The sequence below is a fragment of the Accipiter gentilis genome, chromosome 13, assembly GCF_929443795.1.
Source record: "Accipiter gentilis chromosome 13, bAccGen1.1, whole genome shotgun sequence".
Taxonomy (NCBI): domain Eukaryota; kingdom Metazoa; phylum Chordata; class Aves; order Accipitriformes; family Accipitridae; genus Astur; species Astur gentilis.
The window spans coordinates 30,119,324-30,182,914 of record NC_064892.1 but is presented as its reverse complement, the minus strand read 5'-3'; the positions used below and the strand labels follow the sequence as shown (position 1 = coordinate 30,182,914).

The following is a 63,591-nucleotide window of genomic DNA, read 5'->3' as shown; positions in this document are numbered from 1 at the left end:
AAACCCTGCAGAACAGATTGTCCTCACAACAGAGCAATCTTGCTCTTAATGAAACATTTTCTGTGAAGTGCAACAAAATAAAAGTGATACTACAGCTTTCATTTATATTAATGTTTTCTGGTTTTGGTCTACAGTGAGCTCAGGTATTTTGCTCGCCATAAGCATGCTTTAGATCAAGTATTTTAAAAATTGAGCTGAACTTCAGTTGTCCAGTTTAAGGTTTTCTATTCACAACTAATTGTACTGCAAGCTAGAGTACTCAGCCAGAAAAATCTTGCTAAAGTAAAATGCATCTTTAAAATTACAATTTTTAATTTGTCATCATCATATAAAACCATTATATGCAGTGCTAATTATAGATACGCTTCTAGGTATATTTGCCATCCCTTGTCATTGCCCTAAAATATAGGGAGATGTTCCCAATGATCAATTACACGTATATGCTCCGTAGTGTATTCAGCTGTGTGTCTTACCTACTTAGCCAAAATATCCAGGGAAAAAACTATGTCTGTGAACCCTTGAGCATTATACTCAGCTGTAGGACTAAGTATTTTAGCTGACGGCAAAGGAAAAAGCAGTTCTCCAGCAGTCAAGGCCTTCTGATAGCATTTGCTGGCTCCTGGGAGAAATCCGGTGGGCTGCAGGAAAGCTAGCCTGTCCTGGCTGTCTTTCTCAAAAGTCTCCTGCAGTTTGAAGCTTTTCTTTAAGCTTTAGGCTTCTAGTCTTCTTGGATTGAATTAAAATCTTAGCTTTTAATGAAAAGTGTCCCTGGCTGTGGAAAAAACTTAAACATGCAAAGCCTTAAAATCCATAAACCAACAGTGAAATATGAAGAATGAACAGGTGTTTTCAGGGAAGGAAAGGTAGGGGACATTATATTGGTTTACTTTTTTTTTTATTTAAATACTGTTTCTTTCATAGAAGAGAGTTTTATCTCGTCTGACATTCCCAGGGAAAGGATGAGGTGGCTGACTGGGATTCTGAGTATCTTTTATAGTGAGAAAGGATCTCTGATATCTCTTTTTTGGTATGGTTCATGCTGCTGCTGAGTTGGAAATAAAGGTTCAATAATGTTCCTCTACAGAAGTTATTTTATTATTATAATTTCATGAAAAACAGAGGTGAGGCAGGGAATAGGGTGATTCTTAATATTTCACATGTCCGCTGAAGGATTCTCTCAAAGCAAAAGAAAGATCATTTTCTATCTTTCTATCTCCCACAAAATAAATTAAAAAAAAAGTTGTTAATAGCTGGAGGCAACAGAGCTTTGCAGACAAAAAAGCTTTATTTTGACAGATGAATTTTCTCACTCCTTTTCCTGTTTTCTCCCTGGTCCCACTGGCGGGGAGGGAGGGAGCCACCAGCTGCATGGGCACTTGCCTGCTAGCAAGGACCAATGCACCACAGCATCGGACCCAGTTAGGGATGCAAGACAACTATAAACATAAGCCATTGGATAGAACAGGCAGCTGGTATTTGGTGGGTCTAGAAAACATAACTACTGAATTAAAATTCTTATGGAGGATTTGGGAAGGGTCGAGGTTTCATGGGGTGTGGAATGATTGCTGGAGGTGACTTATTGATATGACTCCCCCCCTGTTAAGGGAAGGTAAACCTCCAGAGTGGAATGCAGTGGACACGTAAGGAATTGGTTCCATAATAATTCCCTAAGCATCGTAGCCTGCAACCTTAGATGTTAGCAACACCAGGGGAGCTTGGTATGCTGACTCTGAGAAGTAACACGGAAGGTGGAGCGGAGTAGAGATGCCGTGGCCAGGCTCTGTGATCACAGGGATAGGGAACTGGAATGATAAGAATGAGAACAGTTGGTCCCTGTGTTGAATCCACTGAAGCAAGGGGGTAAAATAATGGGGGCTCTGTTGACCTACTGCCCTACTTCTGATTTATATCACACGTGCCCCATTCTGGGGTACTGACAGGCAACATCATGTCCTTTGGGTGAACTTTGTTCATTATAATATCATTATAATACCAAAACACATCTCCATCCCAAAAGTTATTCACCTCCAAGGTGCAACCACCCCCCCACTGAGCATGCACTCTGAATTTTTTTCTAGTATATACCTTTAAAAGCAAAGCGGGAGAAATTTATACCAATCAAAGTAAAGGTATTTATGACTAGAGTCACTCAAGCTCCACCTAAAAAATAAGAAAATATAAAAGGGCTTAGAGAGGAGGAATGCTAGGGAAGATACCATCATAGACAAGTCGGGAGGACATCGCGGACTTCTGGGATCAGTCAATGGGCTGAACCTCTCTTCCCCCCATAGGGATGCCTATTGGGTAAGATTCAAACCCTCGGTCATACCGAGTGCTTCCCTGGGAAACTTAGAAATCTCTATGGGTTTTTTCCATAGTTTAGTGTGCTTGTAGTCGACTGTATTGTTATTTAAACGTGCTTTGCAGACAGTGTATTTATCACCGGCAATCCAAAAGAACCTGTGCTCCTGTTGCTTTAATAAACTGTACTACTCATTAATCTAGCCGTGATAGTTCCTTAACACAACCAAACTCCCTAAGTCTGGTAATTCTAGTTCGTTGAACGTGGCTTAGCTGAGAGTGCAGTACGCTATTAGTGCATCCATCATCGTGATAGTTCAACGTATTGAACACGAGCGGACTTACAGTGTTGAATTGGACATCACTCAGAATTTAAACCTAGCCACCCCCAGCCCCTCTGACGTATGAGGATAAGCTGGAATGCAGGGGGGGGTATTTTCTGCCAAACTTCTTTACCCTTTAATGCAACAGTGGGGTTTGCATGTTTCAGGAGGCTGAATACATTGGCATTCTGATAGGAAGCACAGATGCTTTAGCATCTACAACACTAAATAAAATAGGGTCGGAGACTGATCCATTGTCCTAAATCCAGCTACCACAGACTTGCTTATATATATGCTGCCTAAGACTAGCCACCACTAGGCTAGGAGGAGCCTAAGTGGCTAGAAGGAGCTTAGTCGAGGCAATATGCATGTCCTTACTACATAGCACTTGAGCTCCAAACGTCCCGAGAGCCCTAAGTGGTACTGCCGTGACCCTAAAACTTTATTATTTTGGGAGATATTGCAGCTCAATGTGTCTGAAGCATTATGAGGGATGGGTTACAACCCATCAAAAGTTGTGTTTTAGTAGCATGAAACTGAAGGAGTGATGAATGACATACTGTGGAGTACGACACAGAGGTACATTGGATGCGTTGGAGACGCAGATTGCTGAGATGGTGCTGGAGGGATGTTTAGGGTGGAGGAAGCTAAATATGGTGCAGTCATATTCATACGGACTTTCTGGGGATCGTGTCTGGCATGAACCATCCTCAGAACCAGGCCTGGATGTTGTCCTGGGGAGAGTTAGTTTGGATTGTCCACAACAGAGGTAAGAAGTAAAAGGGGCATTGAAGTGATTTAAGCAATTGAGCTTCTAGTGCTTGGGTTCATTTTACAGCCCTCTTTTTTGAGCAATATAGGTGTAAACTATTTAGATTCTACAGTTACTGTCTGCAGCCAAAAATTTCTGAATTTCAACAGGAAATGGATATTGGATCTGAATTTTACATAACAGTGTGGGTTTGGAAATACAGCAGCAGTGGCCACATTAATTATAATCAATTTTCGTAATTAAATTTGGGTTATTAAGGCATCAATCTGCATGGGTTAAGAACCCAGATGTTGAAGCTGGATTTTTACCAAATAGGATGCCTGTAGGCACAGCTGTTATCCAACAAATCTTTGCAGTCCTCAGACATGACTGCTATCATTTTGCGCTGCTTCTAGTCCCTCTGCACCTCCTGTATGTTCCTGTATGCACCCACAGTCCTGCATAAGGGGCTAAGCTTGATGCTTACTTTCATTTGCCAGCACCCTGTACATAAAAATATATATGTATTTGTGAAGAGGAGGGGGCACCTGGCTTAAGAGATCTTCCCCAGGGCCTGCATTTAGGTGTGCCTGGCAGCTCACATGAAGGAAGACAGCAAACCTCGAGCCTTCTGGCCCACTCAAACACTTTCTTGGACGACAACAGGGGATGACTCAGATTGTCAAGTGCCATGCATTTGATTTCTGCTAAGAACACAATCACTATCCACGACAAAATGTCTGTGTTCCCCACAGAGACCAGAGGTAAAGAATAAATCCACACATCTAGTCCAAGGCTGTAATGCCCTTTGCTCCTTTAGCAATTCCTGAAGACATCTGGCAGAGGAGACACTCTTGCCCAGACCGACCTGGAACACCCTTAAACAAGAAACCTGCCTAGGTTGGCTGTTGGCATTATGAAGAGCCTTGGAGCTATGACCCAGCAATATCTTACAGACGAGATGTACTCCCTTGCCCACAACATATGGCTTTGAACAACACGAGGGAAAGGCGGCTGTTACAGTCTATGTTTATCTTCTGCTCTGGCCTCCTGGGCAGTTTCCAAACCAAGACGGGCTGTGTGAGCAAGCAATCTGATTAATGGCGCAGGCAGCTGAAAGAAATTGGGATTAGAGAGATTGGGGCTTGGCAGGAGGTAGGTAGAGGGCCTTTGGGTGACTTCTGCTATCTGTCTCCGAGAAGGGACGATACTGGACTCTCCTACAGTGTTTCTGTGTGTTCATAGACCAGGCTAGACCCACCGTGGCCCAGAAGGGAGACAATTCTGGGAGTGGTGCAAGGGACTACGCACCAGTTCATCCCTTTGCAACACACTGCTATTGCACTCCAGAGTCTGCAGAGTGATTCGTGCGCAAATGAAGATCATCCCTGCTGCAGAGGGATGGTGGGACAGAGAGACCGTTGGTGCTGCCTTCATCAGAGATAGGAGATCTCACCTAGGAGATAGGTCCTGCTGGATGTGGCAGCTCTGGGGGGTGTGCTGCTGGTGACGGGGTCCCATACAGCACCCCAAGGAGCATCACGAACTCCAGGCAGCCTGGTGGCATTTTATTTTGCTACTTTCCCAGCATGTGTGGGGTGTGCTGTAAGACCTAGACAGTCCAGAGAGTCAGGAAACCTGGCCACAAAAGCATCCCTTCCGCAGTGTGGATTTAGTGCAGCTTGAGCAGCTGAGGACAAAAAGTGACAGGGTCTGTATGTGTGGATTTCCCTAGCTCTGCTGCATAAAGCTTGAGTAGCGTTACTAGTTCTTTTTTTCTTGCGTTAGGAGCTGCCAAACATCTTTATTTTACTAGTCGTATTACAAGTTTTTCCCTAGCCCTGCAGATCCCATAGATAGAGTACTACTGGTCAGATGTGTTCACTGAAGGGATCTGCGTTTTCACTTAAGAGGATCACGTATTTGTCGTCTATTCATCAGGTAGAATTAGGAAAGTCAAAGTAAAATATTTTTCTGATTGAGCAGAATTGAAAGGCAGAATCGGGAGTTGTGCAGGACCATCGCCTTAGGATTTATGTGAGAGTTAGTTTTTAGTTTCACTTTCATCTTTCTTTGTACACTCCTGCAAAATAGAAACCAGGAAACCCCCTAGTGTTAACCCCCTCTGTCATAGGAAAATTTGAAGTGCTGGGGTAAAACATTGTCAGAAATATGGCTTTGAGCCAGACCTCACCGTGCTTATGCCGAAGCAGTCTATTCCAGGGCTGCACAAACTGATCTTGACTGTTTTATTAGTATCGATCAGCTTTGCTTTCCCCCCATGACTCCAGCCTGCCTGGGTGCTGTGGTTGAGATGATCAAACTGAACCTCAGCTGGAGGATGACTCAGAAATCTGTGCCTGTATTTGCATGTATTAGAGCTGAGAGTCCAAGGCAGGGGTGGGTCTTGCAAGGAATTGAAACCAACTTGCGAGAACTCAAAGGTCTGAGTTTTTCCCTAGCCTTAGTGGCAATATTTGTTTCTGACAAGACAAGGTACTCCCGAAGCAATGTCTGGGGTTAGGGGATGGAGGGAAGGCAGCGGGTACAGGACGGCTGCTGGCTCCAGTACCCCGTTTTCCTCTCGGGGTTACCTTTGGGATGGCAACAATAAAAGAGAAGAGGCTGAAAACCCCCAGAAGCTGTCAAAATCTGAAGAGGAGCAAAGCAGCCAGGCATTGGTCTACCAACAGCAGGAGCAGTAGTAAGTATCAAGGAGCCTGACTGAGATGGTATTAACGTGTATGGGGTGCCTGTTCTCTACCATATTGGAGGTGTGCGCCTTCAAAGGTGGAAATACTTTATAGAGAGCCTGTGAATGGGGCCGGGCACACAAGCAGCATGTCCTCACCCCCTCAGAAGCACCTACGAACGACGCTTCCTACACGGGACCTGTGTTGTTCTGGCAGGCTTCTTGATAGCGTGGCTTACAGCTCGTGGGATAGCAGTGGCTGGTTCTATACGTTTGATGTTGGCGTACGTGGTGTCTGTTTCTTGTTTTCGAAGTGGAATTTCAAATCTGGTTCTACCTCCCTGTTTTCTGTCTCCTAATATTTCATCCTGGAAAGTCTAAAAATACTTCCTTTGGCTTAAGAGGTGGATGCAGGCTGTGTTCCAGCACTGATCTGAATGCAATCCAGGACACAAAACGGCTTCCAACAACTTCATGCTGACAGAAGTAAAGCCAAAGCTTCAGCCCTCAGTTTCATTTTAGGCTTTATTGGGATCCATCCTCAGTCCCTCTCTGGTTTTCCAGTGACAATTCTTAGATAGCTTGTATAAGCTCTAGCTTGCAGATATAATACAGAACAGAAACTGACAGCAGTGTGTGTGTATTTTATGCACATGTGCTTAATACATATCTACTTAGCTAACCAAAGCTAATTGTTTACAGTCTTTTTCCCCAAATGTGCTTTTTCTGAGCTGTTAGCGCATATAATGTTGTTATTATTATGTGTTGAGTTTGCTTAGCTTGCTTTTTGTTCCTGTCTCTCAAAGTGCGGCTGACAGAAACTGAAGGCAGTTTCAGTTTCCTTTCCCTTCTTTCTGGATGAAGAAAGTGGAGCCACGCTGTGAAAGCGGTGGCAGGCTGCTGATCGCAAGCAGCAATCAGCAGCTTTCCATTGTAACCCATGAATGCTTGCCTACTAGGGACTATTAGGAGCTGGGTAGCTTTGAAATCCGTCAGCGCTTTAATGACTGACTTTCAAGAGAGCAAACAACCATTCCTGGATTACAGTCTATGTTTATTTTCTGCCACTTCCAGGCAGAAAAGACCCTCTGTCTTGCCTGCCCTCACACTGGCATGTATCCACAGTAGAGTGAGAGCAGCCCTAGTTAGCTTACATGGTTGTGCTGTGTGCATTTTTTTCATAGAACCGTGGAACGGTCTGGGTTTGAAGGGACCTTTAAAGATCATCTAGTTCCACCACCTCCACTAGCCCAGGTTGCTCAAAGCCCCATCCAACCTGGCCTTGAACACTGCCAGGGATGGGGCAGCCACGACTTCTCTGGGGAACCTGTGCCGGTGCCTCACCACCCTCACAGCGAATAATTTCTTCCTGATGTCCAATCTAAACCTGCCCTTTTCCAGTTTAAAACCATTGCCCCTTGTCCTATCACTACATGCCCTTGTAAAAAGTCCCTCTCTGGTTTTCTTGTAGTCTCCCTTTAGGTACTGGAAGGCTGCTAGAAGGTTTCCCCGGAGCCTTCTCTTCTCCAGGCTGAACAACCCCAAGTCTCTCAGCCTGTCTTCACAGGAGAGGTGTTCCAGCCCTCTGATCGTCCTTGTGGCCCGCCTCTGGACCCGCTCCAACAGGTCCATGTCCTTCTTATATTGGTGGCCCCAGAGCTGAACGCAGTACTGCAGGTGGGGTCTCACAAGAATAGAGTAGAGGGGGAGAATCACCTCCCTCAACCTGCTTGTCATGATTCTTTTGATGCAGCCCAAGATACGGTTGGCTTTCTGGGCCGTGAGCACACATTGCTGGCTCACACTCAGTTTTTCATCCACTAATACCCCCAAGTCCTTCTCCACAGGGCCGCTCTCAGTCCACTCTTTGCCCAGCCTGTATTTGTGCTTGGGATTGCCCCAACCCACGTGCAGGACCTTGCACTTGGCCTTGTTGAACTTCATGAGGTTCGCATGGACCCACCTCTCAAGCCTGTCAGGGTCCCTCTGGATGACATCCCTTCCCTCCAGCCTGTCGACCGCACCACACAGCTGATGTCATCGGCAAACTTGCTGAGGGTGCCCTCAATCCCACCGTCCATGTCGCTGACAAGGATGTTAAACAGCACCAGTCCCAATACCGACCCCTGAGGAACACCACTTGTCGCTGGTCTCCACTTGGACATCGAGCCATTGACCACAACTCTTTGAGTGCGGCCATCCAGCCAATTACTTACCCGCCAGGTGGTCTATCCATCAAATCCATGTCTCTCCAGTTTAGAGACAAGGATGTCGTGTGGGACAGTGTCAAATGTTTTGCACAAGTCCAGGTAGATGATGTCAGTTGCTGTTCCCTTATCCAGCAACGCTGTATCCTCATTGCAGAAGGCCACCAAATTTGTCAGGCATGATTTGCCCTTGGTGAAGCCATGTTGGCCATCACCAATCACCTCCTTATTTTCCATGTACCTTAACATAGTTTCCAGAAGGATCCACTCCGTGATCTTGCCGGGCACAGAGGTGAGACTGGCCTGTAGTTCCCTGGGCCTTTCTTTTTTCCCTTTTTAAAAAGTGATGGGTTTGTTGTTTGGGGGTTTTTTGGGGGTGGAGGAATGGATAGTGAGAGTTTTCTCATTGGTATAACTGACTTTTCCCAGATTTGGTCTGGCATACAAACCCCCTGGTGTAGGTTAGGTAAATACTTTGTCAGTTGGTTAGCCTGAGCTCCCCGCAGAATTTAAGGCTAGAGCAAATATATTCACACAGATTCTGACCAGAAGATGGGATCGCTGCTAAAACTAAGTAAGCTTTTGGGGAAGAATAATTTAAAGCCCTGTTCCCTTTTTCGTCTTCATATGATGCTTACAGAGAGAAAGGTGTTGTGCATCTACTGCAAGGAACTCTTAATATTTGCAATGTGATACAAAAGATTTTCTTTGTGTCTTCATAAAGCTGTAACAAAGAATTAAGTCCTAAACCTGAGTGTACAAATTAAAGTCTGCATTAGTATGTAGCTAATGAGGAGGAGGGATGAGGGAAGGGCAGGTTCAAACAGAAACCATGTAATATGAGTGGGAAACAACTACTCAAAAAAAGAAGTGAACGGAACTGGGGTTTGCTCCCTTCTCTCTCAGAGGGGGATGGTAGCAGTCAGTTTGAATGGGATGAAGCTGCTTAAACTGTGATTTCCTTAACTAACCTGGAAGAAAGTGGTAGATAGTATCTGAAATACTGAAGCAGACAAGGGAAGATCTTTATTCTTAAAACAAAAATCATTTCATTCAGTGTTATTGTCTTTGTTCTGTTATCTCAAGTTATATTTCAAGAAAGTACTCAGATTAGCATTTTAGCAGTGATAAAGCTGACTCAGCCTTTTAGCCTTCAGTCATTTTGAAGGTGATCTTTAAAACTCAAATACTAGCACACCCTCAGAATAGTCCAGGTTTCCAGGCTCTGGGATAACCAAGGGTTGAACAGAGCAGTTGGAGAGCTGAAGTCATAGGGTGTCAGTAGACGAAAAAATGCAGACTAGCATTAACCTAGAAGGCTTTCTGGAATATACATAGCAGAGGGAACATGAGGGGCCCAAGGAGGATACCTCTGTGCCAAGGAGTGGCTCTATTCCAACTTGTGTGCTGCTTGCTATTTTTTGGAAACAGCCAAGATATGGTTTTGCTGCCAGCAAAGCAGGAGTTGGAGAATCTTTTTAAGGCTCTGTGTGAGTTGTTTCCGTGCAAACTCTCAGTCTCAGGCTGTGTTTCAGACCAATTGGGAGTAGGAAAACACCTTTGCAGCATCTTAGGGTGGGATCAAGTGACCTTTCCTGTAGACTGGACACATGAAATATGTGTGGGACATGGCATGTTGTAGTCTCATCCACTAGTCGATATTCAAACTTGACTATTAAAAAGAGTACAAGGTGGGCAGCTGGTATTAGAGAGTAATTTTCCTCTTGCTTTGGAAAAGCTCTTATATGATATGTTGAGGCTGAGAAGTGATAATAAAATGGTTCTAATTAAGTTAAGAAAAATACTTCTTCAAATGCAAAATTGAAATCAAACTTTGCACATCCCCCTCCAGTTATATATAGGATATGGTTTCAGGCCATGGAGAAACAATCACCGGGATGACAAGTGCTTGAAACCGCTTATAATAATAAGCTTGCATTTAAGTTACTTCACTTTGTCTGCTAAGTGCCATGAAATTAAGTTGTAGAAAGTGAATTCCCAAATTGCCCCTGTTCATGTATATTCAGAAACAAAAGTCTGTGCAGATAAAAAGGTAGAGGAAAGTGGGGAAATTAGAGACCGAACTATAGCTAGTGCCCAAAAAAGAAAATGCTGTCCCCATTCAGCAGTCTGTCCTTGGCGCCTTTAAAGCTGGCAGGAATAATATTGGTTCTGGTAAAATCCATTAAAAAGATCAAATTCAAATAATAAAATCTGAAGAGACGTTCTTGCACAGTTGGTAACAGTCCCTCATCATTTTGTGTGAAAGGAGAGCAGAGTTACTAGAATGCTTGACTCGCAAAATTGTGTTCTTTGACTGCCGGAGCCAAATCCATCAGGGCTTGCTTTCCTTCCTTTTCCAATCTTCATCCTGAATTAAAAATAGATAAGTATATCTCTATAGTGTTATAAGACCTCTCAATCTTTTGATGATAGAGTATACTTAGCAGTTCTGAAAATTGTATTTTCTTTCACGATCTGAAATTTCTTTTTAAAAACACCAAATTAGTCTACGAAACTGGAGGCAGATGCTTAACAAAATGCTTGTTTTGCCCACTGCCCTGCCACCAGTGGGAGTGCTAGAGGGGTAAATTTGAATTATGGACTATCTGTTTAAAGTTGAGCTCTGCATTTGCTGCACGGAAGAAATCTCCCAACTCTCTATCCTTCAGGCTGATGTACTAATTTTTACAGCCCAGTGGGGTGATTCAGAGATGCCCGGCTTCGCTGCGGTCAGCAGCCAGCCTTGTCTCCAGCCAAGTGTTTGGTGGCAGGGTCTATGTAAGAGGGTAACTGTGCAGGAAGATTTCTGTTAGTCTGGATTATGGGGGTTGCTGTGTTCCTCGTAATTCTTGGAAGGGGGGGAGAAAATCCTTCTAACTCCTGTATTAGAAGGCTTTCTCGGAAGACCTTGATTTGCACAAGCCCCGACGTGTTCCCTTGATGCACAGCTTGATGAGGAGCTGTGGTGAGATGATGAGCAAGGGACGTACGGGAGGATGCTGTGTTTGGGCAGGGGCAAAAAAGGACAACAAATACTGTGGTGCAGAGGCAGAGGAGGAGGAAATATATTGTTGAAAAGAAAGTGGTGGAAGCAGTCTAAGTCTTAATCTTCATGTGATACAGCGTCTCACCCGCTCAGCTCTCCAGGCAGCGTAGTCTACCCACGGGTGTATGCCGACGAAGGGCACGTCAGTGTTTTCAGGGAAGAGAGAAAGCTGTGCTGCGAGCCCAGTTTGGGCTGAGAGCTACCTCTTGGCTCCCTGATTTGATCCATCACTGTGACAATTTTCTTGGAGCTTTAGAAGGTGGTTGAGACCATCCAGAATGGGGAGCTGGCTGAAGTACCTGCCGTTCTTTCTGCTGTGCTGTCGCATGCTGAGCCCAAACCGAGCTGCTGAATCCAAGCCCCATCTTCACTCTTGGAAATTCAGCTCCGAGTTTCCGTTTTACTCTTTGGACCAAATTTTAAGTTCAGGAATTTCTCTGCAAGCTTGCGGGTACCAGAGAACTGAGATTTGGATGCCAACAGCAGAACCGCAGGTCTGTTGATATCCTGCTTGTTTCTGACTCATACCTTCTCCTGGGCCTCTCTCTGCTGCTGTTTTCCTCCTCGCTCTTTCCCCATGCAAGCTGGTTTCTGCAGGATTTAACTCTTTGATTTATCCCCAGACCTCACTATGGCAAAAAGGCTGGCCATTTTAATGAAGGTTTTAGCTAACCAGAGGGAGAAGATACAGAAGTGAGTTACCCTGGCTTAATAAGCTTCCAGGTATCAGCCGAACTGTGGTAATTAAGCGTGCTCCTAGCCTGTGGCAAACACAGGACAAAATCCACAAACACAGACTTTTGATGATAAACATTTTCTGCTAATGCAGTTCATTTTCTGCCTCTCATGTTAAAAGCACGCGTGCAGCTAGGACGAATCAGACAGAGTATAACGCTAAACCCTAGTAATTCACTTTTGTCTCTGAGCTGCAAACTGGTGAGATGCTGCCGCTGATAATGATGGAAAGCCAGAGCCCCAAGCCTGCGCGCAAGGTTTTACACCCTCCCAGAGCTCTGCTTATGGCAACCGCCAGGGCACAGAGCATATTGCTCGACTGAGGTCTAGAACTGCGGCTGTCCGTTATCGTTAGCATCTGGCCGTGCGTGCATTGCGAAATAGGGATACCTACGGGACAGTTGTCTGGTCTCTGGGATTTGGCATCTTGTAGCCCTCTGATTTGGCAGCTTCCGTGGTCCTTCGCAGCATATGGCTGCTCCATCAGGCATGGGAGCCTTGGTGGAAACAGTACCTTGTGGTGGTGTGGACTTGCCTGCTCTTAAAACAATACTTGGTAACGGAATGCAAAGTTCAGCTTAGCGTATCTTTGAAGGAGATTCGACAATTGTCTTTGGCAGTTTGGTCCCTTTTCTCTTTTAAATTCAGTCTTAACCTATTATTTAATGCAGTATTTCACCTACGTCTTCCCTTGAGTCCTTCCTCCAGACTGAAGCTGCCCAGGTCTTTTTCCCAAGCTCTAGTCATTTGTGCTGCTCTCCAACTCCACTCTCCTTGGTTTCTGTCTCTTACACAGAGCACACTGCCCAGCAGAGCGAAATATTTAGCTTTCAGCTTTGTGGCATTCGTGTACCGATGCACTTGCAGTATAAAACACAGTGGAACTGGAAATAGTTTATAACAGCCATTACTTTTGTAACTCTTTAAACTATTTCACACTTCATTTGGAAAGCTCCCCAGTGGTAGATGGCTGGAGCAGGCTTGAGGAAAAACTGAAGGGCACAGCTCTGCAAAAAGCATTATTGGTGAAGAGCAGTTCGCATGTGTTTTTTTCGGTTTTAGAAAGAAACTATTTTATACAAACCTGAAAGAAAGTAGAACAAAAGTTTCTATGGACTACAGTCTGAAAGCATTGAAAAGGTGTCCTTGAGTGCTGCTAGTTAGATGAGTAGTTACAGGATTGAGAATTTAAGGTTGCAGACATGGTGTTCTCTGTGTTGCTGATTACTCAAACTGTAAGCTATCTTTGCAGATTTTCTATGACTGTATGGCATGTTTCTCCTGACTGAAATGTTTCTATATCTGTCTTTTTATAGATATTATTATACAGGTATTTCTCTTCCTGCTACTGTGGTATTTGATGTCTGTTTGAAAAATCAAAGGAGGTTGCTTTTTGGCTTTATTTCAATACAGATACATTCTCTTATTGGGTTATAACTTTCTTAATCTCGTTAATATCTGTTCAGTCTGTGTAATTAGTCAATACATTCCCATTTTCTGTGGAGAAATTACATCAAAAAAAGTCTCATCAAGATTAGTATGACCTATAAAGGTAGAAGACAATTTGTTTCTCTTTTTTGAAGAGCTGTAACCTAGGTAAGACGTTCTCGCTGCCTCCTCCAGGGACTTCTGTATTTTTATTTATAAAACAACCCTACCTCAAAGATAGGCTTAAGTCGTATAACAATAAGAATCATTATTAGGGAACCTGTAAAGTTAAATTCTTTATCATCTTTTCTGGTTGTGGATTTTGAAGCACTTTGTATATTGGTATAAAGTACAAAAAGTCTGCACACCACTGATAGCTTCAAATCTTCACATTTCCTTAATTGCTACCCAGGTAAGTAGGATAATTTGCTCCAGACTTATGGCTACTGTGGCAACTCAGAAACTGACTGGAATATTAAATTGACAGGCTGTAGCGGGTTTTATAGGCTTTACTGGATCAGAGGTTTTGTCTGAACAAAGAAATGACATGCAATATCCTGCAAACTGGCTAAAAACACAAGATAAAAAAGTGGTGGTGGGTTTTTGCATTAACTTTCCTTCAGAAAAAATCTCAAGAAAATAAGGGACGCTAGGTGCAGATTTCAGTTTTAGCATTAGAACTGGTAGGGCAGATGGAGTCTCTCAGGCAACAGCTCATCTGGCTCCTCTCCTGCTGTAGGCTTGAAAAGCGAGGACCAGTTCATGCCCTGACTTTCACCTACCCCACAAGAAGTTTACCGTGATCTCGCTGTTCCTTCTCCCCGATCCCAATACCCAAAGCTACACTCTTACATATCTACCTTTCCAGAGACCCAGGTGAACACTATAAAATTAGATAAACTCACTAATGCACTTCTTTTTTTTTTTTTTTTTTTTTTAACTTGGACTAAAACAAAGCATGTAGTATAAGCACTAAGTAAAAGACAACGAAAAGTTGTTCTCCCTTTCCCTCCCCCACTGGAAACTTGATATCCTCTTTTTATTTTAACTTTGCCTTTATTTCAATAACATGGAAAGCAAATTGGCCTTTAAGTAAGCACTCTTAACCACAGTGACTCTTAAACTGCTCTTTGGAAAACAGAGCAGAGCTTTCCCTGGTGCTAAGTGTGGTGTCACCTCTACCTCTTTCGTAAACTGATTGATTTTTGCTGTATTTCATGTGCTGTCCTTCCGAGCTCCTGGATAACGACCACAGTCAGATGTCAGAAGAGTGGCCCTCAGCTGCCCTCCTGGACTTGGAGCTTTCCAGCCAAAAAGCAGAAGCAGATAAAGGAAATGATTCATGGCGTGAAGGCTGGATTTGATATCGTGGTTTCTTATCCATGTGCAGACACGCAGAGGTCCATGCTTTCTTTTAAAATTGATTCCTAATTTAAAAAAAACAGCCAACCAACCAACCACTGTTTGAAGTCATCAAAGTACATCCGATGATATAAAAACTCTTCTGCCCTCTAGTGCTGTGAAGCAGTGGGATGTCTGAGATGCACTGATGGGTTTTTTGCGGGGGGGGGGGGGGGGGGAATATGTAGCTTTGCAACTCACAATTCCAGCCATTTTTTTCACTGACAAAGGGAGGGAAGTGTAAAAGGTACTTAATAATTTTTGTGTATGGACTTGAGAGAAATATGATCTTAATATCTGAAACAGCCAAGAAAAAATACTAAAAAAATTTCTTCGCACTGATAAACTGTACAGCAGCTTGTCAAAGGCAGCTTGGGAAAAATTGGAAATGCTACTACTCAGTCAAACAAAGAAAAATCTGAAAAACCATCACTGATGGGGAACATTGTGCCATAAGCAAGGCGGGTTGTCAAAACTTCTTTTAAGTTGTCCTGCGAATGCAAGAGGGGCATTGCTGCTCTCTTAGCTCCTGCCTTTGAGGGTCTGGGATTCGGTGGGGAGGTGAAGGACAGTCTCATGGGCACCAGGGTAAGCTGGCAGGAAGGGAAAGGATCATATTAAATGGCTAAAGCTCACAGCTCTATCTTTACTAGTTTAATCTCATAAATTAATCCACATCCTCCTAGAATAAGTCTTCAAAGAGAAAGAGGTAATTGGATATAAATACTTTCCTTCTCAAACCTTGAATTACAGTGGTACGGTAGCGGGCAGCTTTTTGCACTTTGATCTCTTTGCATGATTTTCATTCCCCTTTTTAGCCTTCGTCTCGGGCCTCATTCTCTCATTACTTTTTCGCAGCCAGCTGAGCTCTCTCTGCTTCCTAGCTTGTCCTCTAGACACCCCCTGTGGCCCTTTCTTCTTTTAAGAGGCTCAGCCTTCGCCCCTCGTTATTCTTTGTTTTCTGCTCTGCTCCTTGGGCCTTCCCCGCCATGAAGTCGGATGAAATATTTGCACCCACACGTGCCGATAAAACCCGTGGAGAGATGTGAGCCTGCTCTGATACCTGGAGCCAGCTGCCGCTTCCCCCATTTCTGGTAAACCTGCACCCCCGTGGCTCGGCTTCTGCTGAGCGGGAGCCGTGTAAACTCGTACCCACACAATACACCGTGTAGATAAACCCCTGTGTTTTCAAGTGGAACTGACATGTTTTCATCACTCTTTTGATCACCTCGAGTCTCTAATACCCTCTGAACACTGTCCTGCTTCTTTGCTGTCATGTTAGATTGATAGCTCCTTGAGACGGCAACTGCATTTTGAATTAAGTCTAGAAAAACAGGGCCTTTGTCCTGATTCACGGAGTCGCACCTTAGGCATGACAGCAAGATAAATATGCCCAAGGAATTCCCGGTGCCTGACACACGCAAGGCTGACGAGGAAACTGAGGCTCGGGCTGAGAGCAAGGCACCTGGGTGCATCACAAACAGTATGATTTTGCACAGTCCTTGGACAACTTTTGGGCAAACTGCCTAAATCCACGAGGTTCTCGCTGCCCTCGAGGTGTGGGGTGGGACTGCCAGCACCAGTGCTCTTCCCAGGAGACGACGGTCTTCCTCTGTGCTTGAGCAAGTACTTGTGGAAGTAGTTGTCTCCCACGTGGAACATTTTGTTCCAAGGAAGCGACTGGATTTGAAATGGCTGAGATTGGAGGGCAGCGGTCTAGAGTGAGACTTGAATAAGAAAGTGAAGGCTGTGCTAGAAGTTTCTGAAAATATTGTCCTTGGTATTTGCAGCCAACTCCAAATATAGCAAGTATTTCTAGAGAATTTACCAAAAATTCCTGAAGAGCTGAATCAAAATAAATACCAGTTTTGATATAAAGTGATTTGCTACAACAGCAGAAAACCGACGTTGCTGATGAAGGAACCCCCTTCTAGCCCTGGTTTTCTGTAGACAGAAAAAATAAGAGAGTGTTTTCTTTCATTTTAGTGTTGGCCCATATGTCTTGATAACTCCAGAGGAAACCAGAAGAAACCGGTTGCAGCAAAGTAAGTTGACTTGTCTAATATGGTAATACACTATTTCTACTTGAATAAGTTTAGGGTTTTGCGCACTTTATTGCCCTTGCAACTTTTATCCTCATTTTTACAGTGCTTTTATATGTGCAGCTGGGACAGTAAAGTCAGTGCTATGAGCATTCTCCATCATCATGTAGGCTTTTCTTAAGATTAACTTCTCATCTGACTAAACTTCATGCAGAATAAGTCTTGTTCAGGATGAAGTTTTTGGGAATTTCAGTGCTGGAGCTGTTCAAGCTGGCTCCTACAAGACTCAGCTGGAGTTAGTTCTATCCCACTTTTACAGCATTGAATTCAAATGGGAGAACCCGACTTTGAACACTCTCTGGGTTAGGGGGAGGAAGAAGAAAAATGTAAGAAATATTTTTGAAAATACTCTCATGTGGAGACTAAAGCAACTAGAACCACTGCTGGTTCTTGAATCTCCGTTTAAGGATTTAGGTGGCTCTTCTAATAAAGCTGGGAAAGACCATGTGAGATGGAAAATATCTGGATATAAGTTCACTTTTGCTTGGCTTTGACTCTTGCTGGTGAAAGTAGCTAAGCAGGAACACCCTGAACCTCTACCAGAAAGGTTAGGCATGTGTTAAAAAGCTTTCATTGGCAAAGTTACAGCAAGAGTCGGTCGTGAAAGAAACCCTGTATGCAGAGGTGACCAAGCACAGCAGTCCTACGTGCCTATCTGTTTATTTGTGCGAGATAAGAAAGCTGAAGGAGCATCAGTCAGCACTCCTCACGGTTTGAACCCTCAAGTAAACAGTGCAATTAAATCCTTTCTTCTCACACCTTGTGATTTTGGCTGAAATGCTCCACCTGGTGTGGGGTTTGTTTTCCTTTGGTTGCAAGAAAGAAAACGGACTCCTCGTGAACCAAACCATAATATTCTGGAACGAGGAATAAAAGCAGATCATCTTAGAGCTGACTCCAATGCTGACAGCAAAGGTGCTGCTGCTCTAATAAAAATCTGTTTTCACTTTGTGCCACCAGCATCCAAGGTCTGAAGCACGCCAAGTATTTCTGCCTTGGATGCTGGCAGAAACAGGGCCTCACTGAATCCGGTCTCTACCTAAATGCTTGTTTTAAAGGTGAAATTACAAGCCGGTGTCTCTCTTGGGCCTCTTTAGAGGCTTGCCCAGAAACTGGCTTTATCTTGTTAGAGGAGAGCTGATGTTAGCTCCTGATAGCCATCACCTGCCATTAGAAAATACGGTTCGTGTTGGTTTTAGTAAGAGTGAACTTAGTTCCTAGAGCAACTGAAGTACTGCTGTAAAACATAGCTCCTCTTTCCCTAGGCTTTGTGGGCCTTGCTGTTGAAAGGAATTGTTGGGGTTTTCCCTCCATCAGTGGATTTGGGAGAGCAGTTTAATCAACCAGCTGTCCTAGAGCACAGGGCTGGTGCCCCTGGCTGTATCGACGAGACTTCCACCAACTACGCTGGGAACTTGCCAGCCATCCCACATGTGGACACCTGCGTTGAAGTGTCTTAATTTGAAGCTGAATCATCCATTCTTCCTGGTTTTATTTGGGGAGCATGTGGTTGGGAGGGAAAATTACTTATTCTTTATTTCCCTGCTGAGGTGTGTTACACCACGAGCATTTCCCTCCATGCAGCAATAACGTCTTAATCGTAACAACTTCTGCTTTACCTGCAGGAATAAATCCTGTGGCATTTACCTACAGGTTCCCAGGGGTTAAAAAGCAGTCTATTTGCAGTCCCTTAGCTGTTTTTTGTTTTGCTTTTGGGGTTGAGTCCTTGGGTTTGCTCACCATAGTCTGGAGTTAGGCAAAACGTTTGCCTTGTTAGCTGATCATTGCAGTGACTGTGCAACCTCCTGGGGGCTGTCTGTACCCCCTGAGAACAAGTTTGTCTGTTCCTGGATGGGTCTTCAGGGTTACATACAATTAGAGATGCTGCCTGCTTTTTAGTATTGCCTCTAACTTCCATATATTTGTTTCTTTTTGTACCTGCTCAGTTGCTAAGAAAGAGCTAGATGACCTGGAGCGGTGGAAGGAAGAGCACAGGCCAGGGCCAATTAAGCTGGTTCCACAGAGACTGGGTAAGACACATAAATCAGCTATTATGAATTGCGAAATTTTATTTTCCAGGACATAGGACGTTTTTCACTGTTTCTCACATGCTACTTATTAAAGAGATTCAGTGTCAATAAGGGCTAACATGAGCCTACTGTACGTCCTCTGTGCTTTTCAATGGTCACGGCGATGAAAATGTTTCTGAAACAAAACAGCACAGATTGTCACTCAAGAAATCTGCTGAGATCAGTGTAGAAAATCTGTACTAACTTCTGTATACAACAGGTGGTTTATCCCTCCTGCTGGTGACATTATCTGTGGTTGATGTCTCTGAGGGGGTGCACACTTGGCATTAGCGTGCAGACGGACGGCATGTGTCGGAGACCCTCCACTTACCCGTAAGAAAACTCTGTGTTAGGGCCAGTACATGTGCTTTCTTGACTGCTGGCTCTTGAAGAGGCAAAAGTGATCCCTGCAGCTTCAGGCATTTGCAGGCTAAATGTGCATGAGGCTCTGTATTACCAATTTTATGAACGTAACATCAGAGACAGGTAAATGAAAAACAGGATAAAAACCTACAGGAACTGAACTGAACTGAACTGCTGTGTTTGATAAGATAGCCAACTTTTTTTCTAGACAGGTGAGAGAAACCGTAGGAGATCACTTCAATTGTAACTACTATAAAACATTTAATTTAGTGCTATTTGGGAGTCAGTTTAAAAAAAAATATTAGAAGACCAAAAGCAAAAACACAGCCCATCCCCATCTTGTACAGAGAATAGGACTGCAGGTTGGGCTGAAGCAAGAGGAAGGTTATTAGAAGGGCTTTTCAACTAGCAGTCTTGTAGTACATTTCTTTAATGTGTTTGGCACAAAAGGTAGGAGAGCCGATGAAACTTGCTGACAAGACAAAACTTGAAAGCATCATCCCTATAGAACATGAGGAGGATACTGTGCAGCAAAAATTGGATGACCTTGAGGAACTGCACTAATAGAAATGGGACAAAATTCATTCTGACAAAGTGAATTATTATAATGATGCCTTTATTAGTTTTGTAAATCTAGAGCTGCCCTTCCCTTGGCTGTCACAGGAGAATTCGGGGTGCACAGTGCAGGCTATTGTCTCCCTTGACCTGGGAACTACGTTCTTTTTTTGCCATGCTACACGAGATAAGTTTGGGGTGGTGTACTGTGTATCAAAATAGATACCAGGTGGGAGATGGAGGAATTTGAACCGACTCCAACCCAGATTTGGGTTTGTGGTCAAGGTGATACTGGTCCCACGTGTCTGTTTTGCCCTGCAGCCTGAGTCCCAGCAGTTTGCAGTGGTGAACCTACCTTTGCAAGTTGGTGTAATTCCCTGCATGCCCACCACCATGTGCAGCCATGTAGCCAGACGTGCTCTTTCTGAGTTCGTACATACTAGCTGCTTCTTGCCTGTGAGCAGTTCCTAGAAGACATGCTTCTGTCCCAAGAGGACCACAAAGCTTTTTGCTGAAGAAAGGGAAATCTGAAAACCAGAAACTTGGTGCCTATGCAGGATGTGTGCGGGCTGGCTGCGTGACTGGGGACGTGGTGGCAAACCCACAGTGCCCGAGTGTAGGGAGTCTTAACTTCTTCTGGTCCCACTGCATTTAAAAACTTTCTTGGGAAAGAAGCAAATTAAGAGGTGGGGGGAAGTAAGAAAAAGCTGAAAGAATTCAAGGATGTTATGTGAGCTCTTCAGTCACTCTCTAGCTGCCACTTAGAAAGACCCCTGGAGACTGAGACACATGCACTATGTTCAGTGCCTTTGAAATGAGGTAAGGTGCAAAGATTATTAGATCTTATCATTCCCACAGGAACAAATTTGGAACAGAAGAGAGCTCAAGGAAGGAGAAAAAAATATAAGTGGCATCTCTAATTTCACAACTGTAGGTACTCATTAAGGTAAAAAAGTTTCCTATGTTATTTTCTCACAGTGATTTTAAGAGACTACACATCTAGTCCAAATCACCAGAGAATTCTTGAAGTTGAAGTTTCTTAACACTCATGCTTTCCATAGGGAAATAAGTATTCTGGATTTCAGCTGTAATATTTGACTGGCAAACTTTCAGGTACCACAGAGGGATGAGAGCAATGAAGGATGCAAAGTTCCACCCTCCTCCAAAAGCAAGGAGTGGAGCAACAAATCATGCCTGATAAATGCAATGGCCTCTTTTTTGATCATATTATATAAAGCCAGTCATGACATACTCTGACTTCAGTGAAGCATTTGGCACATTACAGCCAAGCCAACTTGAGTGAATTAAAGCTGGCTGAAAGGCTGTAGGCAGTGGCTAGCAATGATCAGAAAAATACTTGTTTAGAGCCGATGTCCAGCTGTACATGCAAAAAGTACAGTGAACGCAAGAGTGTTAAATGTTGCCCATAAAAGGCTAGAAAGGAAGAAAGATTAAGCATCTGAAAGGTTTCAAAACTCGTTTAATAGCAATTTTATTTCCTAGACCTGGGGAGGAGACACTCTACAATGCCAGCTGTATGCTTATTGCTACTGTGAGGTTGCTGCTTGTATACTGTACGGCCAGTCTTTCGTGAGAACTTAATCTGATGGAGTTATTTGTGCGCATAGAAATGTTGCCACACTTTGGAAATTGATCTCCCATCACAAAAGCACCTGAAGATTAGTTACCTTCCATTGGTAAGCGGAGAAAGCTACTTTCCGTGAAGAGCGATCCCTCCTGAAAAATCTAGCACAGTTGTCTCGCATTTCAGGCACCTCAGGTAGCACAGATTGATCCAGCTGCTTCTGTAGAATTAACAGTCACATAGTGGGGAACTTCTCAGAAAAACACTAGGTGAAAATACAGCCCTCATCCTCAGAATGGGGTGGGGGCTGCTGCTGTTTTTTGAACAACTGAGGGAAAGAATTATTGGCTCTCCCAAAGCAAGAAAATACTTCGGAGAATAGTAGAGCAGAATAATAGAATCAAACCCTCTCCCTCCATCCCTTAAGACCTGTTACCACTTTCTTTGTGTGGTTGGGTTTTTTTTGTTTGTGGGGTATTTGTTTGTTTGTTTTAATTGAAGTCTGAACATTATGGCCAGAGCTTTAGATGTTCTCAAAAGAGAGCCTGTGCCTTTGGAAAGGGCACTTTCTGCTACCTGGATAGGAATATGAGGTCTGTGGGAAAAGGCTTTGATTTCCATTTCAGAAAGCAGATTCTTCCTTGAGGCCCAAGACATTACTTAGAAGATATTCAAATGATAGCATGCCATTAGAGCTGGCAGACTCCAAGCTCCTAAAATTGATAAAAGAGAAACTTTTTGGCAATAAAATTTCTGACTCTGTGTGTGTGTGTGTGTGACAAACTGAGCGAAAGTGGGGAAAGCTGGAGCTGAAAGTGAAGGCTCACCTGCAAAGCGTGACTGATTTTCTGAAAATGGAATAGTTCCTCAGTAAACTGATCATATACTGTAGGACATATTTGCGGGTAGAGTGGATGATACAGTGGATGCTCTGTAAATAACAAGCTAGTGCTTTTGACGGATGGATAAAATGATCAAAAAGGTCTCCTATCTGTTCTCTTTAATGTCAGACAGCTACCGTAATTATGAAAAATTTCCTGTATATGCATACATCCAATCTGTTATATTACTCTGTTCTGAAATGACTGGCATTTGAACTTAAAATGCTCATGCAAAATACAATTTATATGGATTTTTATTTTTTATTTTTTAAGGTGGAAAGGAATCAGAGGCTGAAGCAAGGCAAAACCAGCAAATGATGCTCATGCAATCTAAATACCAGCAAAAGGTCAGGAAGAATAAATTTTTTGTTTGTTTATTTTAAGAACTCAAAAAAAAGCTTTTCATGAAGTGTTTCATATGACTATAAAATGAACTCACAGTTGCTTGACAAAAGAAAGTCATGAAACCTGAAGGAAGCAGCAGAAAACTAGAAACAAATGTTCTGCACCGAAGGAAATGGGAAATCTGGCTATAAATATGTAGCAACCCATATCACAGATCATATCTAAAATGATAACCAGTACAGGTGTAAAGCCACTTTGATGCCTCACTGTATCTTCCAGCATGCTGCCTACACTTCGACTAATTGATCAATGTACCACCCCATCCAGTGCTTACGTAGAAATGTTGTTCCTATTATAAAAGGTATAAATGCAGTATCAACCTGCTCTGTGATTCCTTGCATGGATGCCCATTTATCAGTCCTAGGTTTCTCAGTCTTTGTAAAGCCAATATTGGAGTAGCTGGTGCGTAGCCTGCTTTATTCAGTGCTTCATTTTAAGAAAAAATTCTGGAAACTTTCCTTAAACACACTTTAGGTTTGAAAGATGTGCAGTACAGAAGTCAAGTTACCTTTTCTGTTCTTTACACACATACATATGTAAAATAATTTTCTGTGTTTGTGTCATACAGCACAAGAGAGAAGAATATGTAAAAGCAAAAAAGGCAGCTGAAGAAGCTGAAATCCTGAAAAAGAAAGCAATTCAGAGAGAAAAGGTAAACATGGTTACTGCAGAGCTGGAGCCGTATAAAACAGTTCATGTCTTGATGCTTGATTTTGCTGAATTACATGGAACGGCCAATTAAATTAAATGGTAGCCCTGGATTGCATCAAGGAGTGAGGAAATCCAGTTCTCCTTCTCTTTGTAGCTGACTGAAGGATGCCTGACCTGGTGTTCTTTGGGGCTTGAGCATTCCTTTGGCTTTCAGAAGCTCCAGCCTTTCAGCTGCATCCATCCTGAAGAGTTAGCAGAAAGGGAGAACACTAGGGTCGGGATTAATGTTGTGTGTACAGGTTATATAGTTCACTTTGGCATGAGCTTTCTCTGTAAGATTGGATTGTGGCAGATGGCACAAAGACCTTATAGAAATCCATAATTGCCTATTGTACACATGGGAAGAATACAAGAAAATCCCACCTGTCATGGTGGAAAAGGCATCCAAATCATGAAAAGGTCAGTGTAGTCTCTGCATTGTGCTGAGTGCACCCTGAAATTCAGATGCCCCTCCAGCCCCTCTTGGGGGGGCACACCTAGATGCATTGCTAATATGTAAGATCACTTTTTCTTCTAGGATTGGCCATATATTGGCACCAATGATACCTCACTTGCAAATCTTCATTTTTATTTTGCATTTGTTTGTTTTTTCTAGTAATTCTCATGAAGCGTCTTCTCATCCTGCATGCTGCATAAACCTTTGAAAAAGTTCATTGATGTCTCCTTGGTGGAAACCAAGTAGCACTCGGTTGAGAATGTAAAGTGGAATTTAAATGAAAAAAGGAAAAGAGGGGGAGCACGATGCTGATGTGCACAGTAGTAATGAGAGAAAGGGAGATTTTAGGTTTGCAAGTTTTATTTCCACAACAGTAAAAATGATCTTCTGTGCAGAAGCTGAATGTTGAGAGTTAATTAAAAAATCATCACTACTGGATGGCATACAAGGGCATGCATAAACAAAATTAGTCTTAATTGCCTCTAGGTAAGGGTTAGTCTGTTCCCAGTCTTTCAAAGAGCATTGCTCTTTGGGGATAAGCCCCTACACAATAGCTCACAGGGGCAATAAATATTATCATGTGAAAATGTCATTAACAGTTACCAGCTCATGTATAGCTCCAGAAGCAGTGATGATAGCAATGGCAGAAAGGGGATTAATTATACTTTATTCACCTATTAAATATATGTTGTTTGTCCGTGGGCATTGGACAAGAAAAATGTTGCAAGACTGCCATAATTTATAGTTATACCTAGAAAATGTATTGATGTATCAGTTTTGTTTTCATGCTCTTTAATTTCCTTACCTTCGCTCCCACAGATTATAAAATCTTTATAGATGTTGTAGATAGTAAAACTGTAACTATCAGTTTCTTCTAAAGGAGAATGCAACATCATGGAGAACATCTTTGCGAAACAGACTGTTTAATTTGAATAAATAAACATGTACCCACAAAGCAAACAAACAAAACAGAGGAGCATGAAAGGGAACTCTTAATTTGAATATGTTTATTTGGGTTGTCTTCCACAATAGTGATTGAGCTGATGAACATTTCTACTTGGAAGATGTTTATATATTAAAAATTCAACTCTGTATTTAAGAAAAGCATGCCGAAAAGCCACTAAAAGGTGTCAATTTGGCCATCTCACCCTGCCTGCAGATGAAAGGCTCCCAAGAGCTGACGATGACAGGAAAGGGATCCTAAAGAACTGGTACTGTACCACCAACACTGGGCCCTGGTTACCGCAGGAAAGGAACTTTTTTTTTTTTTTTAAATGATGGATTTGTAGATAGCTGCACCTGCAGGACATCAGCTGAGAGCATGTCTTCCTGCAAATTCACAAGCCGCCTCTTCTTACTTAAGGCCAGTCCTTCTTTTGCTCAAGGTTTTTATTCATTCAATAAAAACCAAATTGTCTGGGAGTCGAAAAGAGGTAATGGCTAGCCAGCTTTATCAGCAGGGGCCCTGAAACTTTCGCAGCTGGAAAGCTACTTTGCCAAAAACCGGGACCAGTGAAGCCCTACGGACTGATGCGTGGTGACTAGAACAGGTGCTGGTACTCAGCTCAGTTCTTGCTTGGTTGTAAGGATGATGTACTGGAAGCCAGTGCTGCTTATGAACATAGGATCTGTTGATGTTATTGCTTTAATGCTGGTTTTGGAGAGAAAAGCGGTATCTGCTCTCCCGTCATCTTTGCGACCAAGAGAAATTTGGGTGTTTGCCAAAGCAGTACCCAAATGCGGAAGGTCGGCTTTACCATCTGTACGAGTCCACCTGCCTGTCTCTGTGATTCTTTAATTAACCATGAGGTTAGGTGCCGGAATACCAACGTTCTTGGCATCTTCCTTGTGTCTCTCCGGTTCCCAGAGAGAAGAAAGGTGGATCCTTTCCCCCCATGGTGTTCCACAGGACCAGTTTGTGTGGACTGGTACGCGAGTCTCCATGTGCAGCAGTGAATGGGATTCGGGATCCCGTGCGCTCCGTGTCAGGCAGCTTGTCCTGGGACGGCTTTGATTTGTTCATGGAATAACCCTGGGCTGCATGAGTTTGGATATTCTTCCAAGCTAGTGGTCTCTGAGTGCTCACTGAAATAATTTCGGAGAGACTTTGTAACGACAGCAGGGCAGTCCCTATTTCTGTATTTGTCCCTAGTGCCAAGATGTGTCTGTGGTCTGCAGAAAGTGTGGGAGTACATGGGAATAACATTACTATTATTTGCTCATTAGTAGGGGGCATGTGCAGTTGCGTGTCTTGTGTGCAGCCCTCCACATCACAGATTTTGACCGGACCGAACCATAACTTCCTTCGTATCCTTTTGGGTGAAAGGACCGTCAAAATTCCCAAGAAAATGAACAAGTGGCTGATATTTGACTTCTTGGGTTTTTAAGCTTTCTGCGTTTGTGCTGTACACAAAACAGCATAACTTCAGTGCACTGGATATTTCTGTTTCCTGTCATTCACTCTCTGTTCTTGTTACCCTGCCTTTAGCCTTTCCTTGGATATTCTAAATCTTGACTAAATATTAAAAAATTCAAAAGATTTGAAGTGAAAAGGCTCAGTCTAATTCCACTGCATGCAACCTGCTTTTGCTCTTACATTACATAGTAACAGTCCTGCCATCTTTAGAAACCATCCTATTTAGAATAAGCTGTAATTTCATTTTATTCTTTATCAAATCATGTGCTCTTTAATTTGACTGTGTTAATCAGCATGAATAGCCTTTTTCGGGATTTTGTTAAAACCAGGCACTTTACAGACCTTCTGCTAATGCTTTTCAACATGTTTACCTTCAATATCACAGCTGTTCCACTCCTGGCTTTGCTTCTGAAAACCGTGCCAAATGTGGAGTGCTTTGGCAATGTCTATTGATAGATCGTCATTAGTTAGAGAATGTCCCAGTCCCGTTGCCTGTCATTTGTACGCGTCCTAAGCAGGGGTCCCAGGGTAAACCTCCAGAGTAGAAGATAGTCACACCAGTTAGAAGTAAATAATTTCAATATGCTGGAGTTTTCTTCAGGCACCATTCTGGTGGTAGAATAGCTGTAGGATATTTCCTTCTTTTTTATCTAGTGGGAGATAGGGGTGATATTGAAAGACTGTATTTATCAAAGTTAGTATCACTGTGTTGTTCTAGCTAGGAGTTAGACCACAGCAGCTCCGGTGAGCTTTGGATTTGAACTTTCAGGAGCCTTGCAATATGTTGGTGGATCCCAAGTCAAATGCTTTTTCAGAGGTGAAGGCTTCAGCTTGCCGTGTTGAGCAGTGGTGGAGAAAAGCCTGGGAGCTATTACTGGTGTCCCGAGGGTACCAACATCACCTTTGACAGTAATAGATGCCGTCAGATTTCCTTTCTTTCTTTTTCCTTTCTTTCCCTGTAAATTTTTAAGTTGCACAGATGGGTGGGAGTCTTTTGCCTAAACAATCATCTGCTGCTGGGTGGAGGGTTTAGGAGCAAATAAGATATCCCTTAAACACTATCAAAATTTAGCTATACTGTGGGTTAATATTCCTAACTTTAGTTGGAATTTAACTAAATTAATTTAATTGCATCAGCGCTTCATACACTGTACTACTGTCTCAGCATGTCCAATGACTGAGCAATGGGACATCTTATTCAGAGGTTCATCTTCCTCGTTTTGTTTATTTTCCCATTGCCTTTTTCCAAATAACAACTTCTAAGTCATTTGCCTTCCGACAGTTTATATCGTTACACAACATAGTGGCTCTTTTCCTATCTGCAGACATCTGACAGAATTTTTTTTCTCAATCCAATACATGCCGAGAAGGAATTTGCACTTGTTTTGCAAATCTCTTCCAGACAGTCATTCTTTATCCAATTAAAAAATGCCCACCCTGAAATCACTGAAGGCAAAATAATTGAGTAACTGCCAGTAGAACTGTAATTTCTCTGAAATGATATTGATTGCAGGACAGGAAGAAAATGATGGGGGCGGGGGTTACAGCCCTGTTCTTAACACCACTTTCCCCCTTACATCCACACCCACACCTGCCCCATTCTACCTGACCTTGGAGAATACCTCCAGCCAGGTACAGTGTCCTCTCCCTGATTTGGGGCTCTGACCAAACAGGCCATTCCCACCTACAGCTCCCACCTCATCTCTGCAAGGTGTTGTCTGAAATTGCCAGGGCACTTCGTTTAGAGCGATGTCTGGTTGCTGGGTTACCAAACGATTAGGTGGTTTTTTTTCATTTTGAGGGTGGGCGATGAGCAGAGTGACGCTCCGAGGTTGCAGTTTTCTCAACATGCTAGTCGTCGTGAACCTTGGGTGGGAGCTCTGGTTGGAGCATCCTCCCACCAACTGCAGCGTGGGAGCTTGTGCTTAGAATATAGCAGGGCTGAAATCCCACTTTGGCACCCCTGATTTGTGCTTTTAATACAATGAACTGCCTTTTGTCTGCTCCTCCCACTGGACCTACCTACAGCCTGCACGTGAAAAAAACAACTTGGCAGGCCTCTTTTTGACTGGAATTTAGCTTGAGCTACATGTTGCTGTTGCAGCAAGTTCTCTAGTTTCTGCTTTGTTTTACCATTTTATTCCACTTGAATTTGGGGGGGGTGGGGCAGCTTAGACGAGCCTTCCACTGGAAATTATGTGCAATTTTATATTAAAGGACTTAATCACTTGCATGGTATCCAGATTTCCAGAGGAGTTTTGTGTGTCAAGGATTTGGTCGACTCTTGCACTGGGCATGATAACTGAGCCAGAATAACACTGGTTAAGTACAACTGTCTCTCACTTTCATCCATCTTAGCATGTATTCAACTGGCCAGTACCTAATGCTCCTGAAGGCCACAGGTCTATGTGCAGAGCTACGTGTACTCGTATCACGGTGCTTTCAGCGCTACAAGACTCTCATCTGCTTTGGTGCGGTGGTTCGCGTCCTCTCCTTACTAGGACCTACGTTGCACCAGTTACATCAAGAGATGGCCCCAAAAGCTGGATCATGAGAACCGGGATGGCTCACGAGGCTGCTTGTGAGGATAGATGGGTCTGCCAAGAGCACAGTGTGGGGTTTTTTTTTATTTCAGACTGGTCTCTTGACTAGGAGCTGTTTGGTCCTAAATTTTTAGATTTGAGAATGGGTCACTTCTGTACCCAACTGCTGCTATAGTTGTTTTAAAAACCAGGATACTGAAATAACTAAATTGAAATAATCAGTGTTTGTTTCTGGCTTACTGGAAATCTCAGGTATGTTTTCCTGGTTTTAATGTTGTAGGCAGAGAGACTTGAAGCTAAAAAAAGGCAACAAGAAATGCAAAGAAGAGACATGTTCCTTGAAGATCAATATTAGTAAGTAAAATTTGAAACTTATTACCTAAAATTCCTCGTCTACTTGTCCTTCTGGTTTTGGTTTGGGTTTTTTGGTATTTTTACTTGTTTGCTTTTGTCTGGTTTGGGGCTCAGGAAGGCTTTGCCTTCTGTTGCTGTTTTTTCACTTTTTGACTTGAAACTTTTGACTTCAGGGCAAGAGGCAATGGGCACAAACTGAAACACTGGACGTTCATCCTGAACATCAGGAAACACTTTTTTTACTGCAAGGGTGACTGAGCATGGGCACAGGTTGCCCAGGGAGGTTGTGGAGTCTCCGTCCTTGGAGATATTCAAAAGTTCTGGGCAACTGGCTCTAGGTGGCCCTGCCTGAGCAGGGGGTTGGACAAGATGACTCCAGAGGTCCCTTCCAACCTCAACCACTCTGTGATTCTGTGAAATTTTCCAAGCCTCCTCCACACCTTATTCTGTGAGAAATTTGGTTCAGTAGATTTCTCTTAGCTTCTCAAAACATACACTTTGAAATGAAAACTGTGAATTACAGAACGACTTTGTGTTTTCCTTCTGTGACTGAATCAATATGTGATCATTCAATCCAAGACTAATTATCGAAACAGCATCTAAATTACATCTCCACCCATTTATTTTAGTGACTAGTAAAGAAGTATAACCCACACGGAAATAATGAGGACTTCCTATATTTAGCATAGTCCTACAGCTTAAATGCAGAGATCTGCTGTGAAGACCTGTTTCCCAAGAATACCTCCTTAATTTGAGATTTAGATATGGCTTAGCTCCTGACATAATTAATTCCATTGGCAGTGAAGTTCCTGCCTGGCCAGTTCACTCTACCCTATTTATTTATTTTTAACTGATCCAGACCAATTCTATCACATAATTAACACACAATGCTGTTTAGTCACCTTTGCCTTTTTTATCTTTGGCTCTCAAAATTACTCACCTGTGTTCTTAGCATGATTGATTGCTCTTTCCTCCTCTGTGACCTTTAAAGAAGTCACTTTTGTCCCATGATAGTAGCTCCAGTTCCTTCATCATTTGCCCAGACTCTGTTCTCTAATGTATAGACATTTTAGTGCTTTCTCACTGATCTCAGCCTTTCTTGTCTTTTTCCTTCTATATCTTCCCATTTGGCTTTAGGTACAGCTCTTTCCTTAAATGCATTGCCAACATTTGTCTCTAGATATTGGTATTTTGCCTGCTGTTTGTCATCTGTTTGTGCCGGTGTGGATTTCCCCCATGCACGTTGATTCCTCAGGATTTCTGAAGACCCTGCACAGTTTTAGATCTCTGCCTGTTTCTGTCAGACTAGACACCTTCACGCTCTTTGACCGTAGCTCAACAGCAACCTCGTCAGATCTTTTCAGCCCAGGGTCCTCAGTTATGGGACTTACTTGCTTTTTCCTGAGGGGATTGTCAGGGTTCTTCCCATTTAATCTGATTTTTTGTCTGAAGGCTTATTCAGTTATAGTGAATAAGAGACGTATCTCTTCCTTTCCCTCACCTTCCCTGTCTGTACCTTTTTTTGCTTAGGGTGAAATTTATTCTGCTGATGGGTGCTTTTTCGCCATTAAAAGTAAGCTTTGTTCCGCCGAAAGCAGGCCCAAACCCTCTGAAACACCTTCACGTGGGCAGTTGGTTGGTGCCCCGGTGGTGGAGGAGCTGAGGCTGCCTGGGCACTGGGAAGGAGACTGGCTGGCAGCCCTTCTCTCCACTGGTTTAGGAAAGCCTTGTGAGCATTCAGCTGGTGGCATCTTAGGAAGCCGGACTGGCTGATGCAACTGAAGGTAAGGATGGACTGTCGAGCTCCATCACTTGAGGTTATGGTCAACTATCAGAAGATTATTTGTACGTACTACGTATTGAACGTGCACCAGGAGGACCCTGTAGATGATGCACCTGGAGGAAATGAGCTGAAAACCCACCTGCAGTGAATGCAATTTTGGTTAAGCAAAAACCTCCCATGCTGTACAGAGTGACATTAGTGCCTTCTCTGGTCTGAAGGAATCCTCTGGTGGGCAGAGGAAGAGAAGTCTTTACCGCTGGATGCCGTTGAGGTTGCATTGCTAAGATAGGCATTATGGAGCACAACATCCAGGAGTAATGGAAAGAGACCGTGCGACTTCTCGGATCTTGTAAAGTAACTCCACTGAAGTATTGCCAGTTATTGGAGACTTGTTCGCAGAAAAGTGCTTGGTATTTAAAGATGTGCTTTTGCCTACTATGCAAAAATGAGTGACTCATTACTTCCATCATCTGAGACCCTATGTCTAGAGGCGAAGAGAACAAATACGAGGTTGTGCCCCTCTCCTCCCTGTCTCTGCTCGAGTATTTTGATCTCCTTCCCTGCTTGCTGGGAGAGGGGGGAAGGAAGGCCGTGTGCTGCATATAAAGCAATGACCTCTGCAAAGTCGTGGCCTGTGGAGCCATTTCAAAAGATAGGCTGCCTTGTTAGTCTGTCCTCTGTAAGCATCTGTAGCTGCAACATCACAATTTTCCTGAGGAGATCAATGCCTACCAGCAGTCTCATTAGCTGGGAAACCTTTTAAAATTGATCACCACCTCTAGCTGTATCAGCCTCCATGGGGTACAGCCCAATCAGTACTTCTGCTGTATGAAGTGCTGCTTCTATTTGATAAGGAAAGGCGCTTAAGATTCTCTTGTCATTAACATACTCTGACAATAAAGTATGACGCTGCCCAGAAGTTTGTTGTTCTGATTAAATTCCCGTCACTATGAAACCCAAAAACTTCTCACTGAAGTCCCCTTTCAAAGGGTGTAACGTGAAGTAAGTGAATGCCAAAAGGCAAAATTGTCTGCAACCTTGTCCACTGTCTGCAGAATACAGTTATTTCCTATCTCTTGAAAGCCTTGTAAGCTTCTTTGTGTACAACTGGCCCTTGAAAGTCAACTGTATCACTTACCACAGTTGCTTGAGTATGTGTTTGTGTCTTGTGAGAATGAGGTCTAGTCATGCATGCAGAGTACCGTGGAAAAGTCTGCAAGGCTCTCCTTTTTGGGATCAGCAGCTCCTCTGGCCCAGGTGGACTCAAGCTCTATTAGGGGACTAAAGTGGACAAAACTCACAAGGTATCTCCTTAGTACTGTGTGTAAAAAGCCTGGAGAGCACACAGGAGCAGGCTTTGGGCTGGCAGAGTTGCTGCACGGCAGGATTGCTACAGTTTGTACTACCGGAGAAGCACTTGAGGGATTTATTGGTGATAGCATCACTGTGGTTCTGCCTCTGCAGATGCCAGATCTAGAAAATCAGGAGTACGTGTGCACTTTTCTACTGGAAACTGCTTACACATGAAATGGAGTCCTTCCTTCTGGGTAATGGTGTCTTGGATGCATTTTACATTGATGGGCTGTGGTAGAGACTCTGTTTCTGTCAGAGTGCATTAAAAGGTAACGAATGCTTGCGTAGTCCATACTTTGCAATTGCTAATCCTTGTGAGGAAAGGACTGAGCATCCATCTTTCCAAATGGGAACGAAGAAGAGGTTGGGTGGCTGGTCGAGGACTTTTCAGGACATCCCTCTTTAGTTAGGACACAAAAGTTGTCATTTAAATGGTAACGAGGGATGGCTAACCTGATGACTTGCTTTTCTCCGTGGCTTGCTGTGCAGGCTGTACGAATCTGTGCCTGAACTGTAGCGTGTCTCACCATATGGTTTTAGCCCAGCTCTCTAGTAAGGTGCTTTTATTTAATTTGGATTTGACTTCCCAGAAACTGTAGTGTTGGATGTGGTCCACTGCTTTTCTAATAGCCACCTACCTATTTGTGTAATGGGAAAAGCAGTCTAGAACATAGGGTTACTTTTTAGTAGTACATGATGGCTGTTGTGTCACTTAATCCTTCCCTTGGTTACAGATTTGTGCCTCTGTTTTTGTGAAGGTTGTACTACTGTAAAAATTCCTGGCACTGCTGCGCTCGGGTACATGTGTGCATTCAATATATTCTGCTCAGAATTTGGAGCTGGAAACAGAATCTGCCAGAGCGCTTCTAAGCGCATATTCCAAACACAATGCAGAAGGTTCACCAAACCAAGCTGATATACACTTGCCTGCCAAAGCAGTTTTCTCAAAAGTCATAAAATGCAAGAAAATAAAACCTGAATCAAACCAGAATTTTTATTTATTTATCTATTTTTTACAGGATAAATACTAGTGTCCTTGCCAGTATTCAGTCCCCTATGATGTGTGGTTCAAACAGCAGGCTGGTAACAAATTTTCCCCACAGAAGTGCAAATGTAAACCTGACCAGACTTTTAATATAGGATGCTAGAGAGAATGAAAGAAGGCTTGCACAAAAAGGGTTTGCAGCCTTGAGAATCTTTTGTTTGCTTCTTTTCACCACAATGGTCTTCGCTTTGTTCATTTGCTCCTGATTATTTTAAGCATTGTCAATTATTTAGCTAACAGGCAGAAAACTAGGCTTTTATAGACATCCAAAGGGACTCTCTTGAGTGTAATAATGAAGGCAGTTTATTGAACGCCTGTGAGGTTGCTTTCTAATTGTACGCATTAATCTGCCCATGCAAGCTGGCTGAAAATATAGAAGCAGATTGCACATGCAGATGGAGCACACAGAATGGAAGATCTATGCTATAGACTTATACAAAACTGCATTTTCCTTAAAACTGGATTTATGCTTATTACTTCAGATAATAAATGAAACTTGATGTCTAAAATAACTTCCGAGAATATTGGATGAGTTGGTGGGAGGAAAGAATAGCCTAGCTGTATTATTTCATCCAGTCAGGAAAACAAAAAAAGCAAGTGGGTTGACAAGAAAGATTAGTTTTGGGTGTGGGTGGGAACTGATGAAAATAATTCTGCTGAGAAAGTTGCCTTTTTTTTGTAAACTTATTTTTATACTTTCTTGAAGCCTTGTACCTAAAATGAACTAGTGCCACATTTTGTGTTCTTATCCCCAAGAATAGGAACACATGCTCAAGAACTTGCAGACGAGAAAGCCTACCGGCCAAACGCAGCACACTTTTGATCACTATCATTAGATTTGTCCAAGTCCTCCTTAGTATGCTTGTGCGTTACTCCCAGGGAAGTCTGTGAATACTGCATTAAGCTTGGTATGTGGCTGCTAGAAGGATTTGTGCTGGAAAGCGAGTGAACTAAGTACCTGGAGGATGGCCTTTCTTCCCAGTTAAGAGCATTGCAGAAGAGCCATCAACATCATACAGGATTTGAATGGGTTAATTATTTCACATTGTAATTATTCACCTTATAGCTTCCAGCAAAAGATGAATCCCCCGCCCACACGCACACCAAAAATTGGACATTCATTCATGCTGGTGTTTGGTTTTATTTCTTACCCAGAAGTGGACTCCGTCCTGCAGGTGTGGGTTAGAGTTGAGGTCCAGGAGAACCAGAATCCACGTAGAGCTGAGGGCATGTTTGTGGCTGACGGCCAGAGATGTTTTTCCTACCTTGCCCCTTGTCATGGCCCAGCTGTGGGACACACGGCAGTTGCTTGTAGCCTTCTGAACTTACTTCAACCTTGTAAACTTCTTGCTGTGGTAAATCTCTGCAAAGAGGAGGGGGTGTGAGAGGAGTCATGTACAACTATATATCAGCAAAAGCCATTGGTGTCCCCACTCAGGTTGCTTGCAACTTTCTTAATAGCTTAATTTTGAAATATGTACCTTTGGTGGGATTATTTTCACACATGGTATTATTGGCCCCCCAGCTCCTTTCCCACTGCAGCAAATGATTTTCATTAGTGAAAATCCCAACTACACCTCCCTTTGGAGTCTCTTTCTCCATCTCCCAACATAGAATCTATGGGAAACCTGCATAAATGAACAGCAGTCTCATCGACCTTTGCCTCGATTTCTGGATTTTATTCTATTTTAACATTTGATTTTGTTAAGTAATGTGCCAGAGGAGCAGCAATGGCCCTAGAAAGCCTAGGCTTTGGTAGTGTTAAGCGACTGATCTTAATTTAGGGAAAAGTTGAGGAAGTTGTTATGCTTAGCCAATTAAGTATGTTGAAATATGGGAAGAAGTGTAGATATGGATGCTGGTGATGCAAGAAGATCCTTCTTGAATGAAATTCAGTTTTGTTTTTCTGTTTCTGAGAGGGGGAGTCCTGCTATTGTTCAAAAACCATCATGAAACTTCTGGGCAGATGTGCGAAACTAACATTATGTATGCATTATGCATGGTTCTTAGTTTTTCAGCTGAATTGGAAGAAAATGGTGAAATATCACTTTAGCATTGCTTACTGGCAATGAATTTGGAAGCTGATGTGTCCATGTCATTCAGCACTAGATGTTCTTTCTGTTGTCTTAGCGACTACTCATGTTGTCTCCACTCTGAAATGGCTATAATGATTTACCTGGCTTGGGATCCTTCATTTTTATTTTTTATTACTGTTTTTGAATGGCTCTTAGCGTACTTGTGGACATTCATTAGAGCAGAATTGTAATGCTGGAGATCCTGCAGCTTGAGAAAACAAAATGTTCAGGAGCTGTCTTGGTTTCAAAAGCAATAAGAGTGGCCATTATCTTTTAAAAATTGTCAAGAGAAATAAATAGATTTATGATATATGCAAAAGTATTGTGCTGCTTTTTTTTTTCCCAAAAGCACTGGCATAAAAGCCAGTATATTTTTTTGTATCCTGGCATTTCAATATCCATCAATTAAAGCAAAAGAATTAACTGCCACTGGTTTCATTGGGAAGGAATAATGAAGATTACAAGAAGCCTTTTTAATTGATGCATTTTAAATGTTAGTCTGTAAAACAGACTTAAAGCCAAGAAGTTTATGTGTAGGCAGAAAAATTATTTTCTTTACATCTCTGCTCTGAGAGGAATACAGTCTCAAATGAAAAGCTTAGCAAGCGGTGCTGTGCGACTCTTGGGTGGAGGAAGATGCTGGGCCCTGAGTCCGCATCCTTATTCACGTCCCTAAAGATGAATCCTTTTCAGGACTGGCTCTTCTGTTTGCCTTGTAGATGTGACAGGAGTTAGGACCAAATGACATTAAACATTAAGGCCCTTATTTTGCACAGGATTTTAGACCTCAGGTCTTGCAACAAGACCAGTTGCGGGTCTTCAGATCTTCCACAGTTGCGCGCTGGAGTCAACTGTGGAGCTTTCTGCTTCTTGGCTGTCAAGGCTGGAGACCCTGTTAGACCATGGGAACTCCTACCTAGGCCAGAGGAACCCAGGCTCAATCCGGCTTTTGTATCCACCCCCTTGTCTCCCCATCCCGGTGGGAATGTGGGCAGCACACGCATTTAGTCCCAAGCAATAAGAAACGCGTGTGGATTCCCTGATCCACAAGTAGCTTGTGAGTGCAGGTTGCCAACTCTAAATCCCTAAATGACAGCGTTCTCAGTGGAGCACCTAGCAAATTCGTGTTTCTGCATTTTACCTGTACCTGTTGAGCTTCAAGTATGCGCTTTTACATAACAGCTTTTAAGAAAGGACTCTGCCTGAAGAACAGTTGTGATTTGTAAAGCCGTATATCTGAGGACCCACAGAAAGCTTCTGCAGCATCGACTGGTTGCCACAGTCGTGCACTGTCCTCTCCTAGCACGTTACTTAATGATCCTGGCAGCAGAGTCAGTATTTTCCCATGGCAGCTCTTAAGAGCTTTTCAGGCCCCAAACCCAGTATTGTGCTTCACTCCCCCATGGCTGCATCTGTACTAATAAATTAAATAGTGCCAGTCACTGTCACTTTTGAGGCCAACAGACCTGAGACTGCCTGCTTCCAGTGCTAGCAAACTTTTTTTTACCTCCCAAAATGGGACGGTTGCATCCAAAGTTACTTGTGGTTGATATTCATTCCCGGACAGCAGCCAGGAGTTATTTAGGAAAGTGCTGTTGGAACAGGTCAAAACTATTCCAGGAACTGTCACCACAATAGAGATGGCTGAGTTCCCATGCTAAGAGTATTGCCTGGTGCTATTAAATGTACCAGTATGGGAGCAGCCTATTTTAATTAGCAGAGTAAAAGATTCGTTCCCAACGGTGTAATGGGAAACAGGGCTACTGAGAAAGACAAAATACTCTCATAAGATCACTCCAGTTCAACCAGTGCTTCTGAACGGCTCTCTTCCCTCCAGCCTGATGCTTAGGGGTAGTCAGAGCTCAGGTCAGCAGCCTGTTAGGAGGGTGCCGTCTTCTTGGTTTGTCTAAATTTTGGATCTCTTTTTGCCTAGCTATTATTGAAGGGTATCAGGATGCTGCTGTATTCAAATTAATTTCTTCAGCTCATGCTCTTCTTTCCTTAATAGTAATTAGTCTAGAGGAACACATTTTTATTAGCATCTTTGATTAGCCCTTGACGTTTTAGCGAGCGAGTGAGATGTTGCTCCAGCTGTCTGAATGTGGAATACCTATGGACACTTTGATATGCTGATTTCCTTCTGGAGATAATCCTTTCCTCTCTGGAACTTTAATTGAACTGTCATCTCTCCGACTTCCCCCTTTCCCTGCAGCATGGCTTATGCTATGCTCTGCATTGTTATGACTATAAGCTTAATATTATGAAAAATACCGTTCAGAGAATATTTTGACAGTCTGGCAACTCCAAATGCATTGCTGGGTTTCCGTAGAGATGATATTAGCAATAACAGCGAATTAACATCTATGACTGACTTGACTGAGTTTGTCTTTACCCAGGTTCAGAACCCTAAGTCCCTTTCTTGTGATAGGGACACTTTATTAATGTATTATTTAATTTGGTGTAGTAGGGTGTTTTCTGTATTCAGTCACAGTGTACAGTCTTGCTGAGAAACTTTATTTGCTTCCACTCTTGTAATCATCTTTTCTAATCCCAGAACTGAGTTAGCTTTTCATCTATCAGTGTGCTGAGCCAGGAAATGCAGTGTTTTAACCCTCCACCCCATTTTTATGCAAATAATGAGAACTTCCACATACCCCATGCCATTCTTTTGCCATCCATAAGGAATTAGGACACCCAGGTATACTCCTAAGTTCCCAGATACTTCTTTGCAGAGCTTCAACCTTCTCGAATATATTACAGAATTTCTGTAGGAGTTCTTAGTCTTTCTGGTGTTGAAATAAATTGTTATTTTACCAATTTTAGCATAGGTAGAGAAAAACTTCAAGTTCCCCAAATTATTCTGTGCAATCTCACCACTCAATCTCACCATCTTTCATGGAAAAAATGTATGCGCTTAACGCTTGGGTAAGAAGACTATAAATCTATTTAACCTTGATATACGGGTGCTTTGTAGATCAGGGGATCTTATCTTTCAGTTGGTTCTTTCTGTATTGTGTGTTGACTGAGGTCCATGTTAACTGCCCAGGTAATGGAGGAAAGGGAGTGAAGTGGGAATGCTGAGACTCTAAAAGCATGGCTTGCTACAGCGTGAGCAAGTACTCTGTACCTGAAGTGCTAACATGGTTTTTCTATTGTGTAGAGTAGCAGAGAAGAACTTGTGGGTTCTTGCTCTTTTTCCCCACTTCTTCTCAATATACCCACTGACCAGCAGGACGTTTTCCAAAAATGCATCCACTCACTGTTTCAGATCATGGAGTGAAAGAGAAAAACACACTTGGTAGTCTTTCAGCAGTTAGTCATCATCACTCTTTGGCAGCCAAGGCTTTTTCTCCAAGGTGAAGTAGCTGCCTTTGGTAGTGGCATAGAGCGAGCTGGTTGCCCTGTTAGCAGAGTGAATCTTTGCTGAATGCCTGTTGAAGAACTCTTTGTGCTCTCACTTCAGTACTTCGCTGCTTTCCAAAGCTGTATTCAGAAATAAAATTGTCTCTTTCCTCTAACTCTGTTCCTTTGAGTAAGCAAAGACTTGAGTAGCCTGGGACTGCAGGTTAGGAAACTGATTCCTGATCATGGCACTGAAATTCCTGTTCTTAACATTTGTTTATGTTGCTGCTTGTGGCTTTGTTTAACTGCACTTGGTTGAAACTGTGAGCAAAGTGATGCTACTTTGAAAATCTGGTTTATAAGGGGTGCGATTGGAAAAATAAAATTGCCCTTGCCAGAATAAGAAATGACAATGTTATGTAATTTTGCTTCAACTAAAGACAAGATTTTTTTTTTTTTTCCCAATGCTACAAAACGCTTCAAAGTTTTTCTGCTTGATTAAGTAATCTGTTGTAAGGCTTCATTGTATTAACCGTGAAGGAAAATTCCTTAAAATAATCTTTTAAATGACTTATCTGAGATTTATAGATTCAGTAGAAGGATTTGCAACAATTCAGTGAAGCAGTTGCATCCTGATGAAGTCCAATGTTATGCGAGTCTGTGTTTTAGGAGCTTTACAATGAGGAAACAAAGCATAGCCACTGTAGACCCCAAATATGCAAATGGCAATAATTATTTGCTTAAAAATTCCTCCCAGCAAATGTCTTATCCACAATATAGGTTCTGTATCCTCTGTCCTATTTTATTCTGTCTGTCTCCACAACCTTTTGTTCCACCTGTGATGTTTTTCAGCAGTCACATGATAAAATGTCTCGGCTAGATTCCAAGGGTGGAATAAAAAGCTGTATTTATTTTTATAGAAGCACTAACAATTCTATTTGGATTGGATTTCTTCGTAGCAAAACCAATGAATTATTGAACAGATTGGACTTGGGTTTGCCAAAGAGTGATTCCTGTCAGATTGCTAATTGTGGCCCAGAATCTACAGCATGGGTAAGCAAAACCATGGCACGTGCTATATTTTCTGTCAGCTTTCCAGGTGCTGTCAATAGTGTAATATTAGAATATTCTAATTGAGCTTAATTGCCTCGACATAACTCAGCGAGTACCAGGGAGTCTTTCTGGGTGAATGAGATTGCCTACATTGTTTCTTACACACTGGCAAAGTATCCTACATAGTAGGGGACTGCCTTTATTACTCACAGATCTCTCTCTGATAAATGAGAGCCAGATTTATATTCTAAGGTCAGATCAGAATCTTAAATGTACTCTGTACCCATCCATTGGAGGCAAGCTTTTATGAAATCTCAACTAATTCATGTCAGCGGATGCTTTACTGCACTGAAAATCTAGTCAGAAGAGAAGCTTATTTCTCACTGCATCCTAAAAGTGGTTCCATAGACTGCTTGGGGACTTTGTCCCAGTTTGAACGAGCCTGGTAAGTATCAATGTAATTAGGAAATAGATAAAGTATTGCTTAAGTTTCATTATTCTAATTGCCTCAAAAAGGCTTTTTTACATATGATTAGTCTCTTCGTGTCTAAATCAAGCTTTCCTACTGATGTAAAAACTTGCAGTGAGGAATATTAACCCTGAGACAGAAGTCTTTCTCGTTTAGGGAGATTTTTAATTGTGCGAAGACAGAGAGCAAGCAGCCAAGTGGACAGAAATTGTCATTACAAGCAATAGTCTTTAGTCAGCAGAATTTGGAAGTATGCAATCTGGGCAGCCCTTTGTTGTATACAACCTTGAACACCAACAGTTGAGTAAAGGGAGGAGAAGATTTACCTCCACATTTCCTCGGAAGCCTTGGAAACGTGCAAGACCCTCCCATTACAGAAATTGCTGCAAACAGAATATATGACAGCTCTGTCTTGCCTCTAGTATCTTTTCCTGGGTTTCATTGCATGAAAAGGGAAGGTGATATTGAAAATAGGTTCCTTTCCCCTTGGATTCCTCGGGTCTTTTGTAGTCCTGGGCAGACAAGGAAGATGAAGGACTATGGGAAGGGAGAGAAGATGTCTTGAAACCACTTCTACCTCCCTCTTGAAGCGTCTGACACTCCAAACAGCGGGGAGCTTGTTCTTTGGTAGGGAAGACCCAGCTCTGCAGCCTTTCATACGGTGTGAATGTTGAGCTGCGAAGACAAATGAGCTCATGTCCCCAGGACTGACTTGGAATTTGGCATTATATTTTATATATTTATATTTTCGCATATACAGAAGTGGGTGGATGCCTGAAGGAACACTGAATTCTTTCAGGTGTATAGGTCCTACTTTTAGCCTTTGCCTTCTACTTCACCTACCTATGTGTGCCTTTCTCGTTCCAGTTTTTGATGGGTTTCTTAATAAGTTATGCCAAATTACATACCATGGTTCATCTTTGGCTTCACTAATGTCCAAGCGGATAAAATACATAGTCTATCTGTACTGTTCCTTAATACTAGCTGATATTATACGTGTCTTTTGCATGGCAGCATTTCTATAGCTTTGTGAATCAATTCATCACTTGCTTGTAATGCAGCAGTGCAGTTAGCAAAATGTCTTCCCAACCATCTTGGATGAGGTATGGTCTATAGGCATACGCACAGCCTCTGCGCTCGGTGTGAGGAATCTGAAGCCCATAACCAATGAGTTGTTATCTAAATAAACCTGGCATAGTACCAAAATGCTAAACCAGTGGGAAAATTTGAAATCTAATTTTGATGTTATCTTGGACCTGGACTCCTTTGCCTGGAGTAATTAAAAGATTCAGGAACAATGTATTTGAAATAGCGAAGCTTAGAAAGTGCCTGGCATGCATGCTAAAAGGGGGGCATATATATATATATATATTTATATATATATATGTGTGATTTTTTAAATTTAAAATTCATGTTCTAAAGAAAGTTTGGGGCAATGTAATGTTGATTAATTTTTTTCCCTCACATCATTTCTTTGATGGTGATATTAATTTAGCATGCCTAGTTCAAATATCAGTGTCAAATTTTACTTGATGTGCATGAACAAATTTAACTTCTTTGGAGTGACTCTGTCATTGGTGACTTTTTTGGCCCTCTTTCTTAATCAAGCTCATAATTAATTTTAATCCTGTCTTTCAAAGTGTTACCAATCCTGTGTAGATTTTTATTGTCTTTCAACTTGATTAACATACACTCCACACAATTCTCCAAGCCATTACGGAGAGTAATGAATAATATTGGACCCAGAATGAGTCTCCCTGGACATGTAACAACTCCTCCCAGCTCAAAATTGAGCTATTAATAATTGCTTTCTCTATTCAGTCTTTTTAGCAAATTATGTGCCTGTTGTTTTAATGATGTCATTCTGCATGCATATATCAAGTTTCGAGAACATTGTGTAGACCTGCAACAAATTCCTCACTAAAGTCAAACCTGCACACTTCTTGTATTAAATTATACTGGGTCATTATTTAGTGTGCTACACTATGTCCCTGCTCAAAGATTTCAGTGTAAGTTCCTATGTATAAGATCCTAAGGATCCTATAAGATCCTAATGGTAGCCTGGCTCTTTGCTAACAACTACAAGTTGTGAAAGACCAGGGCTACTTATTGTCGTGAAAACCTACTACACCGTTGAATACATTATTCATGATGTGCAGTTCAGATTTTCAGTTCTCTTGGCTGCCCCACAAATAATATAGCAGATTTGATCTTTCAGCTTCTGTTGCCCTACCTCCACAAATGCCTTTCCACAAGTAATCCCGGATTCCCCTCTGTTCCCCATTCTGCTTTGTTATCCTGGTAATATTTTCGGTACTTTTTTTTCTTGCCAGAATACCCCACCTCACTATCGGATATCCTGATTGTGTTTTCTGACTGCTCAGAGTATCTTTATGCTTGCCACTGGGACATGGAATAGCATGGGCTGTGGCTGCTTGGTTGTGATGTGCAGGTGACATTCAGCCAAACCGAATGACTGAGACGCTTTAGACCACTTCTTGTTGGAATTCTAGTCTTGAGACTAATCTGGTTTTTAAGTTACTGGAATCATTCAACCAGTTCTGTTTTAATTACCTGTATAACGATTTGGGAATAAGGTTTGGGATTTTGCCCCCCCCACACACACACCAATATATTTATATTCTCTGCTGAACAATAGATGAGAAGCCATACTTATAAGCAAGCTCTTCGAGAGGATGAAAACAGAAGATTAGAGGAAATGAAGCAAGAACAACGGAGGAAGGTAATTATACATTAACGGTCTGCATATTGTATCATTTTTGCATGCTGTGAAACCAATTAAATACATTGATTACTTGTAGCCTATGCATAGAGCTTCTCTTTAGAAAAAGTGATTCAATCACTGTTTTCAAATATTGTGAGAGAGATGAGCCAAGCTGTAAAATTTGGACAGGGACAGGACAATTATCTTCTGGGGTCAAGGCTATTTGCATCTGGATGACTAGCTCCTGTTCGCGTCTTCATTTGAACAATTACGCAGAGCATTTTTTGACCGTGGCACCTGATTCCATACACTAAGGAAACCAATTTCCTCTCTTTCAGGCAGAAGTAACTTACTGAGATATTCGTGATGATCTCAGACTCTGAGTAGTCTCTTTCTTGAGTATCGAGGCCCATGCGCCCTGCCTGCCCCAATGGGGGTGTGGAAGCACTCAGATTTGCTGTTAAGTCCGTATGCTTCTCCATTCCCTTGCTAACCACCTAGAAGATGAGTTTTGAATTGTCTAAAAACCAGGCATGCCGTAACCGCCGCTCTGAACTCCATCTTCTGCATATGCGGCACGCATTGCCTGAGATGCGTCCGAACCACTGTGGTCCCTCTGGCATGGATTTGGGTACCATATCCACATAAAGCTCGTCTACACAAGGCGAAGGTGCTGTGCCAAGTTATCTATCTCGGCTCCAGGTCTGACTGTGCAAGTATGGGGAGGGCAGCATTTGCAAATCGTATTAGCAAATCCATATTAGCAAATACGGAGCCTCTTGCTATGCCTCTGCTGTTACTAACATCCAAATTAATGTTAAACTGCTTCCCCGGTAGCAGAATCTTAGCGCAAGAAATTCCACTCAGTGAGTTGCTACTAGAGCTGGAGAAGTGACTCAGCCGGTCTCACGGATATTTTTCTTTAAATGTTGGGGATAAGTGTCCTCGTTTCATAGTATTCTAGCAACCAGGATGCTGGAAACAAAAGGTGGGGAAAAGGGGAGGCTTTTAATTGCTTTCCCATCAGGCATACGCTTATTCCCCAGAATTACACAGAGGAAAAATTTTTGAAAGCCAGTCCTGATGGGTCTAAGGCTGGTAGCTGTCGTATTCTTTACACTGATTCTTCCATAGAGAAAATAACTACAGATGTGAATTAGCACACTCCTACTTTATGAGTTTGGTTTAAGGGGCTCACGTAGAGCTTTAGACTCTTTATTGATTTCCACAGACAGCTGAGAAGGTGTTGGCTGCTCTTGGTTCCTACATGGTTCCAAGTGCTCCTTGCCTTCAGAGTTGCTACTACCTATTGCACAGAGTAATGCACTACTTACAGACCGACTGTAAATAACGTGTATTTTAAAGGCTCCAACAATTGTCCCTCAGATATATGTTGGCTCGTTTCTACTTCAAACTAATATTAATTAAAGTAATTGTGAATTCTGTCTTGTGCATACCTCCGAGCACAGTGTAGCTATAAAACGTATAGGCTTTGTCAGTTCCCTTTTTTTTTCGGAACAGGTTTTAGTATGTATTGCTTGATATAGAAATTTTCAGTACGCTTTGAACACCGCATCATATACACACAATATATTTCAGAACATTAGTCCATGAGAGGACTCAGCATATTGGAAAGTCAGATACTGGGTTTTAATTTTCAGGTTGAATAGTTATTTAAAACAGTGAAAATTAAGGTTGGCTTTTTTATTTCTTAATCCTGTTTTTTCTTTTAGGGCTAGACAAATATTGATACACAACACATTTGCAGTTATTGATTTTCTTCATACATTTATTGCATAGTTTTTATTTAATGTTCCACTTAAATTGATTTTTTTTTTAAAAACTTTTGTGGTTCCATTCAGTTATTGAAGCTTTTATCTAACCGCTTCATTTTATTTTAGTTACTATTGCTACTGCTGCTCAGTTGCTATGGAAAACATGAAAGATGGGTCTGTTCCTATCCATTCCCCCTCACCCTGCAAGCCAAATTTTCTTTGCGGAAAAATCTGCATCTTCAATTCTTGGGTACATCGCAGGGAACAAGAGCCAGACAAACAAGCACAGACACACAGAGCGGAGTCGCACAAGCTGTGTCTCCTTCACAGTCCTGGCTAAAAATCGCATGAGCAAACTCTCCCGAAAAGAACTCCCACTGACGTTGTTTCTATACCTTAATACGACGTGACATAAGGGCGGCAGGCTGCCGCAATGCTGGGAGTTTGCGCGCCCTTTCGCCGCCCCGATGGGTACCATTTTCCCATCCTTACCGAAGGGCACATCTTCGTTGGACCCTACGGGTGCGATGGCTGGGTCTGCTCCTGCTAGATGACTTTTTGGCTGTTTTCCCCCTTGGACCCACGGGGAAATTCAAACCTGTGGGTTGGGGCAAGGGGAAGAGGAATGGTGTCTGGCGTAGCCCTTTAAATGAATTGGGTTTGCAATATAGGTATGTTAATTAAAAGTAAGTTTGTTGGGATTTTTTTTTCTTTTTTCTCTTTTATCATTCCCAGGCTGAATTCATGGAATTTAAACAAAAGCAGGAAGAAGAAGCCAGGACAAGAGCACATCGAAATGAACAGAGGAGGTATGATGCCAAAATGCAGATTACACTCTAATTGAATTCCTATCTGGAAAGGGTCTCAAAATCGCAGGCATGCGTGCTTTAGAAAACAATTGCAATGAGGATTCCCTGATCTCGCCTCTGGTTTAGCTTTGCCTTCAAATGAGCCACTAATATCCATCATTACTGCTCCCTGTGATTCAGTATGACCCAGAGTGCCTTTTTCACTTCATTTATCCTTTCAGCATAGGTTACAGCATAGGGTAGAAACTATTAGTATTTTCATGAGTAACTACTAGTATAGTAGTTTCAGCTGGGAAACATTTTATTTATTTTTGCTTTATTTTAGAATGGGCTACTTGTCCGTGCCACATTTTGCGGTCGACTGTCACTAAGTTAACAGGCAGAGCTAAACATGGGATTTGATATCGATAGAGATAGAAGCTGCAGTGCAGCTTGGCCTTCTGCTGCTGCATTGGTCGTGCCCCAGGCTGTGCCCCACTGCTGTGCCCTCTCTGTGCTCAGCGGTTCTAATCTTGCACTTCTGTCCCTTAACTGACTTTCCATTATCTTGAAGCATAGCTTTATTCTCAACTTTGTTTTCTGCTGGTAAAAAGAAGCAACGCTTAGGCTCAAAAATAAAAACAACAATTGTTTCTTCTTTATATCATTAAGGAAATATAAAAAAAATTACTTCTGTAGGCAACCACTCTCCATAGTGTTTTCATTTCTTTTTTTTCTCTAGCAAAGATATTGAGATAATTACCCATAGAAGTTAATGAAGGATTTTCGATTCAGTCCATCTCATGTCCCTAGACAGAAATAATCCAGTATCTTGCATTTTACATCATTCTTACCAATAGCATTGTAAAACATCAAAACAACAGTCATGTCTAAGCATGTGTGTCAGTCCTAAGCGTTAATAGGCAGGGAAAAAGAAACAGTTTTCAGAAGGTTTGAAAATATTTAAAACAGATTGAGGAAAAGTGTATTTGTATTTGTGCATGATTTCCAGATTGACAGAGCAGTACGAGAAAATGCTAGAGTTGATTTCAGAGCTGGATGGTACAGAAAGTTGTCAGCTACACAAATTGTCCCAATTAGTAACAAGATTAAGTGGGGGTTTTCTTTGGCATTAGCAAATCAGTACTTTTAGAAACTCTCCTTGTGTACTGAAGGCTGAAAGACCACCTAAGGTGAATTGTCAAAATAGCTAACCCCCCCAATAAGGTGGGTGGTGGTATGCAGGTTGTCTTTCTACAGAGAATTTTGGTGCATTTCTCACAGCAGCTGAGGTATGCCTTTTAATCGCGACGGACTGATCACAGGATAAGGATGCACCTAGTGAAGTGAAAATGAAATCCACCCTATCTCAATCCCGTCCATGGTTATGCAGCACAGGCTTGAAAATCGTAGGAAAATGGGTATTGAACTGAGAATAGGGAAAGCCACTCGCAGAATGTTAAATTTCAAAAGTCTGTGAACTCCTCAGCTACCTTCAATCATCATTCATTTTTTTGTTGTATTTTAAGAGTAAATAATGCTTTCCTGGACCGACTGCAGAACAAAACACAACCTAATAGCATCTACCAACCTGGTTATTCTGGGAGTCTGGACTACCTCGGTAACGACGCCTGGGTAAGTTTTTGGGTACAGAAAGTGAAAGCAATCAGATTATTTAAAAGTTGACTTTTCCCCCAGATACTGTTATGTGTCTGTGTGCATTTAGCCTGCCTGACAGAACGTACAGTCCTGGCTGGCTGTCTACAATAGCTTTTAGGAAGAAATCCTGTCTTAAATATAAGCTGTTCAAATGGGAGGAGGGAGGAACAGCTGCTCTTGCAGCAGAACTCAGTGGTTTTGCATGCAAGGTACTTCCTTAAGTTCAGAAAAAAAGGGTGTTGAAATCCTAAGGGATTTTTTGAAAACCTTTAAATGAAAGATGTTTGGAAATGCTGTAAACATTTTAATATGTTATAGAAATTGGAGGGGAAAAATCCCATGAAAGGTACAGCCGTTCATTTTTTACCTGTGTAAAATTACGACAAAGAAGACCCAACTGCATCCAATTTAAAATACATAATATTTGTAAGGATTGTTTGAAGAAAAGATATCCTGACTGTAGCCTATTAAACATCCAGTAATTTTTTCAGCTGTCCTAATGAGGCATTAATGTGACTGTTATTTAGAATTGCACTCTTCAGTGTAAAAAAAATTTAAAAGTAGTATTCCCATCATGGAAATTTGCATTAGGTTGAAGTTCCATTGCTGAGAGGACCCTAGTGCAGAAATGGAAGATTTACAAAGACTGTGCAGCAAAAGCATGAGAGTCTAAGAGAATTTAGTGAGTGTGCCAGTGTAGAGGAAGACATTTAGCTGATAAATCAGAAAAGCTTGAACGGGATTAGTTGGACTCTCTGGTGGGGATGTGTGTGTTGGCAGTATGGGTTCAAGCGTCTACAAAGTCAAGGCATGATTGAGAAGCAGATATTCTTGCTGCTGGAGTTTTCTATATACTGGAAGTGGAAAAAAAGAGTCTTAATCGCTACAAGCTTTGGGCAAGCCCTGGGCCATGGCAGAGGGCTCGGGAACCTTGGACTGAGGCCACCTTTGTGCATAGCAGGTCTCTTGGTCTTGCTGAGATGAAGGAGGACCTGCCAGGTCAACATCCCATAAGGTCTGTGGGCAGCTGCTTGGAGAACCAGTTGGTTAGAGGTTTTACTGGTAAGGCCTGTATCATGTGCCAGGGAATCCAGGAGTTGTTGGAAGCCAAAGTACAGATGTCCAGGCTAGTGACAGAGTGGGACCAAGAGAGCGCTCTGTATGGCAGCTGAACCTTCTCCTGAAGGATGGCGTGTCTGCAGATAGCAGAGGCTTCAGGTAGGACAGAGCTGACCGATACCTAGTAAGCGGCAAAAGATAAAGTCTGCTGGATGGGCCCTGGTTAACAAAGGCAGCAAGGGCAGAAATTATTATTTTTATTTCACTTTCTGTCCTTTGTCCCAATTTGTAAACTGTTTTCTGAGAAAAGAAAATGCGTGAAACAGCCGAGATCCCCAACATCTAAACTCGAGCATCTCCATCAAGATGCCTGACAGCAGGCACCACTGAAAACCTTTGCCATTGCCTGCAGAGGGAGCGGGGTTTTGCCTTTAGCCAGATGCCCTAAATCCTCTTCCACAGGGCGGGTGTTGGTACCACCAAATGAGCGCTCTCAGCTCAGGCACAGCTTGAACAACAGACGACTCTGTGACATACACAGCCAATCTATGCTTTTTTAAAAATACATGTATTCAAAGAATGCATCAACACAAACGCAATAAAACCTTGTGTGTAGAAGTGATAAATTTCCTACTCTAATGTTTACTTAATGGCTCCCAAGAAGCCTGACTTCTGTTGGGTAATGCTAGATTATCCATTTTTCCTTTTGCTATGATGCGAGATTTGAAGACTAAACAAAGCAGGGAAAGAATAAACTATGAGATAATATGTCATCATGGAAAGGAATTAAAAATTAGTATTGGTAACAAGAGCAAGAAAGAAAAATCTCTCTCAAAAGATAGGCTGGAGGCTGCAACCTCAGTGTCTTGGATTATACCAAGATTCTTCTCCCTTCCCTTGGGATTTTAAGCAAAATGAACTAAACTCCAGGTGGGGCTTACAAGTCTGCAGTGTGACATTTTACATTACAAGGGAGCTAACTGAAGTAGGTCAGACTATATACTAAGATTAAAAGAAATTAAAAAGGTTCCCAAAGTTAAGACCTGCAGGTAATTTTTGAGTCTGCTCCGTCTGTGGCACTGAAGAGGAAATAATTGTTCTCTTTCCCAATTCTTCTTTTCCGGTTTGAAGTCTTTACAGTCACAACGGCTTCACACTGAACAGAAACTAAACATCACACCGTGTTGTCGATACACGTGCTGTATTTTTCACTATTATTTCTATTAGCCTGGTTTCGTAAGAAAATGAAGTTTGTATGATCATGCTGTGTGTCTACATGTAATAAGGCGTTCAACCTGCTGGCCACTCTTTAGCCAAATTTGCAAGGGAGTATAAGTCTCAATTAAATTTCTGTGCGTTTCATGAAAAGCAATGGCTTTTTGGGGGAGAGACCCCCCAAAAAGTGCCCCAGTCTGAGGGGTGATGGGAAGGACCTGGGCACTCTCTGCGTTGTTCGGCTGCAGCTCTGCCCTGTTTCCCTGGGGGCTAGGGATGCAAAAAGGGACATGGATATCACAGGGGACGTGGAGAGGAGGGGAGGAAGGCGAATTTGTTGTGTGCGTCTGGGAAAGGAGGAGGAGAGCGGTTGCATTGCCCAGTTGTCCCCTAATCGGTAAGAAACCAGTTTTCATTAATTCATCTACCCTCCAGACATCTTGTGTTTTATTAGGAATATTTATAAGCTGTTATTTCAAGAAGGATCTTCACGAAAGTAATCTTTTCTCCCTTTTTGGTTATAAATGCCAGGGTGCTGTCTGGGTGGTTGTGTGGTTTCTTTTTTTAATGGGAAGACAAATTAATGAATTTCCACTTTTGTCTGTGAGCTACTGCACCCTTGAGAAAGCGTCGAGTCTTGTCGTATGCTATCAAGAAAGTCTTGATGTCCTTTGTGCCGCCATTGTCTCTAACATAAGGATAAAACTTTTAGAATAGGAGGGTAAAAAAAATAACAGTTGTCATATCGATATCAAATTTAATCAACAAGATTTAATCCTTACTCAACTGTGACCCATGACTGAAAACAGTATCTGTTCACAGTAATGGCACAAATGATCAGTTTTACTTAAATGTTAAAACACTTCTATTTTTACAAAATAATAACTATAAAAGAGTTGCATGTTTTTATGTCACTCCCTCATGAGATTTGCCCATGTTGAAGTACGGAGGGATTTGCAGAGGCCAAGTGCTAACGCATGGCAAGCCTGTAAGGGAGCCCTTGTTTATTTTTTGTGTGGAAATGGAGCACTGTCAAGGACCCTTTTGTCTATTCGATTGATGGGAAGAGGTGACGTGGTGAACATATGAAATTTATTTGTCTACTCTTCTTTAATGAAATACTAGTTGTCTTGTTGAAACTCTCTGAGCTATAGTAAACCCAGAATCTAGAAGGCAACATGACATATTACACCTTCCCATTTTGTGTCTCCATTACACCCGGAGTCATGCATAAGAATGAGAAATGCTCTCTCGGATGCTGACTCTGCTCTTTCAGTGGATGTGTAATTCTAAATATTTGTTGTGGGAAGCAACTATGCCCTGAATACACAGGTGCAGTGTGACAGAAAACCCCATTCTTTTCCTTTCCCATATGCAGAACAGGGACTCGATGGATGCTGGATAAATCTGTTTTGAGGAAACATGATTTATGGATAAAACTATTTGAAATAAACATGGTTTGTGGGTTAGCACTTGGTTTAGTTCTTGTAGCATGATCCATGGGAATGTTTCTTCGGAGTCTCAACCAGCACTTGATTTATGCTGTTTGCTACCAATTTGAGAGGGAGCATGTCATGAAGTTACTGTTGCACAGCAAAGAAGAACTATAGCTCAAAGGTCCCTGAAGTTACAAGGCCAGCACGCATGCCACAGTTTTCCATATAGAATCAGCCTTTAATGCAGCCTTCCATGAATTTTTAGATGGACAAAGCTGCACTGAAAATGCTGGTTTCCCAGCACAAAGAAAAAGCTTTTATTTAACGTGGGAATATTGAGACTAGACTATTTATACAAAAAGGTTCCAGAGCGCAATCCACAATAGCTACGTTTCTTGTAATGAGGAATGTGGTTGGCTAACTTAGCTTTAACCTGGTTAGTCTACGTACAATCTGAGTTGAAAAGATTATTAATTTTTTTCCTAAAACTGGTTCTTTTGGTCTTTGGGATTGTTTTCTTTTCACTGAGAGTAATGTGCTTGTCTTTCCTGGCAGAAGGATGGCAGAAAATAAATAAACTACTCAGCAGAAGTATCAGCATCAATATAGGAACCTCAGATGAGCAGGCGCAGGCAGGCTGTAGCTGAGTTTAATGACTTGCCTCTGACAAGGCAGTGAAACAGCATATGCAGATGTGTTCTGCCTGGCTTGAGCTCACGCATTCTTTCCTTTAAAAATCTCATCCTGAAAGAGAATAGTGGGAGTCTGGGGAGGAGCAGAAGAAACTTTTCACTCTTTCAAATTGTGTGAGATCAGGAAAGGATTGAGGCATCTGAAGATATTGGAAACACGTCTAGATTGATTTTTCCAGCAAAAACAAGATATGCTTATCTCCTGAGTTAATACACCCTGCTATTCATATTGAGTTTAAATTGAAGAAATATTTATTTCTGGAATTGGAATCTTGCAGAAGGGTTTACTTGTTATTTTAAGTGGAGTTTCAAAAGACGAGAAAGGGCACCAAGTAATCACGAAAGTTCCACACGACTGGAAAACCAGAATTCCTTGCATAAATATGTGATTGTACTGTACATTGTACTGTACTAATGCGTTTTTTTTTTATTTCATCCAGGAGTCGCACTACTTGGAATAAAGGAGGAGAAAGGTAAGGGTAATGAATTTCTTCATTCTTTTTAGTACCAATGCTGGTGTTAATTTAGCTTCATATTTGACATTTCATCATGACAGCTTACGTGGTTTAATTCTCAAGCAATATGAGATTTATCTTAAAAAAAAAAATGCTTTCCAACTCTGTGTTTGGGGCCATGCAATGGCACATTCCTATTCTGAAACACCTTCTCGTAAAGAAGTGCAGAACGTGTATTTCAAGTCAGAGGAGGTGCTGATGGAAGGGAAGGCATCTGCTGGGGGTGCCGTGAGATTTCCTGCTAAAACCTCAATACAGCCACATTCTCTGTGTCAGGGACCGTGAGTGGATAAACCTGGGCAGCTGAGGAACGTGGCTGGAAATGCAGGAGGCGACTCTGCAAACTTTCAGTGGGCTTAAGTGAAAGAGGATGACTTTGTCGTGGGCTGTGTTCTTCCTGCTATTTCCCATGAGCAAACAGGGTGACTATTCCTACCAGTGGTAAAACACCACGACTGAATCAGAGAAATCAGGCCCGCTGTTTTCAAATGACCTTTTCATAAGGCTCACGGCACCGATGTTCTTTTCTGAAAGGGGTTCCCTACCCTAATACCCAGTTCCGATATAAAGATTTGTGCAGAGCCTTTACTTCTAGGCTTGGAGACTTTTGAAGGAAGTTCAGGTATTGACCCACATCATTCTTGCCTTAGGAGATGGCTTTGACATAACTCTTTTTTTTTTTTTTTTTTTTTTTTGAGAGCTAGAATTTTATAAAGAGGAATTTTAAAAAGTCAAATTTAAATAAGCCCCTTGCTTTCAACCCTTCTCCCACAAATGCAGATATTCTTCTACGACTTTCTTCCTCATTTTCTGCTCCAACAGTTATTTTAGTTTTTTTGCAGCAGGGTTGTATTCTGAAGATGGTATCTAAATAATATTGTTGGCCTCCCATGAGTCGTCTTTTCAGTTTTATGAGGAGTAAAATTGTTATTAAAAACTACCTCAAATTCACTAAAGAAATGACAACAAGTAGATAAAGGCAGCTCCCCACAGGGGAAGAAATGGCCATCGTTTGCAGCCCACAATACTATTAGGTTTTGCAAACTGTGGGCAGCTGAAGGAGTTCAACACATTGGATTCTTTGTCGGTTTTCACAATATCTACAATACCAATAATATATTTACATATGAACTGTACAAGAATTATGGATGGGTGTACTTTTGTACTTTTTTAAGCCATGTTTTACTGTTGTTTTGAAAACACATTTCAGCTTGCTACATTAATATATTGTTCAAAGAGTTATTAATATGTCTGCAGATAATTAGGACGTTTTGTGAATTAAATTTACAAAAAGATAGAAATCCCTTCATGAAGGCTTTACATAATTAAAAGCTAAAACCTGTCGGAAGAAAAGGGAGACTATTTTCCAGTGGACTTAATCCTAGGGAAGTTCACTTTGATTTTTGCTTTTGCTGCAAAAGATAATTTTTAATTCTGTTTTCTCCCTCTTGTTACAGGGTATTGGAAAAATATTCACTTTTATCTGGCCTAGGCCAAATGACCTTGTAAAAGCTCCAAGAAAGCGCTCTTTTATCATCGTGATTTTTTGTCTTACCCTGACTTCAGCTTCACACCCACTTCATGAGCAATCTGTGGAGACTGGTTTCTAGCTGTCATTATTCACGCATATTTGAAGCAGCTGATTATGAAAGTCCTATTTAATTTTTAATAAGAGAATGTGTCACTTTTTTTTTTTCATAAATTGTTTTGCCTCTTGCAGAATGTAATTATCCCAGTCTTTGGGATCTCAGAAAAAGAAGACATTAGCGGCTGCAGAAGCTGCAGTAATATCTGTGTTTACTTGCTGTTCTATACCAAGCCAAAAACATCTCGGGGACTTGAACTAAAGAAGCAGGTAGAGGCTTTTCTTTTGGGATGGGAAGGAGAAGCATTGCTGGTTCGGGGTTTTTGTTTTGTTTTATTTTGGTGGGGATTTTGTGGAACTGTTTTACTATTGTATTCAACAGCAGACACTCAAGAAGAAACAGATGTTTGTATTGTAGACAGGATCTTTTAAATATGTTTTTAGACACATACAACACATGAAAGAAATAAAAACTTGAAATAACACTGAAATTTATTCAATCTTTCCTACATCTTTTGTGATATGATATACCAGTATTTCACTTTGCCCATTTTACCTTGGTAATTTCTGTTACATGAGCGGGGGAAACTACTGCAAGGTTAGCTTTAGTTTCTTGTTTTTCTTTGTCCCTTTAGTCTATTGGAATTTAATTTTTATCTCCCTGTTTCTGCAGATGACAACATTTTAATGCTTTCCAAAAGTCAGATGCATGACCAAGGTATTTCTAATGGAAAAGAAGGGTCCACAGTACATGGTAGATAAACCATGCAGACAAGAAAAAGTACCTGCGGCATTTACAAGTACATCTTAGGCAAAGTTAAAGGCTTCCTGAGCAGTTTTTTTTCAGTGTGCAGGCATGCCATGGTATTATTCCATGACCCTTGCAACATGGGAACTTCATAATGGATCACCTGAAGTTTTCCTTTGAACTACGAGTGTTGCTACTTTCCCCTCTGGGACTCTCTGCAGTTGCCCTTGGCTCTCTTTGCCTCAAAGAATTACTCAAATCTCTCATACTACTAGCTAGCTGATGTTAATAGGAAATGCCTGAGACCTTGGTAATGCTCTGTGGTTTAGCCTTTTTTAAAATATCTGACACTGGGAAAATTCCTTGGGAAGACTTTTGCATACCTACACAATGGCACTGTATTGCACGTGGTACTTGGCTGTGCTATTGGACTGCTGCTCTGGAAATTAAATTCACGTCTCCCTCCCAGAACTCCCTCACCCAGCCTCCTTTAGCAGATATCAAGGCTGGGGCTAAATGTCTGCAGAGTAGGATATATGTACATGCAGGCACATATATTTTGAAGGAAATGTCTTTGCTTTAATCAGAAACTTGTATTGTACTCTAATCAGACCAAGACTTGCAGGTGGTCTTTTTGAAGCAGTGAACCTGCAGGCTCTCCACACTTCACGTACGATACCCCTAGACCCAGCTGACAAAGGCTGAGTGGGAGGGGAAGTCACCACGGTCACTAACAAGTTAAAATTCAGTGTGATCCTGTTGCTGTGTTTCTATACCCGAAGAAAAAGAAGAACTTTTTATTAACCTGCTTCTTTCACATGCAGGAACAGTGATGGCAAGTCACCTTGAGTAACCTCTTCCATTAAGCTTGTCTACTTTCTTTTGGCTGTCTTCAAAGATGAAACTTGATCACAATCTTCAAAGTGCTTCCCCTTATCCAGCATTTCAATCTCTTATTTGAAATGCTCTCTACAAACTATTTCAGACATTAACTATTCCAGCCCTTTCTAATGGCAAAGTATCTGAATTTTTCCTCTCCTATCTTTCTGAACAGAACAAACAAATCTATATGAACAGTGGCCCAGGAAATGTCTTTGAGAGCCATGGCCTGCAATGGAGATGATAAGAAGTTACACGCATCCATGAATTGATGTTAGCAGAATGTCTGGAAAATGCTGTTCTTATCCTGTTGGAAAGCTTCCAGTATCTCAGAATTACCATCTCCCCCCCCACACATCCTGCCAAAACTTTAAGCTTGAAAGCAAAGGGATGTTATGACATCTCTTTAAAGGGGTTATAATGAAATGAACTGGTGATAGACTGGGAAAATGGCTTCATGTCTGTCAAGACTTAGGAACTGATAGTTGGTTGTGTTTGCTAGCTGCATGTTAGAGTAAACCTTTGATAAAGATTGTCAAATGCAAATAGGTTCCTCTAGTTATAACTTAGACTGACCAAATTAATTATCTTTAATGCAGTGGTATAAAACCAGATTTTATTACTATATAACAGTAAATGGAGGTTCTTTTTTTTTGTTTTGAAAATTGTTGTTGTCTCCATATAATCTGCGCTGGTAATCTTGCTATTTCAGAAACAAACCTTCCAACAGGGAGTGGTATGGGGGCTGGAAGTTACAAGAGGAAACCCCCTTGCTTTTTCATGGCTGAGACAAATTCATTTTAACAAACTGACTGAACCATTAAGATCAGCTATTCTGAATTCCGATGTAACTTGACAGCAAGATTCCTATGTTTAGATTTTATGGTCTGCCTAAATCAGAAACTACCTTCCTATGAAGAAATGCAGTGTTCGTTTAAGTACTTACAAGATTGATTCTCCATTATGTATCTAAAAGTTGTTCCAATGGTTTAACTATCCTTGCTTTTAAAAATATCTGTCTGACTCCTAGTTCAAACTTGCTCAGTTTCAGGCATCCGTTATTGAATTTTCTTAACAACTTGCCTGGTAAATTTAAGAGTTTTCTGCTCTTGGGGCTCTTATTTTTTTCAGTGTGCATATTTGGACAGCTTCATTCAATCTGCAGTCCTTGTTCAGCTTTTATTCTTAAAAATATCCCAGATTTACAGAAAGCCTCAGATGCGACAGGATTCGGTATAAGTGCACCTTCTTTTTGGTATGTGCCTCACTACCCAGACACTGAGGCAGAATACTATTAGCTACTAGAAAGGGAGCTAATCCATAGCTTACATTTTATGGTACTCATCCATGTTCAGTTCACACCTCTGCTTCAAGAAATCCAAATCCCTGTCCCCTGTCTTGGAGAATATCTTAACCACTGGGCTCTTTAGGGTAGTTGTCAGCACCCAGGCTGTGATGGCTCTTCTGCTTTATGCAAAGGAATAGAAATTCACGTGAAGTGAGAAGGCACGTGGCTTTACCCAGCCCAGGAGCTGGATGTTCCTGCTGTGGCCCATGCCATGACTCTGCTCCTCATCTGTCGTGGTTTAACCCAGCAGGCAGCTAAACACCACGCAGCCGTTCCCTCCCTCCCCAGTTGGATGGGGCAGAGAATTGCGAAAAAAAAAAAAAAAAGAAGAAAAATTTGTGAGTTGAGGCAAAGGCAGTTTAATAGGACAGAAAAGGAAGGGGAAATAATAACAATAATAATGATAAAAGCGTTAGAATATACAAAACAAGTGATGCACAATGCAATTGCTCACCACCTGCCAGTTCCTGAGCAGCGGCCCCCAGCCAGTCTTCCCCCTCGTTTATATACTGGGCATGACATCCCATGGTATGGAACACCCCTTTGGCCAGTTTGGGTCAGCTTTCCTGGCTGTGTCCCCTCCCAAATTCTTGTGGCCCCCCCACCCCCAGCCTCCTCACTGGCAGGACAGTAGGAGAAGCTTAGAGCCCTTAGTGTAAACGCTCTTAGCAACAACTAAAACATCGGTGCGTTATCAACATTATTCTCATCCTAAATCCAAAACACAGCACTATATGAACTACTAGGAAGAAAATTAACTCTATCCCAGCTGAAACCAGGACACCCTCATGGTCTTCCCGAAGGGCTCCCTCACATAGTGCACTCACTCCTTTACACTTCCAGATTTTTTTTTTTTTCTCTAGTCCTGCTCCTGGAGTTACAGACTCCCTGCAGAAATCCCTTTCACTCCCTCTGTTAAGCATTCCTTCTCCTTCCCTTCAGTCATGCCCCCTTTCTTGTTAAATCCCTCTACTTCACCAGCTGAATTTCATCAGGAGCCTGTAATCCAAGGATTCTTCTTTCACACTCTTGACTCCTTCATCAACAGACTCGTTCCCTGCTATATCTTATCGAAGAACAAATGGACAAAACACTATTGCTATTTGCTGCTTCACCTTTTTTCTTTTGCAATCATTTCTCCTTCCTTTCTGAGAAGAGGATGTGTTTTCCTGACTCCTCTCTATATCCCCTACTTATCCCATTCTTTCCCATCTTGGGGCTGCATTAGGAAAAGCATTGCCAATGGGTCAAGGGAGGTGATCGTTACCCTCTACTTAGCACTGGTGAGACACATTTGGATTGCTGGGTCTGGTGCTGGGCTCCCCAGTACAAGGAGAACATGGACATGCTGGAGTGAGTCCAGCAAAGGGCCACGAAGATGATGAAGGGACTGGAGCATCTTTGATATGAGGACAGACTGGGAGCTGGGACTGTTCAACCTGGAGAATATAAGGGTCAGAGGGATCTGATCCATGTGGGTAAATGCTGGAAGAGGGGGAGTAAAGGAGATGGAGCCAGGCCATTGGTGCCCAAGGACAAGAGGCAATGGGCACAGGCTAAAATACAGAAAATTCTGTCTAAACACACAACCGCCCTTTCTTTGTACTGTGAGGGTGATCAGGCCCTGGCACAGGTTGCCCAGAGAGGCTGCTGAGTCCCCGTCCTTGGAGATATACAAAACCAAACTGGACAGTCCTGAGCAACCTGCCGTAGGTGACCCTGCTCTGATCTGACATCCAGAGGTGCCTGTGAACCTCACCTGTCCTGCGGTGATTTCCTAATCTGTCTATAGCTATTTTCATCTTCTGCTATCACTCATTTCTTTCCTCAGCCCGTATTTGCCGCTTTCAGCTCACAATGCAAGAAAAAGTTGTGGTTTCATCCTGCAGACATAAAACAAAATTTTTGTGCCCCAATTAATTTTAACTCCTTCCACCCCTCTTTTTTTATAAAAAACTTTGTACCTTGTTTACAGTAATTCTACACTTTTAAAATTAATTTTTGAAGACGTAGTTTAAATCAATATCTCAAATTATTTCGTTTTGTCTAAGTCTTGGAGCCGACCCTTTGTCTTCACCCTCCTTTCTTGTTCGCAACAGCCAGTCCTGGTCCTCTTGAGCTCTGCCCGTGGTGGCTTTCCCCCAGCTCCCCGCTCATTCCCTTGGGCAGCTCTGGAGGAGGTCTGAACTGCTCATTTTCCTCCCTCACCTGTGGAGGAGGAACCTGTCAGTGTCTCGTGTTATCCACAACAAATGTTTTCTCTTGTCCTGGCCTTAAAGGAGTCACCGTCGCGGCGATCGTGGGCAGGCGCTCAGCAGATGCTGACACCGTTATAGAGGGGGAGCATTGCCTGTGACCGGGGCTGGGTAGAAATGCAAGCTTGAAGATGAGAGAAAATTCACTTGAGCTTCTTCAGCCTCTCATTAAAGGCTTTCCAAATTTCAAACCCTTCTAGGGATCTCATCTGAACTCTCTGCGGTCTGCTCTCATTAAAAAAGTGTGGGTTTCTTTCTTGCCAACATTAATTCATTTTTTATCTCGCTTACAGCCCACATTCCCCTTCCTAGCTGTTTGATCTTCACACCTAGCTCTTTAATTAAAAGAAGGCGAGCCCAGCTTTTCCTGCTGTCTGGGCCTCTCTCTAGAAGCTCTCTTTATCTCTCATTCAGTCAGTGCCAACCACAGGCTTTACCACCAATTTCTCTTGCTTTCCCTCCCAATCCATGAACTCCCCTGAACTACATTTGGATAAGAAAACCCTGCCAGATATGTTATTTTTGAAAGATCATTCCCATTCAGTATTTTCTTTTAAAATCTCTCTAGTAATTTTTTAATTTGCTTACCTAGACTTTGAAATTTGAATAGTTCTTTATTTTTTTAAGAGAGAAAGTCATATGGCCTCATGTAACTTTGCTATTTTAACAAATGCACATTTTGGCAGACTAGTAATCACACCAAAAATGCAACTTATTTGTCTTTAAAGTTTTATCTTTCATTAAACCATGTTGTCTGGTATTAATTATGCTGTTCACCCCTAGTTCTTTATTGACCACATCCTATTTTGCCTTCCTGGTATCTCATTTTTGTAGAATTTGATCCTCACTGCAGACAAGCTTTTAGTAGTCACCCTCCATATTTACTCCACCAAGGAAGAGGTTAAGTCTTGGATTACAAAGGCAAAAACAAAGTTATAAAAAGAGAAAAATAACAAATGCAGTCTTGGTGTTTTCCTGACACCAAAGCTCTCATCTAAGTATCACTTCAAAGCTTTGAGTAATACTATAGCCCAGCAGCCAAGAGCAAAACAGCCAGGTCTGCTCTTCATTACCATCCTCTCAGTTACAGCCCAAAGTTTTCTGGTTTGTTCAATTGCATTTGTTCGATATGAAACCAGAAAACAGCATTTCTCACCTTGAGAATCTACAGTTTTCTCCATTATGTAGAGTACCCTATGATATTTCACTTTTGCTCTTCTTTTGTGGAGAGACTGTATTGCTATTGACTCTCTCTCTCTCTCTCTTTTTTTAAAGGAGCAAAAGGCATGTTAGAATGCTTGTATCTTGATTAGCATTTGTTTTGTTGATCTGCACAACTGTATTGCTTCCTTTTTCTTCATGGAGGGTCGGGGAAACAGATGTGCTGTCGTAGCACATCTTGAAGGTTAGCAATTGCTAGCACAGCAAAGCACAGACTAGAGCTTTCAATCCTAGAAATTGGACTACTTCTCTTTATTCACGTACCTGATCCAAACCCATTTAAATAAATCAAAAAGATTTGCCACAAGGAACTAATCTGGACCTTTTACTGGAGGTTAAGGTAACTGGATTGCAACTCCAAAGCTATAATACATAAGGAAGTCTCTTAGGTAAATTTTACCTATTTTGCCCAATTTCTTTTTAACCTGAATAAAATGGCACCGCTCCCCCCCAAAACCCCAAACCCCAAACCCAATCCAAACCAAAATAAAACAAACTGTCTTCTTTTTTTTTGTTTTTTGGTTTTTTTTTAAATTTCCTCCAGAGAGAAGAAATAGTTGAATTTGATAGGCTGGAATTTTATTTTTTTTATTAGCCTTTATTTTTCGTGACTTTTCAGAAGTTCTGCAGTACCTTGTCACACTGGGTCAATTCTGATGAATTCTCTGTTCTCCTGAACTTCTACGTTTTCTATATGTGAGATCAAAACTCAAAGTGCCAATTACTTTACTCTTTAAATCAATGTCTCTCTTGGCTCTCCTTCAAAAAAAGGCTGTATGAAGCAGTGATTCATTCTGCTTTCTCTGTTCAATCTGGGAAAGTGCATTGCTTGCTCTTTGTACCTTGGCAATTGTCTCTAGCAGAAGACAATGGGAAATATTGGTATTGAAATAGGTTAAACTGATAGGAAAGAAACCCAACCATAAAGATAAAATAATTTAATGAACAGATTCAATGTAATTATTGCCTTACAAGTTGCAGCTTCTTTTGACTTCAAATGGGATAGCCAGCACTTGGGTCTCCTGCAGGTTAGCTCTCTGGTGTCACAAAAAGGACATGCAAAACGGGCAGCTTTTAAGACTTGGGAGTGGGTATGTGGGCTCGTGAACAAGTACTGAAAACAAATGCTACTGTGTTAGCATTTTGCAAAATCATAGAGGATATCTTTCTTACTGGTTCTATTTTCGGTTTAACATAGGGAACGGTAATCTTTGTAGCGGTCTTTTCATGTTGGGAGGCAGAATAAATTGAAAAGGTAGGTGGAATACAAATATGGAGGTGGTACAAATAGACCACATATTAGGTTTGTAGTTTGCATGTGGAGAGGAGAAGCAAACACAAATTGGTCCTGCGGGAGCAGTTTATTTTCTGTTCCAAAGAGTGTCTTTACTGAGGGAAGGATTCAGGTTTCTGAACTGTCTGGAAAGGAGACCTGTGGAGCCATCTGGTAGGGCGTCTTTGACACCTAAGATGAATCAGCCTCTGAGGATGTCTGTCTGTCTTTGCTGTCTATGGAGAGAACACGAATGATGACCACAGACTATGTTCCTAATTTTGGGGTGATGTGAATCCCAACTCTAACAACCTAAGCACCAAGAAAATTTATTTACTTGCAGCATATTCCCACAGATGCAACTATATGGGTAGTCCTGGGGGCCTTTTTAAAAAAATTGCTTTCACAAATAAATGCAAGGGGTTTCCACGAGGTTACAGCACTCCACACTTCAGTCTGTCAGTTATCACAAATCGGTCTTTCGGCCAAGTATAGGGATCACAGTTTAAAATGGAGGCTTCGGTACTCATTGATATCTATTAGCTGAAATTATATGTTGATATTTGTGGCAGTCTAAGCTTAAGGGTTGTTGAAGGGTCAACTGAGATTCGAAGCCTATTGTGTGAGCACACGGTGCTGTGCGTTGCTGTTCACTGAGAGTCCCTAACCCCAAAAGGCTTTGTTTAAACAGGCACGGCAGAGGGTAAGGGAAAAAGGAATATAATATATGAACAGAGTGATGGCTGGCAAACAACGAGTTCTTAGACACATTCAGCCTGTAGCTGAAGTGAAACGGTTGTGGAGACAGCAGACGAGCAGCCAGCCAGCTTAAAAGCTTTTGTGGTCCCAGGAAGGTGGCATCTCCCTGGAACTGCCCTCCATCGTGTCCACGTGGCTTGAGGGGTAGAAAGAAATCACTCTGGGGACAAAACGCCTTGAGAGAAATGGCACAGGGCATCCCGGTTGTGGTCGGGTCGAAGGGGCACCGCTCGATAGCTCTGGAGTGGGATTCCCAGGAGGGAGATGTGACTGTGGCCAACTGGCGTCTTTCTCTTTCTTCCCTTTCCACGGCCTGCAGAGGTGCCGCTGGGTTGACGGGCTTTCGTTCGCATCCCAACTAGGAGGCACCTGGGCAGGGTCAGGCCTTGAGAAGATGACGCGTTATGCCTTTATTGTTGCTAAAACCCCCTTTTCATCCCCGAGCCACCTTGCTGCAGTTGGCTGCTGTTCGTCAGGCATCCGTCTGAAGGGGATGACAACACCCATAAATACCTAGTGCCAGTACTGAGGTTTATGCCACTTGATACACTCTTTCTCCCTAAAGGCAATATAGACCACACAGGCCCCTAAGATACCTTGAATCTGACAGCTTTTTAAATAAATATGTACAGTCAGATCATAAGAGGGGTAAATCAGCATAGCCTCGGTGAAATCGGGTCCTTTAAACTGCACAGAATTGCAGATCTCGGTGCGAGCAATCCTGAGCGGCCGAGTCTCACGCATTGCGAAGGGCTGGGGGGGATCTGCAGACACCCCCTACGGCAGATTGTGCTGGCAACGGACTTAATCCTGGGAATCCTTTCCGCAAGCTGCAGTCTATTGCCACCGCACCTCCTTGCACCTCCTAAACACACCAACTGCGCATCTATTGCGGGCACCAAAACATCGCGGTCGTGCGCATCAGTGAAGGAGATGCTGGGGATGCCCGGCAGGGTCAGCGATGTGCCAAGCCGCTGCCTGATCTCAGTTACAGCTAAAACCCACAGATGAAGGCAGAACCAGCTCGCTGTGTTTAATTGCGAAAGGACATTATCTGCAGAGCTGTGAGGCCAAAGATTTGGCTGTTGTGTTCAAGCCTTCCACGTGTCAGGGAAAAAGGCCAGTAGTGCTATGTGCTAATAGCTCCCAGTAGTGAGGAGTTAGGCTTTTCCTTGGACGCTTCCTTGCTAATGGATCTATGAAGTGTTTTCCTACTGTAATAAGGTACAGTT

The 63,591-nt window shown here is 42.2% G+C and overlaps 1 protein-coding gene across 2 annotated transcripts; it reads left to right on the top strand.

The window, feature by feature from the left end:
- Window positions 1–5,710: 5,710 nt before the first annotated feature.
- On the top strand, window positions 5,711–54,325 carry EPSTI1 (epithelial stromal interaction 1). Of its 2 annotated transcripts, none has more exons than XM_049815794.1 (12): window positions 5,711–6,079; window positions 16,874–16,932; window positions 18,936–19,019; window positions 22,716–22,789; window positions 23,416–23,499; window positions 29,234–29,307; window positions 39,865–39,958; window positions 43,087–43,170; window positions 45,663–45,736; window positions 47,245–47,350; window positions 52,217–52,249; window positions 53,749–54,325. In XM_049815794.1, the coding sequence occupies exons 1-11, from the start codon at window positions 5,886–5,888 to the stop codon at window positions 52,235–52,237; spliced, it is 948 nt and encodes a 315-aa protein (XP_049671751.1). In that variant the 5' UTR covers window positions 5,711–5,885; the 3' UTR covers window positions 52,238–52,249; window positions 53,749–54,325. The 2 variants fall into 2 exon arrangements, with proteins under 2 accessions (XP_049671751.1, XP_049671752.1); XM_049815795.1 differs by lacking the exon at window positions 5,711–6,079 and adding an exon at window positions 15,635–15,981.
- The last annotated feature ends 9,266 nt before the right edge of the window (window positions 54,326–63,591 follow it).

Bases quoted from the DNA above. Each gene is read 5' to 3' on its own strand.
- EPSTI1 (XM_049815794.1), top strand. From the start codon at position 5,886: ATGTCTGGGGTTAGGGGATGGAGGGAAGGCAGCGGGTACAGGACGGCT. The intron at 16,933-18,935 runs GTAAGTTGACTT...GTACCTGCTCAG, and splicing joins AAGAAACCGGTTGCAGCAAA to TTGCTAAGAAAGAGCTAGAT. The intron at 39,959-43,086 runs GTAAGCAAAACC...GCTGAACAATAG, and splicing joins GCCCAGAATCTACAGCATGG to ATGAGAAGCCATACTTATAA.